General features: G+C 39.9%; 7 protein-coding genes and 1 pseudogene across 10 annotated transcripts; 6 read left to right on the top strand and 2 right to left on the bottom strand.

Annotated features, from left to right (window-relative positions):
- The first annotated feature begins 12523 nt into the window (after positions 1–12523).
- Positions 12524–15940, top strand: LOC115735342 (NAC domain-containing protein 90-like). 2 transcript variants are annotated; one of them, XM_030666552.1, is made up of 4 exons: positions 12524–12752; positions 12954–13264; positions 13773–14062; positions 15922–15940. In XM_030666552.1, the coding sequence occupies exons 1-3, from the start codon at positions 12593–12595 to the stop codon at positions 14034–14036; spliced, it is 735 nt and encodes a 244-aa protein (XP_030522412.1). In that variant the 5' UTR covers positions 12524–12592; the 3' UTR covers positions 14037–14062; positions 15922–15940. The 2 variants fall into 2 exon arrangements, with proteins under 2 accessions (XP_030522412.1, XP_030522411.1); XM_030666551.1 differs by lacking the exon at positions 15922–15940 and having other exon boundaries at positions 13773–14208.
- A 6610-nt stretch (positions 15941–22550) lies between these two features.
- Positions 22551–29901, bottom strand: LOC115735340 (nicalin-1). The gene is made up of 14 exons (XM_030666548.2): positions 29437–29901; positions 28480–28634; positions 27904–28007; positions 27084–27150; positions 26704–26796; positions 26470–26634; positions 26193–26333; positions 26035–26112; positions 25822–25934; positions 25682–25742; positions 25325–25492; positions 24216–24317; positions 22874–22963; positions 22551–22725 (listed from the first exon to the last, which is right to left on the bottom strand). Exons 1-14 carry the CDS (start codon positions 29714–29716, stop codon positions 22663–22665), a joined length of 1680 nt encoding a protein of 559 aa, XP_030522408.1. The 5' UTR covers positions 29717–29901; the 3' UTR covers positions 22551–22662.
- Positions 29902–30384: 483 nt separating this feature from the next.
- On the bottom strand, positions 30385–34366 carry LOC115735341. 2 transcript variants are annotated; one of them, XM_048284481.1, is made up of 9 exons: positions 34115–34366; positions 33641–33807; positions 33087–33191; positions 32930–32986; positions 32275–32355; positions 32065–32099; positions 31416–31505; positions 31158–31317; positions 30385–31023 (listed from the first exon to the last, which is right to left on the bottom strand). In XM_048284481.1, the coding sequence occupies exons 1-9, from the start codon at positions 34254–34256 to the stop codon at positions 30829–30831; spliced, it is 1032 nt and encodes a 343-aa protein (XP_048140438.1). In that variant the 5' UTR covers positions 34257–34366; the 3' UTR covers positions 30385–30828. The 2 variants fall into 2 exon arrangements, with proteins under 2 accessions (XP_048140438.1, XP_030522409.1); XM_030666549.2 differs by having other exon boundaries at positions 30385–31027; positions 34115–34365.
- Positions 34367–36305: 1939 nt separating this feature from the next.
- LOC115735305 (ruvB-like protein 1) lies at positions 36306–40489 on the top strand. Its single transcript, XM_030666497.2, has 12 exons — positions 36306–36531; positions 37047–37235; positions 37357–37488; positions 37587–37736; positions 38027–38182; positions 38524–38658; positions 38816–38881; positions 38965–39071; positions 39574–39673; positions 39767–39858; positions 39938–40007; positions 40095–40489. Exons 1-12 carry the CDS (start codon positions 36442–36444, stop codon positions 40182–40184), a joined length of 1377 nt encoding a protein of 458 aa, XP_030522357.1. The 5' UTR covers positions 36306–36441; the 3' UTR covers positions 40185–40489.
- A 700-nt stretch (positions 40490–41189) lies between these two features.
- On the top strand, positions 41190–45343 carry LOC115735306 (protein phosphatase 1 regulatory subunit SDS22). Of its 2 annotated transcripts, XM_030666498.2 has the most exons (10): positions 41190–41425; positions 41538–41609; positions 41690–41782; positions 42764–42845; positions 42927–42983; positions 43700–43764; positions 43849–43944; positions 44129–44215; positions 44294–44374; positions 44466–45343. In XM_030666498.2, the coding sequence occupies exons 1-10, from the start codon at positions 41321–41323 to the stop codon at positions 45051–45053; spliced, it is 1326 nt and encodes a 441-aa protein (XP_030522358.1). In that variant the 5' UTR covers positions 41190–41320; the 3' UTR covers positions 45054–45343. The 2 variants fall into 2 exon arrangements, with proteins under 2 accessions (XP_030522358.1, XP_048140193.1); XM_048284236.1 differs by lacking the exon at positions 43849–43944.
- Positions 45344–50600: 5257 nt separating this feature from the next.
- LOC115735309 (F-box protein At2g27310-like) lies at positions 50601–58920 on the top strand. The gene is made up of 2 exons (XM_048284472.1): positions 50601–51729; positions 58811–58920. The coding sequence occupies exon 1, from the start codon at positions 50663–50665 to the stop codon at positions 51689–51691; it is 1029 nt and encodes a 342-aa protein (XP_048140429.1). The 5' UTR covers positions 50601–50662; the 3' UTR covers positions 51692–51729; positions 58811–58920.
- On the top strand, positions 57643–58792 carry LOC115735307 (annotated as a pseudogene).
- A 5470-nt stretch (positions 58921–64390) lies between the features above and the next one.
- LOC115735310 (F-box protein At2g27310) lies at positions 64391–65561 on the top strand. Its single transcript, XM_030666502.2, has one exon. It carries the CDS (start codon positions 64492–64494, stop codon positions 65515–65517), a length of 1026 nt encoding a protein of 341 aa, XP_030522362.1. The 5' UTR covers positions 64391–64491; the 3' UTR covers positions 65518–65561.
- Positions 65562–69926: the final 4365 nt, after the last annotated feature.

Raw genomic sequence — 69926 nt, forward strand, 5'->3', positions numbered from 1 at the left:
TGTAGGGATCTTAATGTTCTTCCCCTGCTGACCGTAGATATGGCCCTCTATAGACAGAAAATTCAAAATGAAGACAAGAAATTACTAGATACAGATGTAAATGCAAAAAGATTACTTTGACTATAGTCTTGAAGGCGCACATGTGAAGGTGCAAACGATCTTTTGGGGGTAAATTTGTTATAGGTGTACCAGTTTCAAACACAGTTTCTCACAAAACTTGTGAACATGACTATAAACTTCACCGCTAGACTTGCAGCAAATAATTTGGTACTCTTGATAACAGCAGCTTCATTTTCACAGTTCCTGCGTAGTAATTCAAACTATCAGCCAATGTATATCTTTCTTCTCTAACGTAGTTTGCAAAAAATATTGGGAACCCCAACTGCGTAAACTTCCAGTATTTCCAAACAACACGGGAGCAGTCGAAAGACCAGAATGGGTGGCAGCGGGGACTCTATTTTCTAGTTCTTTTTTTTTTTTTCCGTCCTCTCTTTGAGAACTTAAATGAATCTACTACGTGGAAAAATTGCACCTCAAATATCTTGCTCATAAAAAAAGAATTTCACCGTGGCATACCACGAAAAATCTCAATTTGATCCACTAATAACAAATTTATCTCAAACTATTTTTTTTTTACCACAAAAAACCCAGAATAGGTACACCTGTGATAAATTTACAGCAAACTAATATTTTGACCACCAAAAACTGTAAACCGGTATGCATTTGACAAATTTGTCCCAAACTATTTTTTTGACCATCAAAATCCCTCAAACTAATGCACCTATAATAAATTTACCACAAATTAGTTTTTTGACCACCAATACCCGTAACAAATTTACCTTTCGTTATTCATTGGGTTAATACCACGAAATACCCCAAATTAAGATATATGTGACAGACATAGGATAAGAATCCCAAACCGGCACACCAATCAATTGTCACGTGTCATCTAAATCAGCGATTTCATGGTAAAATTTAACGGAAACTAACATGGGTTAAATTTATCACTAGTATACCAATTTGGGATAAATTTATCACAAGTATACTAATTTGAATTTTTGCATGATATTAATCATTTTGTTAAAAGATTCGTGACTTGTTTGAATCAATCGAAAATATCAGAGTGTGATCACAATTCATACATGAGTTCATGAATTTCAGCACATTCTTCCCTATCCCTAAATAGATATACAGAAATACTCGACAACCTAACTATCGCTTTGCAGGAAAGTAAGAACCTAGTAGAAAACATCTACTTCGCAACTCTTTTCATAGAGAATAACAAAATCAGAAGCGTATCAATATCAACATTCGATGTAGCGAACTCCCTGAGATGCATTGCCGACGCTCTCATCGTTCGATCTAACTCTTCCAAGATTCTAGTAGCTGGAAGAATTCTAGTTGAGGTGCATCTAATATTCGGTCTTAATTTTTCGAAGCTTCCTTCTCTTCCCACTTAAGTACATCAATTAATGACGGCATGACCTCACCACTCACCAGAATTTGACGTCATGAACTCACCACTTACTCATGCGATGATGCTGACGTCATGGTCCCATATGACGTCCTCCGCTGCTGTGTGTGAACCTCTTGAAGTTCTTGCGGCGCAGCACTCTTTGAAGCAACCATAGGGTAATATTGATATTGAACTTTGAACACGTACTCGAGATGGGAATTTCTACCTCGACGACTATGATGAGTTTGCATTTGATTGACTAATGTGTCTTGACGAGATTATTGTTGCCTAACGCCCACTTAGGTTTGACTGGAATATTTCGATTTTTGACCGAGGTAACATTTATCCTCTTCTCTTTCTATCGAAATTATGTTATTTCTGTTCAAACTCAAGGGGCTACAAAGCTCTGCCCGGTTACGATAGGGCTCACCTCAGCTACAAAGCTCCGCAGATTGATTATGTATTGTTTCTGTTCGTGATCGAGTTTAAGCATATCCATTGTATGAACCAAAGGCATTTACTAAGTATTTTATTTTGCCTCATGATATGAATTAGAAACGGCTTCCCCTCCCGAAGAAAATTCTACAGAAGATGCCAAGCAATTTCCGATAAGTTGTGCGCGGATCAGTTCAGATGCAAAGGTCGGGAAGGCCACCCAATTACAACTAATTGGTCTTCATTTTTGACGTGTTTCTTTTCATTAAAGAAAGTGGCGATGAGCCCATCAATTTTAGCTTTATTGTTATTATTATTCTATCTGTTGGCCGGAAAGTTTTATTTGGATTAGAGAACTTTTTTCTATTGATCCTTAACCTTGGATTACTTCACAACTGTTTACCCCCAAAAAAAGTAATGAGAAAAACGACTTTAATTTTTACGGTAAAAGAAAGAGAAATCCTTTCAATTTCTTGGGTAGCAAGTAAAGACCCGACTTCGTTTTTTTCATAAAGTTGAACCAAGTTCCATAAACATCATTGAATTGACGACATGTATACTTGAAGTCAATTACTTAACCTAAACTTTCAGTTAAGTCAATTATTCATCGGTGACAATATAAGTTTCTATTTCCTTATCGAGTTCCACGACATTGTAACTTTGTGTAAATTTTAGCCAGTTTTTCTCTGTGTCTGTTTTTCAATACATCAGGGGATGCAATCATGAAAGCAATAATATAAGCTATTAAAATGGAAAATGAAGAAGTTATAATTTTGATTGCTTCTGGAAAGTGATTCTGAATTTGGAAAGAGAAGATATCAGTAGAATTTTATCTTTTTGTCCTTACAAAATTCTTATGTTTTTCGGGCTAGTAAATTTCAATAAATGGTGGTATGTGTGAAAATAAAATGTTGCTAAAACAGAAGGTGATGTTTTTCAGATAACATGTTGGAAAGACTTTGCACTTTTCCATGTTCGTATTAATTTATCACATTTGTTTGCGTTACTTACTAATGTTTCAAATTTACTAACTCGTATGTGAAACTACCAACCTAAATTATAATGAATTACCAACTAGCTTTGAATTAACCATTCTTATTAGATTTATCTGCCAACGACTAATTGTTTTTCTAATTCACCGTTTTTTATATTGAGCTGCCAACTCTTGTTTGCATTGTTTAGTAAGCCCTTACATTTACTAGCTTCTTTTAGGAGTGCCACCTAAATTAACTTGACTCACTAACTTTTCTCGCATTGAATCACCACATAGTATTGGGTTACAAACCCTCAATTGAGTTACTTATCTATATATGTGTGTTTTTTCTAATTTGCCAACTTTGCTTATCATCTACAAAGTTTTATTTGTATTTCTTAGTAACGACCTAAATTAACTTACTCTTTATAAAATTTCCAATCTTAATTAGAGCAACTTATCGACTCTTCTCTAATTATATTACCAACTATTGGATTCCAACTCTCATTTGTGTTGCTTATTTTTTTTCTTGTAATTACAAACTCGTGTTAAGTTTATACTAACTTTTATTTATCTTGCTTTAACTCCACCTTAGATTTATCACTCTTAGATAAGTTACTAACTTTAATTTAAGAGAACTATCAACTTTTCTCCGACTAAATATCAATTAATATTGGTTGCTAACTCTCATTTTAGTCAATTATCAACACTTGTTTTTAATTTACCAAATTTTCTATTAAATAATTAATCAATAAAAAAAGTGGGTAAGTTACTCAAATAGAGGTTGGTGATTGAATATAACAGTTGGTAAATTTAAGATCTTGGTAAGAATAATAAACACAAGTTGATAAAAGATAGATGATTTTTTTTGTCAAAGATAAGATCATAAGAGCATTGGGTAGTGTATAAAAAAAATCCAAGTAATTGTTGCTAACAAACGCAAATAAATGTTAATTATGCAAAATAAGTGATAACAGTGAGAAAGGTTGGTGAGCAAGGCGAATAAAAGTGGCGACACACTAGAAAAGTGAATAAATTTTCTTTTAAATGAGAGTGGGTAATCTAAAACTGGTTAGTAACTTAATTAGAGAAAAATTGGCAAATCATACAAGATAAGACCAGCAGTTTCATTAGTTGGTGATTTTAGGACTTTTGTAAGAAACACAAATAAAAGTTGCTAAAAGTTTTTTGTTTGTTCAGAAATGAGAAAGTAGGTAATTAAAAAGCCTTACACTCACCAAATAATGAAAAAAAAAAACGTTGGTAATAATACAAATAAGACTTGGTAACACAAATTAGTTGGTAACTTAATAGGAGAAAAGAGGGTAATCACTCCAACTGAGGTTGGTAATTTGTAAAAAGAGTGGGTAAATTACAAAAAACCGGGTAAGTAAGACACATAAAAGCGAAGATTTAATAGAAAACTTATCAAACAAATAAACATTGGTAAATAATTTAAAGGAGAGTTAATAGCCAAAACTACCTAGTAACTTATTCGAAGAAAAATTTGTAGGTCATACAAATAAAGGTCGGTAATTTTATTCAGTAGTGGGCAAAGTTTTGCGTTGGCAAGAAGATAAATAAAAGCTGGTAAACAAAAAGAAAACATTCTGACCAAAAAAAAAAAACAAGTAAAACTTTTTTTTCCAAAAATAATGGAAGTTAATAATTTTAAAAAATAAACATTGGTAATTAACTCAAATAAGATATGGTAACGCAAAATTAGTTGGTAATCTAATCGGCAAAAAGTTGCTAATCACCCTAATTGGGGTTAGTAATTTCTAAAAAGAGCCGGTAAAAAATTTGGCTTATTTAAAAAGAAAACAGTCTTTGGTGAGCAATTCCAATGAAAGTCGTAAACCAAAACCAGTTGATAATTACTAATCAGAGAAAAGTTGGTGAATCACTCAGTTGAAAATTGGTAGTTCTATATAACAAATTATTTAAGGCGTCGATAAGGAAGGCATATAAAATTTTGTAAAAGGATGGCATTTTTGTTAGATATAACAGATGAAGAAAAGTTGGTAATTTGAAAACATCAAAAAATAATGTGTAGTTTCATTAGAATCGTCCATTCGTTAAAATTCATTTTTTCCTAAGTTGAAACCGACACAGGGCTTACAAGAAGAAGAAAAAAAAAAGGCGGTAATGGCGGAGATGACACGCGGGAAACCATGAAGAATCTATTTATGAATCCTAAAAGTGAGTCCGTTGACGAAAATTTTGGCCTAATGATCCTTCCAGATTCGGTGCTAATTTAAAATTTGTCAAAGTTGAATAAAGAGGCCCATCGCGTCCAGACTGTGGACATGAATCAGCTGAAGTCCTCTTTCGACGCTGCTTCCCAAGTTCCCATCTCTGTATCCTCCACCCAAACAAAGGCTGAAACTGAAACCAATTGAAATGCGACCAGTGTTGAGAAGCAACAATCCCATCCCAATCTAAGAAAAGCTCTCAGCTTCCTGGAAGATCGTAGGGCATAATTTCTGGACGTGTGAACGCGTTATTAGAAGAGCCGACCGCAGAGAATGACTTAAGTAGTAAGAATACCGCATGGAAATCTACTTGTCGGAGACGGAGACGAGGTTGACCAGATGTGGTCGGAGACGGAGAATGTTACTATTGTTGTCTTCTTCTTGTTGGTGTTACCGTTGTCAAATGCCTAATGTTCTGCAAGTCGAAGATAGAAATCTACTTCTCTTGGTCTTGCTCTATCCTCGTTCTTCTGTTCTTTCCCCCCTGCCGCGAATGTTTCCGATGAAAAACATCGACAGACATGTTATGCAGACTAACCGGAGAAAGTATCCTCGCGGTGTGTTTGTTTTGGGGAAAAAAAGGTTTTTTGAGAAAACACTTTCCTGATAAAGTATCCTCAAGGCATGTTTGTTTTAGGGAAAACTTCGAAAAATATTTTCCGAGAAATCATTTTTTCAGGAAAATAGTTTCGTTTAATCGAGCTAGAGAATTCATTTACCTAACTTTAAACACGCATATTTTCTATTGACTGGTCATTTGTAGCACACCAAACACGTCAAAGTACAGAAAACCAATTTACGAAAAATTCTTTCACTCAAATGAACGCAAACTAATTAACATTCAGCATCCATGTAATTTTGCATGTGGGAGTTACTGTACTTCTTTCAAACGATACAGTTTCTATTAAAAGTGGGATGCGAATCAATATGCGGATGCCATCAGCTATTGCACATATTGAAGTTTGAGTCTCTTGCTGTAGAGTGTCAATTAGCTTGTTGTATTTCAAGCAGAACACTATTCATTAACTTTTCAAAACTTGCAGGAAAAGTTTTCGAGATGAATGTTCAATTTGTTTTTTGTGAAAAATTAACAGTTGGAAAATATATTTCCTCTCTCTTTTTTTTCAACGTTTGAAATTTTGAATCATCTAGGGAAAAAATAATGGAAAATCTTTTGATAGTCAACTTATAAACTTATATCTAGATTCAGAAAAATGACTTGCTCTTTTGAAGGCCAGAAATCATTTTTAAAAATAGGGTTAATATCACGAAAAACCCCAAACTGGTACACCTATGATAAATTTACCCCAAGTCGATACACCCGTGACAAATTTACCCCAAAGTATTTTTTTTACCACAAAAAACCCCAAACTGGTACATGACATATTTACCACAAACTATTTTTTCGACCACCAAAAATTCTAAACTGGTATATCCGTGATAAATTTACCCCCGTACTATTTTTTTACTACTAAAACCTCAAACTGGTACATATGTGACAAATTTACCCTCCGATAGTTTCCGTTAAATTGAATTAATACCACGAAAAGCTCCAAATTTGATACACTTGTGACAAACAGAGAGTAAAAACCCTCCAAATGTGTACACCTAGTAATTGCTACATGTCATCCAACTAAACAATTTGACATAAAATAACGGACCCTAACGGAGAGTAAATTTGTCATAAGTGTACCAGTTTGAGATAAATTTATCGCAAGGGTACCAATTTGGGTAGGGTGCAAAAGATTCATTTTCGAACCCGAATGATGACGATCTCTCCTGAGATAAGTGTTGGGAAAAACAGCGGATAGATTTCCCTCTTAGACTAAACCTGTGAGAAATTGAATCGAGCACAACCAATGAAAATATACGAACTGAAAAGAAAAATGACACCAGAAATTTTTACGTGGAAAACTCCTTCAATATGAAGAATAAAAACCACGAGACCGTTCATGGAGTCCACCCGAATCTCCACTATTGATAGTTTAGGTACAAACCTAGCTGAATTCAGCAACAATGAAATCCCAAAAACTATAAGTGAAGATCAAGCATCAACATCACCTTTAACAAGAGAAACGGATGAAAAACACTCCCAAAAACACAGTTTGAAGTCACCCATGAAAAGCTGCAGTAGACACCTTCAAATCATGATCCAACCGTCCAGAGTCCAGATCAATATGACCTGAAGCCGCTCACAAAATTTCAGCCCGATCGGACCACTGATGAACCTCCGATCGTCGAGTTGATCGCTGCTGGATAGATTTATTTTTCAGAAAACTGTTGCTGTCCCTCGGCTGTCTTCTGCTCTCTTTTACGTACTTGTTGCTGCATTTTTTCTCACATTCTTTTGCTGCTACGTTACCTTAGATGTAGCAGACCCTTTCCAACAAAACAAATGGGCTGGACCAATTAATAGAAAAATAAAGAAGACCCAACAAATCTCCCCCTCCAGCCCATTGAGGAAGATTTCGAAACAGAAGAACTCAACAGAAATCCATGCTGGCCTGGCGCCGACAAAACTCATACTTCTCTATGGTAAGAGCCTTTGTCATCATATCTGAAGCATTATCTTCTGTGTGTACTTTCTCAAGTTCCAACCCTTTGGATTCCAAAGTTTCTTATATCTAGTGATACATCATATCAATGTGCTTTGACTTGGCATGAAAAGTGGAATTCTTTGCAAGATGTATAGCGCTTTGATTATCACAAAGTAAAACATACCTTTCTTGAGTGAAACCAAGTTCCTGTGTGAACTCTATCATTCAAAGCAATTCCTTGCATCTTCGGTTGCTGCGATAAATTCTGCCTTTGTCGTCGACAAGGCAATACATTTTTGCAAACCTTGATCGCCAAGCCACAGCTCCCCCCGAAAAAGTAATTAAATAACCTGAAGTGGATTTCCTTGTGTCAATATCTCCTGCCATGTCTGAATCAGTATAACCTACAAGAATCGGCTTCTCACTCCCAAATGAAAGTCTCAAACTAGAAGTGCCTCGGAGATATCTTAGGATCCACTTCAATGCATTCCAATGCTCTCTACCTGGATTTGACATAAAACAGCTAACCACTCCAACCGCACAATCTATATCCGGCCTTGTACGGACCATTACATACATTAAACTTCCCACTGTAGAGGTATACGGAACTTTTTCCATGTCTTTAAGATCTTTCTCACTGGATGAACATTGTTTATGACTACGCTTAAAGTGTGTAGTAAGAGGTGTACTTACCGCTTTAGCTTTATCCATTTTGAACCTTTGAAGTACTTTCTCTATGTACTTCTCTTGAGATAACCATAGTCTCTTCGCCTATCTGTCACGAGTGATCCTCATACCAAGAATTTGCTTCGTCGGCCCCAAGTCTTTCATTGAAAAAGACTTGCTCAAAGCTGGCTTTAACTTGTCAATCCTTGAAGCGTTCTGACCAACTATGAGCATGTCATCCACACAGAGCAATAAAATAACAAAGTCACCTTCAGAGAATTTCTGCACAAACACACAATGATCAAAAGTAGTCTTCTTATAAGCTTGCTCCCCCATAAAAAACTTGAATTTTCTATACCATTGTCTCGACGCTTGCTTTAAGCCATATAAGCTTTTCTTCAGTTTGCAAACATAATGCTCTTTACCTTTTACTTGGAAACCTCAGGCTGCTCCATGTATATATCTTCTTCCAAATCACTGTGAAGAAAAGCGGTCTTCACGTCCATCTACTCAACCTCGAGATCAAGACTAGCTGCTAGACTCAAAACAACTCAAATTGAAGACATTTTCACAACCGGTAAGAAGATCTCATCATAGTCAACTCCTTTTTTTCTGATTGAAGCCTTTAACAACCAATCGGGCTTTATATCGAGGACGCGAAGTCGTCTCATCTTGCTTCAATCTGTAAACCCATTGGTTCTTCAAAGCTCTTTTGCCATTAGGTAATGCCACCAACTCAAAAGTATGATTGTCATGTAGCGACTTCATCTCATCATGCATTGCATCAAACCATTCTTTCTTATTCTTATCTTCTACTACTTCTTCAAAAGTTTCAGGTTCACCCGCATCTGTCAATAGAACATACTCACTAGAAGAGTATCTAGTAGATGGGGAGCGGTCTCCGGTAGACCTCCTCAAAGCAGTGGTTGGTGGAGCTAATGGTGCAATCTCTTGAGCATCAATGTCATCCGAATGTTGCTGATCACCCCGAGTCCGATCTTGAACCCGCCGATCATTCTAAGTTTGACCCTAAACCTACTAATCTAGAGTTTGACCTTGAACACCATCTTCAACTTGATCATGCAATTGGTCCCGCAACTCAAAAGGTGGGGCTGAGCTAGTATCAACCGACATATCAGAATCACGGGAATCTGTCTTCCTCATCTTCTCAATATCCCAAATTGTCTCATTCTCAACGAATACCACATCTCGACTTCTGACAATTTTCTTTGCAACTGAATCATAAAGTCTATAACCAAACTCATCAGAACCATAACCAAGAAAGATGCACTCTCGTGTTTTGACATCTAACTTGGACATCTCGTCTTTAGGAACATGAACAAAAACTTTGCAGCCAAACACCTTTAGATGATTATACGAAATATACTTTCTCAACCAAACTTTATCCGGAACATCACCATCCAAAGTAACTGTGGGAGAAATGTTGATAACAAGTACCACTGTACTCAAAGCCTCACCCCAAAAGGATTTTGGCAATTTTGCATCTGAAATCAAACATCCGACTCCCTCAACTAATGTTCTATTCATTCTTTCTGCCACGCCATTTAACCGAGGCATTTTAGGAGGTGTTTTCTGATGTCGAATCCCCCATTTCCTGCAATATTCATCAAATGGTCCGATGTATTCACCACTGTTATTTGAACGAATGCATTTCAACTTTTTTTCGGCCCGCCTTTCAACCGAAACTTGAAACCGCTTGAACGCACCTAACACTTGATCTTTCACCTTCAAAAAATAAACCCATCATTTTCTTGAATGGTCATCAATGAAGGTTACAAAGTAGGCTGCATTGCCAAGTGTTAGTGGTTTTATTGGACCACAAACATCCGAATGCACCAGTTCTAGCAGCTACGATTTTCTCGAAGGCGGATGACTCTTAAAAGAAACTCTTTGTTGTTTTCCTACTAAATAATGTGCACACTTCTCAAGTCTCGCACACTTCACTCCGGAGAGTAAACCATTTTTAACCAACAAACCAATACCTTTCTCACTTATGTGACTAAGCCTCTTATGCCATAATGCATTTGCATTCTCATCTTCCACAACATTACACATGTCTTTCGAAATCTTGGCTCGAAACAAATACAAGGAAGATTGCTTCATGCCTCTAGCCACAACTAATGAGCCTCTGGTAAGTTTCCACTATCCATTATCAAAAGTACTGCAAAATCCTACATCATTGAGTTTACCGGTCGAAATCAGATTCAAACGAATATTCGGAATATGCCTAACATCTTTCGGAATTAGTTTTACTCTATTATTAGTCTCCAAGCACACATCTCTTATACCCACAACTGTAGCCAAACCGTCATTCACCATTCTTAAGGTGCCAAAATTTCCTGACTTGTAGGATGTAAAGAACTCCTTCCTGGAGGTGATATGAAGAGAAGCTCTATTATCAATAACCTAGTTTCAATCATCGCATGCAAAATTAATATTGTCATCATAGCAAACAATGACAAGTTCATCAGTAGCAATTGCCACCTAATCATCACTACTATTATCTCTTTTCTCATTGTTCTCATTGCCATTTTTCTTCTCATTCCTCTTCTCATTTTTCAGCTGAAAATAATTTTTCGTAATATGACCCATCTTACCGCAGTGATGACACTCAACAATCTTTTTCCATGATCTTGACTTGCTTCGGCTCTTATATCTACCTTTTGGACCTCTACTCTGACTTCGGCCCTTGTTTTCAACAACTAAAGCTTCCGAATGAGAGGAAGAACCATGCATTTTTCTTTTCATCTCCTCATTCAGAACACCACTTTTCGCAAAATCCATGGTAACAATACCATCGGGTGCAGCATTAATCAAAGACATACGAAATGTCGCCCATGATTCCGGTAAGATACACAGCAGTCAAAGTCCTTGCACTTCATCATCAAACTTACTATTCATGGCAGAAAGTTGATATATCACTCCCTGAAACTCATTCAAATGGTCCGATATAGATTGGCCATCTTTATAGTGCAACTCCATAAATTGTTTAATCAAACATATTTTGTTGTTGCCGATCTTTCATGCATATAATGACTCTAGCTTATTCCACAAAGTTCTAGCATGTGATTCTTTGCTAATGTGATTCAAAACATTATCATCGATAAATTGTCGAATAAACCCACACACAATTTTGTGCTCAAGATTTCAATCAGCATCGATCATATTATCAGGTTTAGCATCAGCAAAAACCGGTAAATGCTAGCGCTTCACATATAGAAGATCTTCCATTTTTCCTCTCCATACATGATAATTCTTTCCATTCAAACTAACCATCCCGCTCATATTCGCTTCCATCGTTCGGTCAAAAAACCTTGCTCCGATACCACTATGTTGGAAAAACAGCGGATAGATTTCCCTCTTTGACTAACCTGTGAGAAATTGAATCAAGCACAACCAATGGAAATATACGAACTGAAAAGAAAAATGACACCAGAAATTTTTACGTGAAAAACTCCTTCAATATGAAGAATAAAAACCACGAGACCGTTCATGGAGTCCACCCGAATCTCCACTATTGATAGTTTAGGTACAAACCTAGCTGAATTCAGCAACAATGAAATCCCAAAAACTATAAGTGAAGATCAAGCATCAACATCACCTTTAACGAGAGAAACGGATGAAAAACACCCCCAAAAATGCAGTTTGAAGTCACCCATGAAAAGCTGCAGTAGACACCTTCGAATCACGATCCAACCGTCCAAAATCAAGATCAATATGACCTGAAGCCGCTCACAAAATTTCAGCCCGATCGGACCACGGATGAACCTCAGATCGTCGAGTTGATCGCTGCTGGACAGATTTATTTTTCAGAAAACTGCTGCTGTCCCACGGTTGTCTTATGCTCTCTTTTACGTTCTTGTTGCTGCGTTTTTTCTCACGTTCTTTTGCTGCTACGTTACCCTAGATGTAGCAGACCCTTTCCAACAAAACAAATGGGCTGGACCAACTAATAGAAAAATAAAGAAGGCCCAACAATAAGGTCATCCTATCCTAAGTTCAGTTCTTCAAACAGTGGAATACAACTCGATCTCTCCTGAAATCATTTTCTTTTCGATCCTCATTATTGAATCATTTCATACGTTAGTTTTTTTTTTCCCCCTCTTTTATGGACCAATTGGTCCACTTCTATAAATAGGTCTAGTCCAGATCCACTACGTTCTCTAAAACACAAGCTACCAGTTCTGTTGTTACAACACATACGATCGCACCCCCACTTTGAAAATCTTGGATATAGAAAAACAGAAACATGATGGAGGATCATCCGACAGGCTTCAGGTTCTATCCAACTGAGGAAGAGCTCATCTCTTTCTATTTGCACAACCAGCTCCAGGGCTCACTACAGGACCGGCTCCGCTGCATCATCCCCGTCCTCGACATTTACGCAACTGAGCCGTGGAATCTCCCAGGTTAAAGAAGAAGAAATCACGCATGGCAAATCTCTTCGTTTTTCAATGTTTCTCGTTCATTGCCACCGAAAGAAATCGTGGGTTCTGATAAATGTGCAAACTTGTTGTGGGTTTTACGTAAAGTTTTTGACTTTTCTTGTGGTGTTGTGTGTGAAGTTTTTGACTTTTCTTGTGGTGTTGTGTGTTGTTTTGTTGCTGCAGAGCTTTCCGGAGAGCTGTGCCGGGAAGACAAAGAGCAATGGTTCTTCTTCGCCCCGATGCAGGAGTCAGAAGCCAGAGGAGGGAGACCGAGCAGAAGCACGGCAGTGGGTTACTGGAAAGCGACAGGGTCGCCCGGTTACGTCTACTCGTCGGACAGCAAAGTGATTGGGACGAAGAAGTCCATGGTCTTCTACGTGGGAAAAGCTCCCACAGGAAAAAAAACCAAATGGAAATTGAACGAGTGTAGAGCCCTAGAAACAATCTCACCTCCCAATTCCAATTCTTCAAGTTCTAGCATGCCTGTGTTTAGGGTAAGCGCATGCATGAACTAATTGAACTTTGATCTTCATTTTAGTTAATTGCATGATCAGTCTTGGATTTTTGTTTACGATATCAGCGGTGGAAAACATTATTTCCGGTTTAAATAACTAAAATCAAAAGTGATGCCCATGTTTATGGTAATGTGTAAAATGTATGCATGCCCTGGTCATCTCTTATTTCAGTCAACGTAATTGAACAATTTCTTTTTGGACTTTATTAGATGAGTCAATACTTTTCTTCTTTATTAGTTGTAGGAACCACTATTTTGACCAGTAGGTAACACTCATGGATGTTCCCACCAATTAGAGGCTCGATTGGACGAAACTTCAAAAATATAGCCCTTAAATAAGACTAGCGCTGGTAAATTGGAAATATTATGGGCGCAGCTTAGTTTGCCATCGCTATATACTAGTGTGTAAGAAAACATTCATTTCCTCATTCTCTCTCTGGGTGCCAACTAATTTGTTGTTATTGTTTTTCCCCCTTGAAACGCTGTAGTTGAGACTTGAATACGCGTTGTGCCGAGTGTACGCTGTGTCCGGGAGCTCCCGAGCATTTGATCGTCGGCGACTGGAGTTGGTGCCTGGAGAGACACTACAAGGTGGAGATGGTGGTCGCGGCAGCTGCAGCGGGGGCGGCGGATCCATTTCCCCATCAGGATCAGTGATAGAGTGTGACGCTGGAATTTCAGGTTACGTGGGGACGATTAGTATGAAAATAGAAGGACAAATATGGGATTGGGACCAACTCAACTGGTTTTAGCACAGTCCTCAGAATGATAGTTGTTTGTCAAATGATGTTTTTTTTTTTTTTTTGTGTCCCTTTGTACTTTCCATTGGGTGCTCAGACGAATCCATATTTTGTATGGATCTCAACCATTGGAAAGAATAAAAACTCGCGATGGAATAACTTTTAATGACAATGTTGTGTCCTCTAATTATGTGCATCCACAAGTGAATAACAAATCATTTTGATCAAGATTCAGTGTGTCTATCATCGATTTGATGAGCCGTTTCTTTCAGATTTTGTGTGTTTATATAATGATAAACATCCGAAACTAATGCTGGCAGACATGTATATGACTCTTCACTTCGTTCATTGCATATGTCAAATTAAGATAAAAGTTTTGAACAAGTAACAAAGCAAAAACCAGAAACATGCGTTTGCGTAGTTTGGCCATCTCACTGCTTTCCTGGACAAAGGAGGAGTTGTTTCGCTTTGCCGTCAATAGGAATTACAGGTGAGATTCAAGAACGAACTCTTACTGTTCAAAACCCCAATTATAGTAGTCACGTGAGAACAGATATGAAGAGGCATGATGAGTCCACGGCACTCTACCAGACAAGAAAACCCTAAACACTCAGCAAACAAGTGTCCCCTTTCCATCTTTTTCATCCTTTTTTTTCCCGTTTCAAAGACAGGTACTGTAGCAAGACTGTGGCTATAGGACTGTAATTCATAATAGGATTTTGCTAGCATAACAGTCTTTAAGGTGACTATTAGATGAGCCACAAATTCTTGAAAGAGTAGACCACACAATAATTTTTAATTAGTTGTTGTTTTTGCGTTGTGGCCCAAGACATGTTGTTAATTCAACATTTACCCAATTCAAAGACCATTAGATAATCAATTCTCTTTGTAATATTACTACATAACACATAGCATGATGTTTGTACAACGGTGATCTGCAAAATGCAAATCAACAGATTCGCATAAATCTAAATTCTAAGGCGATTTTCAAGGGTAAGATCTTCTGATCTCCTTTCCTCCCTTTAAGGGGAAAGAAAAGAGCTCCTTCATGGTACTTTCTTCCCATCACTTCATTCCAATTTGGCTTCTCGTGACCGTCCACTTGCCAACATTTTTAATCACCAAATGACACTTCCACTTCCGCCGAACTTTTTTAATGGCCTTCTGCCGGTAGTAAAATGCAACTTTCTCTATGTGGCATTATATAATGAGAAAATCTCGAGAATATAACTCGCTTTTAACTCAATGACCGCTTACACATGTCTTTATTTCGGCGAATTCCGTTCCACATACCTCCAAATAAAATCTCACATTGAAAAGTTCGAGTTGATCCACCTTAAAATTCCATTTTAGAGTCTTGCTTGTTTTCCAGTAGTTCGGTTTTTAGTTGGGTTTGAGTGTTGTTTGGATGGGCGCGGAATTTTGAATGTTATAGTTAAACATTTTCGTAGATAGGGAGATAAGGATGGATAGATGTGAATAAGCAAAGTGGTCTCCAAAGACAAAGCTGATTGGTATTATCAAAAGAAAAAAAAAAGAAGAAAGTGGGACGCCTCCTTCGACGAAAGAGGTTATGTTTTCCTATGTTTGTCGTGTTAGATATCAACGAGAAGAAGACTATGGTTTCAGCAATTTTTTAATTAGCAGGGAAGGGATTTTCAAAATCTAACTCTGTCTTTATCCCAAAAGTTACTCTCGTCCTCGATGTACATGAGCTCAAATCATGATGATGGCAAAGATAAATTTCTCCAAAAAGCAACGCTCTTCCCCCACTATCTTCGAAACGTCAATGGCGTTTTTCGCGTGTTTTACTAGCACTGTGTGCTTAGAGATCTCAGGACATTACGGAGCCAAATCTATCGCCAATTCTTATAGGAAGCTTCTAACTTTCACTCAGTTTTTCAGATCCGTCGTGTCTAGTTTTGTAGAATATGATTTACCATTCGGCGAAGTCGAGGAATGAAGATCAATTCGTAGGGTTCGCCACGGAATTGGACTTGTGGCATAATTTCTTTCGCTATGGAAGTTATGGTCTCCTGGAGCTACATTGCATGTGATCAGCGCCGTAGATACACCAACAACACGGGAGTCCAATATCCCGACACGGCATTTCGACACATACGGGGTTAATTTTAAATGTTTTCAATAAATTAAAGGTCAATATATATATATACATTTTTGTTATATTCAGTCACCCCAAAATTAATATACCCAGCCAACCCAAAAAAAAAACTAACCCTAATAGAATAATAATAATAATAATAATAATAATAATAATAAACTCATCATTGATATTTTTATATACACATGATAATTCATCGGATATATTAAGATATACATTTAATATATAATGTACCCCAACGTGTCAAATTTTTTTTATTTTTTAGAAATAATGTGTCGTGTCGTGTCGTGTCGGTGATAATTAAGAGAGAAAAGGGAAAGGGGCCGGAAAAGAAGGAAGAAGGAGAATGGGCCGCGTGGGAAAAGGAAAAAGGAAGAAATGAAATGAATGGAGTCGAGCCAGCAAGAAAATAAAAAGAAAGAAGAGAAAGGAATGGGCCCGCGGGGAGGAAAAGAAGGAAGGAAGGAAAAGGGACCGGGCTGGAGGCTGTGGAGCGGATCGACCCGGCCCAAAATCTCTTTTTTTCCTTATCTTTTTAAAATTATTACTATTATTTATTTTGTACATTTTTTCCTATTATGGCATTTTATACTTTAGAGGAAGATAACGACTCGGACTTCCCAAAATTAGATATCAACAATATCGGGAGTTCATTCTCCATGAGCGAGCATGAACGAGGAAACTATGGTCAGCACTAGGCTACAAGGTAGACACGGCCGATTCGGTGGAACCGCCCGTTCCGGTTCGGGAACCGGCCGTGTATAATTCCGGTTCCGGGCCGGTTCCGGTTCATTCCGATTCCTTTTTAATAATAATTTTTAAAATAATAAATAATAAAATAAATATAATAAATTATAAATTATAAAATACAATTAAATTGTACATTGTAATAAAATATGGGAAAAAAAAAAAAGGAATAGGCTTGAACTTAATGAATTATCATTAAGCGCCTACATATCTTCTTGGGGATAGAAGAATCAAAGCCCATGTAGTTCTTTTACCTTTGAGAACCCCAACTTACCTCATCGTCAATCGTCGCTACCCGTTGTGGTACCCGTGGCGGTGGTATCTCCAACATCATCGCTAAAAAATTCGTGTTCACGATCTAACTCTTGGTGTCGATATTTCGCCCTCGTCCAATCGCCAACACAAGCTTGAGCTTCCACAGAGTCCGGGCTTAATCTTGAACGGCGAGCGTCCAAAATTAATCCTCCAGCACTAAATGTTTGTTCAACTGCAACCGTTGAAGAAGGGGTTGCTAATATTTGACGAGCGATGAGGGCGAGAATTGGATACTCGATTTGGTGACTCTTCCACCACTTCAGGATTTCGAAATCTGTACTATGTTCTGCATCACGAAACTCAAATTGAGTGGTTAAATATTTTTCTAATTCAGAAATACTACATGTTGCCCCTTTTTTATTTTTTTGCCTACTCTTAAGCATATTATACCCTCTACTAAGTGAACTACCACCTTCGCTACGTGAGGCAGTAGATTGTAAAGATCCGTAATCACTTAAACCATATCTACTACAAAATTCTCCATATAATGCTACTATAGATTCTTTAACATGTCCTAATATATTTGAAATATCTATTGAATCTTCCAAATGTAAACAATCATGATAATACACATTCAAATAATCTTGTAAACCTTCTAATTTAATACGTGGATCAAAAACAATACCAACTAAATAGACAAGAGGAATTTGCAAATAATAATGCAACCATTTTTCTCGCATTACTAAAATAGTTCGACCTAATTCGGTATCATTTTCATATTCACTAAAAACACTACCAATATTAACACACTCTATTAAAAATAAATGCGTTGTAGGATAATAAATACCAGATAAAGTCTTAGTAGCATCATTAAAAATTTTCAAAATATCTAAAATTTTCTTGCAAACGTCCCAATGTTGAGGAAGTAAAGTAATTTCGGGAATATTTTGTGAAATAAACATACATAATAAATCTTTATATTCAAAAGTTTGCCGAAGCAACTCGTACGTAGAATTCCAACGAGTCGGAATATCTTTTGGAAATATTCTTGCCCTTCTCCCATTTTGTTTACAAAATTTTCCCCATGATTTCATACATTGGGGACGACTCCATAAAAATTTAATTGCACTTTTTATTGGGGCGAGAGAAGTGTCAAGAGTTCGTAAACCATCTTGTACACATAAATTTAAAACATGACAAGCACATCTAATGTGAAAAAATTGTCCGCCAAAAGTGGGTTTGCAAATATTTTCTAATTCGGGAATAGAAGCGGTATTTGCGGCGGCATTATCAAAACCAATTGAAAATACTTTATTTATTAAATTATATTCTTCTAAAACTTGCCTAATTATTCTATAAATATTATGAGCCGAATGGCTTTCATCAAAAACTCGGAATGCAATAAGTCTTTTTTGAATCATCCAATTGTCATCTATCCAATGACACGTGACACCCATATAAGAATGAATTTGCCAAGGATCACTCCAAATATCGCTACCTATATGCACACGTCCATTGAATTCTGCAAAAAATTTTGATAAAGATTTTTTTCCTTTTTTATAAAGATGAAAAACTTCGCGTTTAAGAATATTTTTTGGAATAGTTGGCGCTATGGAACCAACGCAGTATTTATCAAATATTTCATATTAAAATTTTCACCAGTATTAAACGGAGCATGATCAAGGGCAACATATTCACCTAATGTTTGTTTATAAAGTGCTTCAATAAAACGAAATAAAGGATGAGGATTAGAAGTGGCGTACCCGAAAATTTGTTGTTGCGTATTGTCGATCCCCGCTTGCGTTGGATGTTTTTTCGTCAAATGCCGACGGAATGTTCCGTAATCGTCTCCTTTCGTAAATTTATATGTTTGCGAACAATATTTACATTTTACATTATACTTACCTTCGACTTCATCACGTACCTTGTCAAAGTGTAACCACAAGTCCGATGTATTATCTCGGCCCTTCCGTTCCGGCTCATTTGCCGTTGACGTTTCTTTGACACCAGTGGGAGGATGAAGACTTTCTTGTGTTGGGATGTGCCCGACGTTCGGAATCGGGACATAGTTGATATTATCGTCGTCGTCTTCCCAACTTGCATACTCACGAGGATCATATTCGGGAATGGGATACTCGGAATCTCCCATAGTCATCTTGCCCTTGTCAGCATTTCTGCTTCCACTTGTCATTTTTGAGAGAATTGATCGGAAATCCGATTGAGAGAATTGAGTCGGGATTGAGAGAATTGAGAGAATTTGAGCGATTTGAGAAGATTTCGGAGAGAATTCGAAAGATTGTTCAGAGAATTTGTGACAAAAATGAAAGGGGAAGTATATGTATTTATAGGCAAGAATTATTTTTAATTCTTTTTTTTTAATTATAAATCAACGGCCCAAAGAAGAGAGGGGGGAGGGGGGGGTGGTGGGGTAGTGGCGGGCCCCTTTTTTTTTTTTTTAATTTTCGCGGTTCCGAACTGGCCCGGAACCGCCGGTTCCGGATTGGAACCGTGGGCCCGGTCAACGGGCCGGTTCCGAGCCCACGGGCCCAAATGGCCCCCTCTACTACAAGGTACCAAGAACAGTGTTGAGATTCCTTTGCTCAAGCGCCGATATCAAATCATGTTTTGAAAAATAACTTTCGATTTTAGGTTAATTCCTTTTCCTAAATAATTAAATCAACCCAAAAATAAAGAAAATGTCTCCCCAGAAAGTATCTTCCGCCTAGCAAACGGAAGCTTTTAAGAGTCGTTGTCCGAGATGATCAATGAAAAGAAGGCAGGAACCCCCTTCACTTGGTTCATCGGAGATGGGCAGGGCGGTCGAATGAGGTCCGGCATAAAATCGAGTTCGGGCTGATTGAATTGAATTTCCAGCTTTTTGTAATTCGTTGTCCTTGAATTACGAACTGAACTTCGAATGGATTCGTCGGATTTTGGTGGGTGTGATTTCTTTCAGTCTTTAGTGGACTCTAATGCCGGTTGTTCGTGATATATTTGTGGGTTCTTCGTCTCTTAGCTTATAAAGTTTCGTTTTTGGGTACTCGTTCTTATTGCTCGATGACGTTTTAAGAGTCTCTGGTGACGCGGTTGATATGGGGTGAATGTTGCTCTATACTGATCAAAGGTGAAAGCTGATATTACCGTGTTTTTGTTCTTTAGAGGGTTAAATGTAGGGCATATGTACTGTGAATTGTGAGGAAGGTGGAGGATGAATTTGGTTCTAGCTTCAGCTCTGGTTTCATACGTCTCAATTTGTTGGTGTGTGTGTAAAGAAAATTCGCCAGTTCGCCTGTGTCATGTGTAACATCAAGATTTAGCATTTTAAGCTAGAAGGGATCCCATGTTTTGATTTCAGTAGTAAACTATACAACAAACTAAAAGATTGCTAATTACATGGATGGAACCTGATAGTATTTATCTTCAGAACATGCCGATTAAAGTTCTTGTACTATTTCCGTTTCCTTGTGCTTTGTAGAAGATAGTTCCGAGCAGCCCACCCTATCGCTTGATGAATCTCTTCCTTTTCCCTTCCTTATGTTCAATTCAATAGGTGGAGATTGTCGTATTGAATACATTTTAGTAGACCTTCTTTGTTCCTTTTGTTGGCATACCTTTTGGATGTTTAAATGGCTTTCTTGGATATCTACAGGTGAATCATGACCATATTGAAGCACGGTTAGCACAACTGAGAGATGAGAATACTAGGCTTCAAAGAGAAAGAGATGCAGCTGCAGCTGAGAAGGCAACCCTTGAGTAGTTGATAGTGACTATGGCAGCCGAAACTGTAAGAATCTCCTATAGACCTCTTAAACAAGCACGCGAGAGAAGAAATGTTTCTCATTTAGTTAAAGATAAACCCTGCTTTTCCTATTGAGTGTTCTTTTATTGATTTTTTATAGGATTTCATTTGGCTTTCTCGGCAATAACATAGAGAAACTTGGTGACTGATATTTAAGAATGAGATTAGCAATTCTTGAAGAGACAGAGTGAGGTGATTGCAGCTTGCAGTTCAACTGTTCAAGTTTTCTTTGTCAATTAGAGGGGATTATTCATTGGAAGAAGTGCCTTGGCTGGCTTATTCTATATCGATGAAAGGTTCGTTTGACGGAAGAAAACATGAAGCTGAAGTAAGAGCGTGCGAGGATCCAAGAAGAGAAGCAGAGATTATTGACGCGGGAGGTAATTTTGCCACAAACCTTTCTGCTTGTTTGATGATTGAACGATCATCTATAGGCTCCTATGGTTCAGACCGCTGCAGCATGTTCCCGGGCTGAATGCAAATTTAGTAAACTGGAAGCTGAAATTGTGAAACTCAAAGACGAGTTCAAGAGAGAGAGAGAGAGAAGCGGGGAATTCCCACTGCAGCCTTGGCTGCTCTAGCACATATCACAAAGAATAGATAATTCGAAGTCCTGATGCATTTGAGCAGCCGTGTGATGGCGCCATTCCTACTGATTTCCTTGCTGAGTGGCCAAAAGACGTATGTGGAAGGTGGAAGAGTCCCCTCGTGGCTTTAGGCTTTTTGGGAGTTGGCTGCCTCATGCTTGGTCATGTTTTTACCCATTCTCTTTGCTTATTCTCTTTGAGAAGGAGATGCGGCCATGAAAAGGACTGTATCCCGAGTGCTTTGTAATGTAATTGTTTGAGAGCAACGATAATCCACAGTTGTTTTCATCGGGTTTTATGATGTGCTGACCTCCGATGAGCACACGTCTTGCCTTCACTATATTCTTCCATAGCCTTGATCCATTTGGTTACTGGTGATTAGAAAAACAGAAGCATTCAGGCACATGAAGAGAGAGTAAGAGAAGTGCTTGAACCACAACACGCACCAGTTTCCCTGAAGTTCGAAAAATCGCGGAATCTAATGAAGTTCAATAGCCTGAAATGGTATTTGCACACACCACAGGAGTCATCCCGACAAATTTGGTGCAGTCAGCATTGAATTCAAAATGAAGAGCAATCTTTATCTTGCCAATACCAAATTAATCGAGGAAGCACATATGTTTTTGGAATAATACCACGAAAAACCCCAAATTGATACACCTACGACAAATTTAGAATTTTTTGTTTTAAGGAGAGGAGGAACTACACAGCGGGGAAAATACTGGTTACAACTATTTGCTTTCAGCGGATATGTAATCTGCTTTCTAGAAATGATACAAACAATTCGAATTTAGCAAAATTTTTCTCGCTGTTGCGTTGCTACAATGCTCGCCAAAAGGGAAAAGTGAGAATCTATCACCCTACCTAACTCGGTAGATCTCACCACTGCTTATAAGGAAAAAGAAACAAACTTCTAATTGACAACTGCGTGATCCCCCCCAGACACGACAACTGCTTATAAGGAAAAAGAAACAAACTTCTAATTGACAACTGCGTGATCCCCCCAGACACGACAAACCAACAATTACATGGAAAGAAGCACCAATAGATTATCAGTCAAGCTGCAAGACGAAGTGCTTAGGGTTAAAATAACAGAACTGGAGGCTGCTTCGTGATCCACAACATTCCTCAAGCTGTTTTGACCTTGCGAGAGGGAGGTCGCCGAAACAAACTGATAAGATCATCAAGACCCTGTCGAGCAAAGATCAGCAAGCCATAAGCAGATTGGCAAGTTCCCTTTTCTGTCTGCACCGCATTAAAGATACAAGAAGAGCAGCTTCCCAAAAAAAAAAAAAAAGCTGCAACTTATCTGTTTAACTGACCATATGAAGGGACTTACCCTAGTTGTAATGACGAGAAAACTGAAGAGCACGATCAGATATGATCCCAAAACCAGAAGCAATAGCAAATCAAATGTTACACTAGCAACCTGCAAAATAATGATTTTGATTATTGTTCCAACCAAAAAATGGAAACTTGACCAGACGATGGAGATTAGTTGGAACAAAGGCCAGGGTAGCTAATATGCATTCGACCATAGTCAAGCTTCAAGCACTAAAAGGATAGAAAGAAAATGAAGCAGTAGGTGCATTAGATTAACTGAACAAATCTCCTCTAATTAGGATCATTTTACAAGTTTTGGCCATCCTCATCCTGATGGCAAACTTCTCATCTGACACTAAGAGCCAAAGCCAGTATCTTAACATTATTATATATAGAATATCTTAGCCAATTTAACAACCAAAAAATGGAAACTTAACAATAGAGGTTCTTCATGTGTTCAGTGGGAACCATTACAAATGCTTCTGAGAAAATAAATTATATATAGAATATCTTAGCCAATTTAACACCGCAGAATTTCCGACCTTGATCCCTCTAAAGCTCTTTTCCAAACAATTTGACTCGAACTGTAATCTAAAACCAAACTATGAATAAAGAGATTCCAAAATTAGAAAGCCATTCACCTCAAATTATACAAAAGACAGAAAGAAAAAGTAAAGGAAAGAACCACATAAAATCAGGTTCTCTCAAAATATTTTCAATTTTCCCACATTATTTGAAAACGAAGTCGAGTAATAAAAAGAGTGATTTTTGTTCCAGATAGCTTAAAGAGATCAATTGATAAATAGTGGGCACCTATATTAATTAATACTGTCTCATAGAACAAACAATGGAAAAATTACGCCAATGCTTCCTAAACAAGAAAACACATGCCACCAAATTTTAAACATAAGGGTCACTTCATTTCTTTTAGTTGCAGATGAAAACATCAAATTTATCATGTGTTGATTATTGTGTCCTGAGTAGCTCGTAGTTCTGTCTGCAATTTAACTTCTTTTTGCATAATTCTTTTCTCGTGGTGGAAAGATATAATTAATCTATGTCTTTAAAGATCAAAGCGTGTGCCTGAATAAGTTTTTACTTTTCGCTTTTTGCTTAATCCAAATCTTGCCACGGACACACATGGAATATTTCTTACCCCAAAACATCTAAAACTCACATACACAAATTTTGACACATAGTTTCACATATAATTTTTTGAAATTTGGATAGTATTTTATATGGAAAGCTGCTTTTGCTGAAGCATAAACATATGCACTCTAAGGTAGCTAACTAACTTGTTGCACCCGATGACAAAATGATCAAACTCTGCAATGCCCCCACTCCACAATTTGAAGTACCTGATATATGTTAAGTGTAGCTTTTGTAGAATCGTAGAACGTGAAAATCCCATCAAGCACCTCATTCTGCAAGATTACTTCTTCAGTATGCTCTTCCAATTCCTGTAATTAGAAGAAATGAAAAGGTCAGATAACTTTAAGCTATTATATTGGAACAAAGTACACTTTCCATCTTCGTTGGTCAAAGGTAATAGGTTAATGCAGGACAATTCGAGAACCCATCTCACAAACGCGGGTACTGTAAAAAGTACCAGAAAGTCCATCCTGTCCACACTTGACATTCAAGTAATTGAAGATTGGAATTGTATTTAACTCTACCATATTATTAACTATTGGAGTATATGACCACATACATGTACAACACTGTATGGATGACTATTTAACAACAGCGCACCAGAGCTGCTGGGCTGACACTCCAGTATGAGGCAATACATGCATGCCCTTCACTACCAGTCAAGGTAACAAGGCACAGAATTAAAAACAACAGTTTCACTATCATTGAAGCACTTAAAACATATAAAGTAATAAAAGGAGATGAAAAAGGTGATCCAAATTATAGAAAAATGAATTTTCAAAATGAATTTCCAGAAAACGCAAGATAACCGCTTCGTCTCTTTTGCGTAATCTACCCCGGACATTGGCAAGAGTTGATGATCACTGGTCAATTTAATCCGAAAATACATCAACAGATTCCCTTTATAGAGAGAGATCACATTTCTTGATTGATATTGTTAAGTCACTGTAATATAAGAAAAGGGAGGTAATTAATACCTGTGGTTTAAATTGATCACGATGGTCTCCCCTCCAACACCCCCCCCTCTCCTTCCTCTCTCTTCCTTCTCACACCCCCAAAACCCAAAAAAAAACACACAAAAAACAAGGCCAAGAGGAAAAAACAACAAAGCCAAAACCCCACCAACGTGATGAACTTGACATTTACTGCAACCTTATGATCATGCAGATCTTTTGTACATTTGTAAATGAACGAGAATATAGATCCACACAACAACAACAAAAATTCAACAAAATGGTAGAGAGAATGGAAAAGAAAAGGAAAGAAATGAAATAAAACTAAAAGAAAAAAGATTTAAAGGAAGAGAGAGTAAGACCTTTTTCAAAGCCATTACGAATGGATCATTCTTTGAGAGGAATGGTGCTACACGAGCGGTACGTGATAAAAGATCTAACCAGGATCGTATGTAAGAAGGATTGACAGCTAAACTACCCTCATCCGCAAAGATCTGAATGTTCTTCCCCCGGTGGCCGTATATATGCCTCTGTATAGACAAAAAATAGACAATGAAGACAAGAAATTACTAGACAGATGTAAATGCAAAAAATTACTTTCACTATAATCTTGAAGGCACGCATGTTACGTTGTTGAGGAAATAAAACGCTAAAACCTATTAGATAATTTTCAAGTGCAGTCAAATACAAAGCTCTTGCAACATGACTATAAACCTCACCGCTAGACTTTCAGCAATTAATTTAACACTCTTGATAACAGCATCTTCATTTACAAAATTCCTGCATTGAAATTCAAACTCTCAGCCGGTGTATATCTTCGTTATGTGATATTGCACTTAAAAAAGATTGAAAACACTACCTGCTATCTGCTAAACTGCCGGTATTTTCAAACAATCCAGGAGCAGTCGAAATTTCAGAAAGGGTGGCAGCAGTGATTCTGTGTCTCGAAAATTGTTCATGCTCCCAAGCTACCTACATAAAGGTTAGCTGCATCATTGTCCTTCTAAAAAGCCCAGCATGGAGCACAACAAAAGCATAGCATGCTTGAAACCAGCAGGTTTTATGAACTTACTCGAGAATTAGATATATTTATCTTCTTGTGTTTTAGACCAACTTTAATGCCCAACTCTTCTCCGACATTTGATAAGCCCTGCAAAAGCTCCATCCATCAAATTGCAGAACAAGTAAATAAGCAACTAAACTGGTTCATTTAAGACATGGATACAAAACCTCAAATGCCTGCTTTATGTAGGCATTTTCTGGGGGTTTTGACACGTGAATCCATAGTTCATTGTTCCATGAGCCAATACTATTCAAGCAAATAGCATAGTCAATGGTCTCCCTTAAACGTTGATCGAAACTCCGAAGCCACTGCAAAAAGTAATGCATTGTAAGGAACAAGAGTTACAAAGGGTGCCACAGTATCAAGATAACCATAAGTAATTTAAAGTCAAATGCGAAGATTTTTAGTAAATACATTCAGCAAGAGCGCTGCAACTGTAAGTACCTTATGTGTTCCATTGTAGTTATAAGGTCCACCGGACGTAAGTCCAAAGAGTAAATTGTACCTTCCCCTTGTTTTGGGGTTGGAATACAAAAGAGAAAATAACCTAGCAATCTCAAGAAGTGCCACAACACCACTTCCATTGCTATCGGTCCCCACTGATAATGCCTGTATGTAGGAACTATGAGACTTTTACGGCAACACTAGTAATCACATAATGGTATTGGGAATACATACAGGAGCAGCCCCAAATGTATCATAAGATGCCACTATGGCAATGGTTGGGAGTTGATTTGGATCCCCATCAGCTTTCAGCCCTGGCAACCATCCCTGTCACAACCCAATAAAGAAACAGAGTGATTTCAGCAACACTTTCCTTAGACAACGCAGCTTCAGAGAGAATAAGATGCTAATAACCGAGAAGAACTCCTCATATCAATTACTCAATGATTAACGGTGATCTCAAATTACAACTAAAGCACTGAAAATACATTACACGGTCCTCTTCATAAGATGGATACAACATATGCTCCTTTTAATAATTTTTCATATCTGACACACTACATGTCTTCGCCTCGATCATAATCCAACATATTCCAAGTAACATAAAGTCAAACCTGAATATTCGACATGACGGGAGATGCAACTTTCTTAGGTTCAGTTGTTGAGACCACAAGCTTATATCTGTTATAACATACAAAAAATAACTTGTATCAGGTAAACTAAAAATGGGCACTTGCCCTCAAGCATCATAGAGGACTGAAGCACGTAAGCATGACGAGGTAGAATTTTCTGTAATACAGATCCTTGAAACATTGTCCAAACAAATAAAAGAAATAGGATTGACACGAGGAAGCTGCAGCAGTCTGTAGACACAATGAGCAAGAAAAATTAAGCCTAGGAAAATCAACCGCTATGAGGAAAAGTGCACTTCCTGAATTGCCTACGCTCACCCCAACGCCACATTCCCACACACACCCCACCCCCCCCCCGCCCCCAAAAAAAAAAAAGAAAAGAGGAAAGAAAGAAAGAAAAGGAGTATGGAGAAATTGGTCAAAATCACCCCAATTTGCATTGTCTACTTCTGCAAGCACGTGGAGTGGCAGCTAGATTAAGTTAAAAGCAACAACTAAATTAGAAACTCAATTTGCATTCCATGAATTTTTGTCATAAATATGACAAGGAACGCCCCTTACGCACTTCAATCATTACGAGAAATTAGAATGCTAAATTAGATACAGATCATATAATGCTTATCAAAATATATCTAAATCTTAATGAAGTATAAACAGAGCTGAGTGTTACCAAAATTTGATATGATATATTCAATTTAGAATATTAGTAATAATAATACGACAAAACATAGAAGTGACAGCTACGAATGTGAAAAAATAAAAGAAACCTTCATAATAGATTTGTTAAAAGTTGCTAACTCACCCGCCTGTTGTCGCAGTAGCCGGCTGTCCACTGACATCATTTCTCTTTATATCAGCCAAAACAGTATTGATATCATCATTCTCAAAAGCAAAATAAACAGGATACTGCAATGAAACCAATCCACATAAGACCTTTTATAAGGACAGATATTTCAAATAAAACAGGGACTAGCTGCAAGAAAAAAATACTAAGATACCACTGAAAAAGCACTGAATGAATCATCAAAAAATTGTCCCCAGGAAATTCTCTTGGCGGCAGTACTGTAAAGAAGATAACGTGGTCTTCAGGAAAAAGGATTTTCCAACAAGGCATCGGATAATGACTCCTCAAGAAGTCTCATCGAGTGTATGAATTAGACCGAAAACCTTCTTTAAGCAGGCAGTGGGACCAGCACGAAAGAGACATATTGTCGCAGGCAGTTCTAATCACATGCACAAAGGTTTATAAGCGACAGTAATCCTTGAGCAGGAAGGCCAATCAAAGCCATCACTAAATGTAAAGGCCTCATCAACCAGGGCAGAGGAATGAGAATCTGAACTACAGCAATAGAAAGGACATCTCATGTATATAACTCACAGGTATGTTGGTATGTATAAGCAACTGTTCAAGTTCCATCACTATGTTCTTGAACAGCTCTTCTCCATCTCCACTGCTTTCCTTACTCTCAAAATTGAATATTTGAGGAAGCAGAAATAGCAGACCACCCAATGGCTGTCTTTCAGATAAGTAATCTGCAATTTGTCACCACAAATAGAAAGCTCCACATTAGATGTTATAGAATGACATGGGAATTAACACAAGTGCAGCTCAAATGTCAAAGGAAGAAAGGTTATCCATTCATTTAAGAGAGAATCCAAAGTGAAAGAGGATAAACAATGAGCATAAGAACAATGAATAACAATTACCCTAAATCGCGAAGACTGGTATTCTAGCAGAAAGACGCACATGTAGTGGCATCATGAGCCGAAAATTTCATTATGTATGTATGACATCAAATAATTCAACAGTTGATGGATCCTCGTTCACAATTGTAATTATTTACACTTCTACACCTTCATGTTTGACTAATCACATTTATATCCAAATTTTTCGCATCAATTTCCAGAGTAGAGTCTCCACATTGATTTTTCACTTGGCGTCACATAAGAATCGCAAGCTAACTCATGTGTACCACTATTAGACTCTATCTCCATACGAGAAAGTGATCATACAATGTCCAAATCCCAAGCTGGAAGTGCGATAAGATGACAGCAAATAGATTGCGGAACATCCTCGAAGACCCTGCTGGAAAGAGCAGAAGAAAGCATTTTGGATAACTAATTTTCTTAAGCTTCTTAAGTAACTGATTGTATTCCGTTAATGTCCAATACCGATCACTCCACGTAAGGTTACAAGTAAGCACCAGAGCAATCATAACTTGGCCAATTTGTCGCATCTTATTCACGAAAAGCTCATGGAACAGTCTCTGGAGCTTCATATTTCTTCTCGGAGACCTCAGGACAGCCAAGAACAAAGGAAAAGGAAGGTCCCTACCTTTCACGTAGCTGAGATTCAAGTCGCGAACGGGGATGACGAGCACAGCGCGGGAGAGATCCGCGCCGGGAGGGAAGTGAAGAGACAAGGCGTGGTGGTTGAGCCCGGCGAGGCGAGATCCGAAGGGGACGCCGGAGATGTCGTACTGGATGAGACGGTAGACGTCGACAACGGTGGCGGCGCCGCAGAGCTCCGCGCAGGCGACCAGCACGAACACGAGGGCGATGACGGAGTACACGGACTCGAGCACCGGGCGGTCGCCGTGCTTCTTCGCCGCCATGTGATCGGAGGGAAGGATCTAGGGTTCTCGGCGCGCGAGGTATCGATCTGAGATGATGGCGACTCCGAACTTTGAGAAAACGAACGAGCGAAAAAGAGAGCGAGCGAGAGTAGGCTGAGGTAGTTATTATTATGTAATTATGTATCACTTGGGAGTCTCCGCTCGTGTGGAGAGCGGCCGCAGTCCCCACGGGAGTAAATGGCGTCGTCATATGTTTAGTAGATGCTAATGCTAATGCTAATTCTAATGCTGGATCAATTGATAATCTATCTTAAAGAGCAATTAATACAAATCTATCTTAAGAACATCACCTTAACATCTCATCTTGAGTCACACAACCAGCAGCAAAACTGTCACCTATATCTCATGGATGAACTATGGGTCAGTCTAATTTTGTCCCGGATCATTGGTACTTTTTTGGCTCAAATTCTGCTCGAACTCGTGCACTTCCACCCAACAAAATCAAGTGAAAGACTGGCGACCAAATTCGATTTCCGACTCGACATAAACATGATTCCATGCTCGTGCTTCAAGTGACCATGAAGAAAACCAATACTAATACCAAACAAAGCAAATAAAACTAGCATGATAGTTTGGTTAGCCAGCATGGACGTACCAAGAAAGAGCAAAAGACCCGGTATGATATACCGGCTCCCTAATGAGAGGACTTGAATAGAGTACTTTTTCCCCAAAAATAGTTCGTTATACTGGACTCACAACAACCATAAATCTTCTCGTTTTCATCTTTAATGGCATGAGAAAAGATTTCTAAATACATCTTTAGAGCACATATCTCATTCTAGAGCTAATCTAATAAAACAGCTGAGCCCGAGCAAAGAATTATCAAAAAGCTCTGCTGCTACTTGGAAGTCTTTCTCCAGTCGAGCAAGACAGTGCTGAGCCCTTTCCAACTAGGATCACGAAATTGACTTGAAATTAGATGCAGAGCACTCGTACTGCTCACATTCAAATAGCTTAGAAGGTGACAGCACGAATGAGCTTCGCCCGCTTGAATCTTCTTCAGTCAACTTAAAAGGCAAGTCAGCAATGGATATCAAGAGTATCGATCTTTGTGCATCGCTGACCTTGTGAATCACCATAGTATTTTGATTTCATCCATTGAGAGTAGGGTAGTGAATGGGCAGACAAAGTGCCCTGGAAATGCGGAGTCTGAGTCTGAGATCATCGCATTTAGTAGCTTGAACCTTCCTCGTTCTCTGGAAACACAAGCCGAAGGTCCTCATTATCTCGATAAACTTGAACCAGTGCGGCAGCTTTATATACAAACATCCCAAGCATGGCCGGAACAAGCTGTGGAAAATAGAAAGGCATTTAAATATGTTCAAGGAGCAAGTTTCTCCATCGCTGGTATCGCTTGCTGTCTTAAGCTTAACAATGCTATTTATGTATCACCACAAATTAAAATGACATTAAGGACTACCTGGAAGTCAAAGAAGTCACTGCCAATATACCGATGAGAAAAGACCCATAATCCATATATGGCGGCAGGAATTACAAGCCTCGGAGATGAAAGAACCATAGTGCTTCCTTTAATTGTTCTCTCCAATGAATCACTTAGATCCTCACTTCGTATTCCGATTCTGAGAAGTTTAATGCAAAGTTTGTAATGAGCATTAAGAATGTTCCATAGAAGGAGCAGTAACCTAAAGAGATCCAATCACAAGTTTGCAATTATTACTTTTTCAATTTCTTCTTCCTGTAAATCTGAGGAATCATTTCCCTGGATAAGTTGTCTGCATGCTGGCACAAGAGCTGAAGGTACAAGCAACTGCAGTTAAAAAGATGTCAGAGTACCCCAGCAAATACCAATAACCATGATTACCAACATTTTAGCAGTCAGCCATCTGATTTTATTAATCCCTTTCAAAAGAACATATGGAGTGGAGACAAATCACAGGTTGCTGAGTTCAGCAAAAGGCTAACTAGTATTCAGTATCCAGGAGAGTACGAAGAATTACTCTAGGCGGTTGAATATTTAAACAAAGTGAAAAGTAATTTGTTTCAGCAGCAAATAGTTTTTGTCTACCAGAAAGACAACTAGTGAGCGCATTGACTTAACTAAAAGAGGGGGAGGGGAAAGGAAAAGGCAACTATTGAACCCAAAACAGCAATAAAGAGCAAGCAAAGAGTTATGAAATCTTAATCTGCTTTTCTAACTATTCTTCTCATGACTAATTCCATAAAATGGTAATCAAGCGTAACTAAAAGCAGAAATGGAATTCCCTCGTTCAAAATCTATAGATACACCATACAAGTCCTTTGACAAATTTTACTCCATGATAGAGGCAAAAAAAAAAGCCTGCCACAGAAAAACAATCAAGAAGTACCTGAAAAGAACTCCCACAGCATAACTGATAGCAGCCTGCAGCAGCAAAGAAAATGTCTGATTTTTCCAGTTTATTCTCATTTCCCCTTTCATCCTACCGTAAACTAATCATTCCAATTTGAGCTGGAAGGATGCGATAAGTTGATCTGAAGGAAGTAGAGGAATTAAAAATTGCAGACTGCAAACTTGTGCATTCTAAAACCAAGTTTACCTGAATTGACAAAACTATCAAACAGTATCCAGTGCACGCAGTTCCAATACCAATGGATAAGAGCATCAATTCCCTCTTCAACTGCAATCAATAAGATAGGATTTATAGTATCCGCAACATTTAGGGAACTTCAGAGATGACTAGAAGTGCAATCACGACATTCGTGATGAAAGTACTGCATATTGGCATAACTCATGAATCGGATGATTAAGGCGTTAAAAGATTAATTACCACAATACCCAGAGATTTAGGTTTGTTCACTACCTTATATATGTAATTCTTAGGTACTATTGCGTGTAACGTATGCATCTAGAGTGGTCCAGTTCTAGAAATCACTCTTGACACCTCCGTCAGAGGTTGTTGGACCAAAATATCAAAAAGATAGGATCATTCTGCTTTATCTGAATCTCTTTAATCAAAATGAATAGAAATGCTGATGAGGATGTAATCATTCCAAGTAACCAACCCATAATGACAAATGTTACTATTTCATAGGCTGGAGAACCTGCCCATAATGAAATGGGCCAGTCCATCTTAATGGTTCAAAGTCTACTTCATTTGTTTAGTTACGATGACTTAAACAATCCGAAGATGTGGCAGACAAACTGCAGATGAATGTTTAATCAGCCACCTCAAAATAAGGAAAGTATCATACAGCTTCATATTGGAGTAGGTTTAACTTCCTCCTCTTTTCACTATCATCCTGCAATGCCTGTTACAACATGTGATAATCAATTAGAGCTTGTGAGAGATCATAAGTTCAATACAATGTGACTTCAAGAACCTGAAAAAGAGAACAGAAAAAAGAATACCTTAGCAATGACTTTCTTGTTCAGTGGTGCAGAGTTGTCACCTGAGATCCATTCATTGGTTTTTGACAGTTTCAAGAACCCACCATCATCGTCATTTTCAACGACCTGGAAATTGCGTGGCATCACATCCCTTTTTGTTATCAAAAGAAACATTTGTAATTCAATGTGGAAATTTTACAAAATCAATTGTGTGATAAACTCAGGAGTTTCTGCATTTTCCAATCCCCAAACAGATATGTACATCACCATCTGACACGTTAAGGAAATAGTGACACTGCCAGTCTGATTTCCTTCTATTTTCTGTCATCGCATACAAGACTTAATGTTCACGGAGTAGTGTTTGCCGTTCACAAAGTATGTCTCCACCCTCCTTTATCACTTCATGCTGCTTGTTTATTTGACATGCAGTTTCCTCGATTATGCTTCTGAATAGTACATGCTACTCAACATTAACTGCTAGAGGTATATTACAGTCCAACTAGTAAAAACAAGGTCCACCATCACTTCTTAGACCAATCACACAAAAACGAAATGATACAGACATGTGAGCAAACCTGGTCTGGCTCTTGAGGACTATCAGGAAGCATCCCAACATCCGGTTCGACAAGTTTCAGGGCCTCCCTTTGCCAAAGGAGATCAGAAGCCTTGGAGATGAAATCCCCACTCAATTGTCTTTCCTTCAAGAACGTTTTCAGTGTCTCCTCCTCGACTAGTTCACCGACTGAGTGTAGCAAAAACCGAGACATCAGCTTTCTGATGATTACAGGCGCTCAAAACTATCACAACAGAGATCGCGGGGAAATCTCCTCAAAGAGCAAGCAACCATTTGACAAAAGTCAAAACTCAATTGAACTCCATCGAGCATTTCGCATCGAAATCCTCGTCACATCCACAGTCCACGCATTGATCGAGAAGTGTCAATCACCGGGATTCTCCTACTTACTCTACTAACAACCGGGAGCCCTAAAAAAACAGGCTAAAAGCTCCGAAAACGGAAAGCAATCAGCAACCAGAGAAGGCGCAGTTACCTAGCCCGGCGCTTGCTCTCAGGGCCGACAGCGGCGGCGTCGGCGTGAAAACCGCTCTCCGGCGACGGCGAACCGGGAGGGCTCTGGGGAGGCGGGAGGTGGAGCTGGTGGTGAAGCATCCGACCCAGGAAAGGGCCTCCATTGGCGATGCCGGCCGCTCCTCCGACGGGGATTCGGAACTGAATTGAAGTTGATTGTGCGATGACCAAGAAATTATGCCTGCGGTTTTCTCCGATGGTGGGGAAGCTGAGGATTCCGATTGGGCAGAGGCTGAGGGAAGGGTGACGTGGCTTGTTGGTTGAGAACTCCCTTATCCAACGGTTCTATTGCGGGCAAAATCTCATACATTTGCAGTATAAAGCTTTCGTGGTACCGCATTTATTTCAAATTAATTTCCGAATCACAAAAAAATTTAAATTTATACACCCAATGCTATATTTACTCTAAATTAATTTTCGTGTCATAAAAAATCATTAATTAATACGTTCGTACTACATTTACCTTCGAAATTTCCGCGTTACGAAAAACTTTTGGTGGCTGAAACCCTCTATTGTGTTAAAGGCCAATGAATTGGGCTTGAGATTTGAGAAGTAAGGCAAACATGCAAGAAAGTACATGTTAATAAGGTTGGATTTTGGAACAAAATACTTTACGAGTATCGAAATGATAAGAAATGGGCTAATAAGGCTAATTTTAATTTTTTGTGACACGAGAAATACAAATATATATTTTTGGATAAATGTGACATCGGTATGCAAATTTGAGGCTTTTCCGTGACATGAACACGAATGTAGGTTAAAAATGGCACGGGTATACCAATAGAGATTTTTTTGTGACATGAAAATTAGTTTGAGATAAAAAATAGCATTGATTTGCCGGATTATGATTTTTTATGATATTAGACAATTAATAAGGTGTGCCTAATTATGTACATCGAATTTGGTAATTGGGTTTTATTTTAGGTTCTTCAAAGTCACATCGCAAAATTCCATGTCTATCGAGATCTTCGAGTAAAAAATTCATTTAATTTCGTCATTTTATTATTTGAAGGACGACCATTGAATTTGGTGACTATAGTCTATAGTCTCATCAATAAGATGAAATGGGTTTTCTTATATGACTTTGAAGGGGGCGAAGAATTGATGCAAGTGGGTTTAGTCTTTCTCTTTTTTTTTTTTTTTTACATTTCCCCTTTTGTGTATTTTTTTTTATTTCTTCCAAAAGGATTTTGAATTATTATGTGACACGACGCATTTAATTTTAATTTTACCTTTTTTGTCTCCTCATTTTCATTCCTTTTTATATTTAATTCTGTTTTCTTTAAGTTAACTTAAACTATAACACATAAGTCAGTTCTAACAAATAAAAGCACGATGCCACATAAATCATTCAATTTATAGTTGACGTCCACGAATTAGTTAAGATTTTCTATTTTGACTTAGAATTTAACTATCTTTTAAGTTCATATATGGAAGGTTTTTTGAATGAGAGAGTAGAATTGATGCAAGTGAGCTTTGGGTTTTTTTTTTTTTTTTCACCTACTCTCCATAATTTTTTTTTTCAAATTTTACCACGCAAGTAAGTTCTAACTATAAAAAGCATGATTCCACAATAAACATGATTCTACCATTCAAGGAAACAACCTTTTTTTTTTTTTTCACACCATCATTAGGATCTTTTTTTTTAATTTATATTTGGAAGTAAAATAATACTATGATTAGTAATATTGTTTATTACATAAGCGAGTTATACAAGATAACTCATTAAAATTAATATAATTACCTAAGTAAGATGATTGCGCACCTGCGTTGCTCATACTTTCAAAACTAATTTTCAATTAGTGCGAAAATATCATAGGGCGTGTCCGAATCGATTTATTTACTTTTTATTTAATTCGAATCTTGGGACGTATACTTGTTCGGATTTTTCTTTAGACGTAAATCTGCATAAAATATTTTCATAATCTATCAAAATCCGAAAATCTATTAAATTTTAACTGGGAAGAAACAGCCCTTAAAATTCTTAAAAATACTATGATAAATATGAAAAACAATAATAAAATATAATTTTTCGTATTTAAAAATTATCTTTGACCAAAAAGGAGAAAATTAAAAAATATTTACTGTACTTGAAAATTTTGAAACTATAAGACCTTAAGTGAACCCTTGACAATGGCTTCAGCTGTTCAGACTCTGCTTCGGAAGCGGCTCTGCGACGACGCGACGTCGGTGTTTGTTCTGGAAACCGCCCGTCTTCGACTCCGCTCGACTCGCTCTCTCCGTCGTGGAATCACTGGAGCTAAACGAGAAGAGTAAAAGCAGGCAGAGATGGAGAAGATGAAGATTGAAGAGGTTCAATCCACGACGAAGAAGCAGCGAATCGCCACCCACACTCACATCAAGGGCCTTGGCCTCGATGTAAAGCTCGAACTCGCCTCTTTATACTCGAAAAAAATGTCTCCTTTTCGCTTGAATTGTCTCTACCACTCAGCAGGTGAAGAGATTAATTTCTCGGCACTCGTCGAGTATCGACTTGCCATTGGAGGGTTTAGGGTTTTAGAGAGTGTCGGTCGCCATTTCATTTAGCTTGTCCCTTTTCTTTGTTCCTTTTCGTTTTCCTTCTTTGCAATCGCATCTCTACTTTGAAGTTTGCCGGAGGCATGTTTGCTGTTATGAATTTTGAGTGGCGAGATATCCATCATCGTCTCCACATAGTTGCAATTACGCAAATTGAAGATCCTTTACGAGCTCGTGGATGGGGTCATTGCCATTGCTAATGGTTAGGGGCCATTGGTGATGGTGGTTGGTAGCAGCAACATGCTAAAGCATTATTCTTAGCTTGATAAGGTGCTTAACAAGTTGATGTTTTTCGGTGTGATTTCTCTCTAATTTTTTTTTTGTTTTTTTTTGTTTTGCTTGCTGTCTTTTACCAGGCCAGTGGAATGGCAATGCCTTTGGCCTCTGGCTTTGTGGGTCAGGCAGAGGCCAGGGAAGCTGCAGGTCTCGTGGTCGACATGATACGACAAAAACGGATGGCTGGTCGAGCGCTTCTTCTGGCCGGTCCACCTGGTACTGGGAAGACAGCTTTGGCCCTTGGAATATCCCAAGAACTTGGGAGTAAGGTACTTTTGCGATATATTCTTTTGAGGGCTCTGTATGTCGTTTATACTGAGGTATATGAGTGAAACATTTTCAATAGTTCATTCTGTTTCTGGCGACTTAATTTTCGTTGCACGCTTGCAGGTACCATTCTGCCCCATGGTCGGATCAGAGGTGTACTCTTCAGAAGTAAAGAAAACTGAGGTTTTGATGGAAAATTTTAGGCGGGCTATTGGACTGCGTATAAAGGAAAATAAAGAGGTGTATGAAGGAGAGGCAAGTTGCTTCTTATGGGGCTCGACTTTTTTTTTTTTTTCAGGCTGTTTCTTGTCTTCGTATTGGACTCAGCTCATGATGTTTGCTGCTGTTGTTAGGTTACTGAACTTTCTCCAGAAGAAACTGAGAGTGTGACTGGTGGCTATGGCAAAAGCATTAGCCATGTGATCATTGGATTAAAAACTGTCAAAGGAACAAAGCAACTAAAGTTGGACCCGACCATATATGATGCTTTGATCAAGGAAAAAGTGAGGAATCGTTTTTCTTTGCTTTTATTGTGGGCTTTTCCGTACCTGTTTTTATGGCTCATGCAGTTTTGTTTCGATCCAAGGCACTTTTTCATCAGGACCTTATTAAGCTATTCCATTCTTTCTCTACTTTGCTACTACTTGCATGCAGCATGCCTTTTATCCATTTTGATATCATGACTTTTAGAGCTTTTATTTACGCTATTCTCATTCAAGGGTCCAAATGCTGAAGGATCACCTACAATCCAGGATGAGATCAAACTTGTTGTGATTTAAAAAAATTCTTGCAGGTTGCTGTTGGTGATGTCATATACATTGAAGCAAATAGTGGAGCAGTCAAAAGAGTCGGTAGAAGTGATGCTTTTGCAACAGAATTTGACCTTGAAGCAGAAGAGTATGTCCCACTTCCTAAAGGAGAGGTTCATAAAAAGAAGGAGATAGTTCAGGTTATTCATCTCTCAATCTGAAGAATTTGGTTGATTGTGCTATATGTAACAATATAAATCTTACTGTTATGGGCTACACATGTGGTGACCGGATGGCTTTCAAAACAAAACAAAAGCTCTTGGTAGCTGTTATAAATGGCTCTTTTACTCTTCACTGAAGTTTCAAGTGAGTTCAGTGCTGGTATTAGAACCATAAAACCATGTAAAGGTAGCTTGGACCAAGGAGGCAAATATGCTGTCAGAGTTTTATAAAACCTTGCAATACGGGCTAACTACCTGGATTTGTTTATGTAAGTTCCGTTTGGCATTCTTTACGTGTTTCTTAACATTTAATTCTCCAGGATGTAACATTACATGATCTGGATGCTGCAAATGCACGGCCTCAAGGTGGACAGGACATATTATCTCTAATGGGTCAGATGATGAAGCCTAGAAAGACAGAGATAACTGACAAGTTAAGGCAAGAAATAAATAAGGTATGGCTCAACTAGGGTGAGATGACAGTTTTGACATTCTTTTGGAGTGAGATGGGCCAGATATTGTCTTATTTCTAGGGATGCTATCATTAATTCCTATTCGTGACGAATATTGACCTTTCAAAAGTCTAATGTGATGGAATTTTGTTGATGGCAGGTTGTTAACCGCTATATTGATGAAGGCATTGCTGAGCTCGTTCCTGGTGTTCTATTTATTGATGAGGTCCTTTCTCTTTCTTCTGTCTATCATGGACATGTCTAGGTTTTGCTTTCTCTGGTCTAATTTACTGAATTCCATTTATTCAGGTACATATGCTGGATATGGAGTGCTTTTCATACCTGAATCGTGCTTTAGAAAGCTCACTATCACCAATAGTGATCTTTGCCACAAATAGAGGGATATGTAATGTTAGGTATGGCTTTTTTCCTTGAGAAAATGTCTAATTTTGACTGATCATGAATAGTTTGAGAAAGGCAGTGTGCGTGTGCGCACACTAGGTAATACTAATGAGCCTTTTGATGGCTCTGCATTTGGATTATACATAATGTATCTTATATATGATTGGGTTGTCAATTTACAAGAGGTTCCAGAGGAAACATAAAAACCTATTTTGCTGCTTTAGAAGATATATATCAGCTAGAATCACATAATATATCATCACATTACATGTTTGCAAATAGAAGGACTAGTAATTGATCTTACTTAATGAGAAAAAGCTCTTTTGTTTGTTGTCGTCATTGACGTCTTTGTCCTCCGAGTTTATGTAAGACCGGAGGTAATGTTCCCAGAATCTGTGACTTTGGTTGCTTGGAAACACAATTCTTGCATTTTAGCTTCTGAGTCATGAGCAACATGAAGGTCTGTGGACGTCTGTAACTCTTCATTAATCAGGAACTTGTGCATGATTTTGGCAGGGGGACTGATATGACTAGTCCTCATGGCATTCCTGTTGACTTGTTGGATCGTTTGGTGATTATTCGAACACAAATATATGGTCCTGCTGAAATGATACAGGTAAACACTACCACTTTTATATTTCATGTATTCTCTTTTCCATTGCTCGGAAAGCCAAGTATTCAAGCAAGTGTATGTCCTGTGATTGGCCAGATTATAGCAATTCGTGCTCAGGTGGAGGAATTGGTTGTGGACGAAGAAAGTTTAGCCTATCTGGGAGAAATTGGTCAACTGACGTCCTTAAGGTCTAATTTTAATGTTTGATTTTTTGTTGAAGGGATACATGTGTTCCATGATTCTTATATAAATTGAGTATTTCTGTAGGCATGCAGTACAGCTGTTATCACCGGCCAGCGTTGTGGCCAAGATGAATGGGCGAGATGGCATTTGCAAGGTGAATAGACGTGATTTTACAAAGCCTCATAATTTGCTACTCCATCTTGGAATCCTGATCCTGATGGCGTTTCTTTGTGCTGTGCAGGCGGACCTTGAGGAAGTGACTTCTCTGTACCGTGATGCCAAGTCTTCAGCAAAGTTGCTTCAGGAGCAGCAGGAAAAGTACATCTCATGAAAATTTTGCAACTTATGATGTTGGAAAGATGCCATCCTTCAAATGGTGTTGGTGTCTCGGGTAAAAGTTGGTGGTCCTCGCTTCAAAGAATTCAGCTTCTCCTTTTGGCTGCTAGATTGTCGTACAGAAGGCTAATGGCGGAAGTGACTTACGAGTGGATGGCTGAAATGTCTCTTTTGATTCTTGAGCAGCTAGGCACTGATTTTAGTGTATGATCTCTTGGTCTGTGAGGCAATATGATTTATCTCTGGTCTTTGGGCATGCTAGATCGTCCACTCAAGGTGATTCGGGTATGTCGTGGTAAATGAGAAGAATGTGGTAAATGAGAAGAATTTTGTCGACGGACAAGTAGGAGGAGGTGGCTATCAAATCTTTGAGGCCCAAATGGCCGTTTGTTTTGGCTCTGTGACTTGTACACCTTTGCCTAGTAACATTCGAGTTTGGCTAAGGCAATCGATTGTGATTGGTTTGATTCACTGGGTTCGCTAAGCGAGCTGCAATTGAGGCAGCGAAAACGTTCCGGGTTACGACATAGCTGTGCCATTACTTTGCCTTTGTTAACCGATTGCACGGCTAGAGTATACGAGCTTTAAGGTCAACATGAAACTGGGGAACTTAGGCGAGTCTTATAATGAATCAAGAGGCATTTGGGTGCTTGTCGTAGCATCTTACTCATTCATTACCGCTGACGACACACTTCATGGTATAACAGCGATGAATCGGTCTGGCTCGGGTAAAATTGGGTCCAATCCAAACTCGACCCGACCGATGAACCTTGCCGGCATTTCCCTCTGGGCTCGGTTGGATTCATGGTAGGTACTCTGGTTACGACAGAGCTTTGTAGTTACTCCGCATCGTTAACCGATTGCACGGGCAGCCCGCATGAACTTCGTGTGCTAGTCGTAACATCTTAACCATTCATTACCTAAGCGGAGCTTCCATTGGAAGACGATTCGGCCCAGTTCGAGGATATCGGGTTCGATCCCAACCCGACCCGAATAAAATTTGCCGGCATTTGCCTCTGGTCTCTCGCTCAAGAGAGCTCAGGTTCATGGTCGGTCCGTCACTGGTTATTTGCTCGACCGGAGCAGTCATAGCTAGGGTTCTAGAAAGAATCGTTCCCTCGAACGTCGACGATGCCGGTGGGACGTTTGAGCTCTGAGCAGTTGCTGAAAGACAATAACGCCCGGGACGCAGACTCCATCTCGTCGGCGACACTCAATCAGAGAGCTCTCACCGATGTAGGAGAACACTCCCTGTTCCCATTTCCGACTGGCTTCGGAGAATATTTTTCCCCTTTTTTCTCGCTTTCGTTTCTCATGAGCAGTACTCTGTGTCGGTCGCCATCACCAGGTGTCGTGTTTGGCGGACTTCAAGAATCTGCAAAGGCTCGATGTTGGCTTCAACAATCTCACTTCGCTTGAGGTAGCGTATGCCGCCGAGACGGAGGTTTAAGTGCCTTAAGCTTAAGCTTGAGCTTGATGACTGCTGAACGTGGGTTTCAGGATTTGAGGCCGTGCGTCAATTTGAAATGGTTGTCCGTTGTCCAAAACAAGCTGCGGAGCTTGAAAGGAATCGAAGGGCTCTCCAAGCTCACTGTAAGTTGCTGACTGTCGTTGGACTTCTTTTCAGTGCTCTCTGTAAGTTATTTGTTTAATGAGGGAAAGTCATTACCTCATTCTTGGGAACCTTCCTCATTGCCTCATCCTCAAGGTTATGAGTATAATTCAAGTGGAGGTTGAAAGTGAGTTGGGATGGCTAGTCCTGTGCAGCTTGTTTGCCCCTATAACTTCTGTTACCTTGAGTGTGCTCTTCGCAAGGCTGGACCTAATTTGCTGGGGCAGTCTGCCTTTGAAAGGAGTCAGTAGCTGCAGAAGCTAAGATTGTGGGTATCTGTATGTTAGCTGAATTTTATGGCATAGCTCTGAGAAATTCGGTGGCTAATTGGCCTGTAGCTGTCACTTTGTGATCTGCATTCGAGTGGCCCCAGTTTCTATAATCTGTCAAAAGAAATGGGTTGCTTTTTCTTGGGTAAGATGCTCAGCCGTCCTCTCATCGATGGATCTGGCAATCATTTTGACACCTCTTAGCAGATGGTAAAAGAAGCTTAAGAAGGATACAAACAGATGCAATGCATCCTTGTGTATCTAAACATTTGAACTTCGATATGTAGGGAGTGTCTGATATGTGGAGTTGTGGTTGCGTTGCATTGTGTTAGAGCGTTAAGCTTTTTTCAGCAGAGAATCTTGCAGGAACCTTTACTTTTTGAATGGGGAGACTTTTGGCCACATATATTCTTTTTTTTTTTTTTTTGGTAAGGTAAGTAGTATATTAACTTTTCACAACGCAACTTACAGTGAGGTAGCTGAACACAAAAACCTCGTACCCGTTACAACACTTGGAAGTGTCATAGCGGGTGCAAAGGTGTTACGGCTAGACAAAGGCTTGGCCACATATATTCTTCTGCTTCATTGTAATTGGAAATGGACTTCGTCAATTTTCTATGTTTCTGATATTCTCTTATGAAGCTTGATGCAAGTTACAGATGGAAAATTACTTTCTTCCATTTTTTTGAACAGGTGCTAAATGCTGGGAAAAACAAGCTTAGGTCCATGGATGAGGTTAGGTCGCTTATGAGTCTACGTGCATTAATTTTAAACGGTGAGTTATATTGGAAAACTTCTAGGAAACGAGAGGCTGAATAATTGTACCTACTCAAATTCTCCTTTCTTTGTTTTACAGACAACGAGATTGTTGCCATATGCACACTTGACCAATTGATAGAACTGAACACTCTCGGTATGACATCTAAGTTCTTCTTTCAGATGTCATCAGCATGTCAAATTCTTATCCATAGTGCTTGTGTATATTATCCTTTTCCTTCTATAAGCGCTGTAATGTTTGTCACATGTAGTCTTCGGTATTTGTTTGAGAGAGGAGGAGGGAGAGGGTTCAATAGGATGTGGAGAACAATTTTAACTGGAAAACAGGAAAAGCAGTTGTAATTACAGTCCATAACTGCACTGCCGGGTTAAAGTGAGGTCTCGACTCTTGACCATCAAGAAAGATGGATAAAAGGAATTACATTGAACTTCACTTAGGTGATGCCTTCGATTTATAGGTGCCAGACAGTAAGCCTCGCCATTGTCCTGTCTTAGCCAGAAGAAAACAGGTGCAAGATCTTTAAGGTTTGCATTCGACTAGGTGAATGTTGCAAATGTATGGTGTACTTTATGGCATGCATGCCATTATATTTATTCTATCTTTTTCTTCATAAATGTCTTTCTGAGATATCTTCCATATTTGACTATGTCTGCATATGTGGTAAACCTTCAACATTTTCAGCCATTAGTTACTTACAGTGGAATTTTGTAGAGATATGGCAACACATAAGTTATGGACTATGTCTTCTGTTGATCCATTTTGATCTTCAAATTCTCAGTATAAGAGTTACTACTAAGATGCTTCTACAGTAAACTTAGAGTACTTTTGTTCACCTTTTCTCTTCTCTGTAGTTCTTTCTAGGAATCCTATAGAAGAAATTGGCAAGTCCTTAATGAAGTTGAAGTCACTTACAAAGGTATGTATTTGATTGCAATAATTATTGGAACATATTTCACCTAGATGTATCCATTTCATGTGCTCTCTCTTTTTTGGCTATCAGCTCTCTCTCTCACATTGCCAACTCCAAGCTATTGATAAATCACTCAAGTCCTGCATTGAACTGAAAGAACTTAGACTTGCTCACAATCAGATTACGGTACGATTACTTTTATGGTTCGCTTGTTTGAATTGAGGCCATCTATAAAATTTAGCTGATTGCTTTAATGTTCTTGTTATTGTCAGCGAGTCGTCTTTGCACTATATGTTTCTCTCCCAAGTCCAGTGGACCCTTGTGTTCCTAACTTGTTCTCCTCTCTTCTTCTGTCGCGGTCAAAGCTCAGGCTCTGCCAAGTGAACTTGCTCAGAATGTTAAACTTCGGAACTTGGATTTGGGAAATAACTTGATCATGAGCTGGTTGCATGTGAAGGTGAGGGATTTCTGGCTGCATTTTCACTGTTCTTGGGACAGAACTACCCTGCATCTCTTCTAATTCTAGAAACTGCAGGTGCTGAAATCGCTTGTTAACCTTAGAAACCTCAACTTACTAGGAAATCCTATTGCTGAGAATGAGAAATCGACGAACAAGGTCACTACCTAATTTTGAAATTCCCCTTCTTTTAATGTTTGTCCAGTCCTTACCTACTGTCAGACGAATATCTTTAACATCTAAACTGCAGATCAGGAAAGCTCTACCGAGATTGCAGATATTCAATGCAAAACCCATCAATAAGAACACCAAAATCGAGAATCTTGATGTCAATGTTGTTGATGAATTTCCTCCCGTCGCTGGTGGTAAAGAAATCAAAGAGGAAGAGCGAAGCGACAAGAAACCCAAGCATAACGTGACCATGGGCATTTATAGCCAAGACGGTGAACCTTCAACGCAAGGACAGAAGCGCAAGAAGCAGAAAAGCAAGTATGATTTGCCGAGAAAAGAAGTTCCAGTCCATGACAATAATGACGCTGCACCAGAGCAGAAAGAGAGGAAAAAGACCAAGAGAACGAAAACCAGCAAACTTGATGTTATTGACGACACAGAGGCCTCATTTATGGAGCTTTTCCAAGCTGAGGAAGCCGCAGATAATCCCAAAGGAGATGGAGAAAGGGGTGGAATTGGCAAGGATGTCGATGGGGACATGCTGGGTGGCTTGGCTTGCATCCCTACTAAGAAGAAGAAACCAAAGAAGAGGTCCTTTGATCCTTCTCAACTAGAGACATCAACAGATGAAATTGGTATGGGGGGCTTATCTACTTGGGACGATTAGGCTACATGCGGTTAATCACATTGCTGCATCGCCATCTCAAACTGCTGTTGAACCGTCGAACTGCCGGTGCTCATATTGTTCAAATTGAAGAAAATTGTCAGACAATCGAAGATCGAACTTGTTTTTTATCTGATTTGGTCTTACTAAGAGGACTTGAAGTCTGTAATCTTCTGGAGTCTAATCACCATTTCTTTGCACGTCGAGGGCTCCAATGTGCCCTATCAAATCCATTTTTCCTCTTGGAACGAATGTGTTACGAAAAGCATTTTAACGGAGCGAGTTCTCTATTCAAAAGTGTTTCGTCGGAATTTCTCCCGCAATGAAATATCTTCAGCCGTTATTTTTTGTTGCCAACAGAGAGTATGCTACTGCTGGCCATGTGACCGCTTCTGTGTTCGCCATCTCTTTATCTCCATGTGCAGATACACCATCGCTGTCCGAGATTAATATGATGCAAGCATCTCGGCATTTTAGGCATTACCCGTGCCTTGCGCAGGATCATGCAGTGGAAACATGCGATCACTCCTATTATACCATGAGTAGGTAAATCCAACGAGAGCAACCGCGGTGACGACAACGATACGGCATTCGTCAAACGGATTGCTACCTAAAGGTCTAGTAACCCGAGAAGGAACATAACACCCTTTGAAACGATTGATCATATAGCTGTTTGAACACTCCTTTATTTTTTTGGGTCAGCCGATAACAAGCTTCGCTTAATCAAAGTGTTCAGTGCTACGATGCTGACTTTTGCCAAAGGTTGGTGGAGACCACAGGTATCAAGTCAAAGTTGGCCTGCTAACGACAAAACTCGGTCGTTCCATGCCGCAATGTGTTTCCGCTGATTACCGGGCTGACTTCGACGAAGCTTCCTTCAAATTATACATTGGGTTATCATGATAACGACTAGTGACACTCTTCGAGATATTCATCCCGCATTGACATTTGATGCAGCATGTAATTAACTTCTTAATCTTTCAATTAGTTGAGAATGATCAAGCGGAAGAGAGGAATTGGAGAATTTTCTTGCGTATTCTTGATAAACAGTATTTGTATATAAGATGTAACACAGAGAAAAGGGTGGACCTTTGAATAGGAAAAACAATGGATCAAAAGGGTCTCAAGCAAATTGGCTTATTCGAAAAAAAAAGCTTTGTTCTTTGAAAGATCTACGTCGTGTTTGCATTGTGTCAATCTGCAAGAACTCCGAAAAAGGATACATTTATTTCACGGAAAACTCCATGAAAAAAGAAAATGATTTTCCGAAAATGATTTTTCGGGAAACAAATTGTTTTCCTTTATTTAGTGATATCTGACCAAAAATATTTTTTATATTTATTTCTTATTTGGAAAATGATTTCAATCTCGTAACTTTATCTTAGGCCAATAGAAAATTTGAATTTTAAAGTATGTTTTATTTGTAGATTTATATTCTATTTTTATATTTTGTGTTTCTTATTTTTTATTTTTTCGTTTTGTTTGTTTCTTTTTCCTTCCTCCTCTAGGGCACGTCCTCCATTGCAACCGACCGGCGAAGGTGACGGGTGAGCTCGACGCTCGCTAGCATCAGGAAAGCTTGAGCATCATTGGAATCTGGGGAGGCTCGATCTCATGTGGTAACTAGCGGCTGAAGGAAAAAAAAAAAAGCAAAATAAAATATAAAATAAAAAAGTTAAATATAAAAAAAAATTAAAATATTATATAAAAAATTTAGATGAGTAATTCTGGAAACTGTTTTCACATCTTCAGATTGACAAATTCACTTTTTTTCAATTTTATGCATGAGTTTTTCATTGACTGAAAAGTGTTCCATCTTTTCGACGAACCAAACGGGTGAAAGTGAGGAAAACCAATTTCTAGAAAACATTTTCACTCAAACAAATGTTTTTAATACGACAGTTGATGGAAAGATATCGAGGAAAGAAGAAGGACCTACATATGGTGTTTATTGATCTCGAGAAGGCGTTTGATAGGATTTTAAGAAAGGTTACGTGGTGGGTTCTTGAGAAGGAAAAAATACCTTCAAAGTATGTAGAGGTAATCAATGATATGTATGATGGTGTTACTACATGTGTAAAGGCTTGTAATGGCACATCAAGTTATTTTCCAATTACAATAGCTTACACCAAGGTTTTGCTTTGAGTCCTTATCTTTTTGTTTTAGTTATGGATGAGCTAACAAAAGATATCCAAGATGAGGTGCCGTGGTATATGCTATTTGCAGATGATATTGTGCTTATTGATAAGACTAGGGCTAGGATTAGCGCTAAATTAGAATTATGGAGAAGCACGTTAGAGTTTAAAGGATTTATGTTAAGTCGAAGTAAGATCGGATATATGAAGTGTGGGTTCAACATGGCAAGAGGAGGAGATCAAGAATCCGTGAATATGCTCGGGCATGAGGTACTCAAGAAAGATGCTTTTAAATATCTAGAATCAATACTACAAAAGAGGGGAGAGATTGATGAGGATGTAAGCCATAGAATCAGAGCAAGTTGGATGAAATGGCGCATTGCATCAAGGTTTTTGTGTGATCGCTAAATCCCTCTTAGGCTAAAAGGAAAATTTTATAGAACAGCAATAAGGCTTGCAATGCTATGCAGAGCTGAATGTTGGCCAAGATAGAGGCAACATAAACATAAAATGGGAGTAGCGGAAATGAGAATGTTAACGTGGATATGTGGTCATACAAAGATGGATAAGATAAGAAATGAAGATATTCAACGAAAAGTTGGAGTAATACCGATGGTAGAAAAATGAGAGAACATAGATTGAGATGGTTTGGGTATATTCTTCGAAGATCCCTAGATACTCCAGTAAGCATAGAAATTTGTTACTAAGAGCATGGCATGCAGAAAGGAAGAGATCGACCAAAACCTACCTAGGGGAAAGTAGTAAAACAAAATTTAATGAAGTGAGAAATAGATTGACGTACGATTTGTCTTAAAATGGAGGAAAACTATTAGCATTGTGAAGGGGTAGAATTGTTATATTTCATACTGTCCTTTTTAATCATTTTTCCCTATATATATAATTATTTTTTTCCCTTAATCGGTCTTGCTTTTATTTTATTTATTTTTGGATTCATCGATCGCCGAACCCAACTAATTTGGAATAAAGGTGATGTTGATGTTGATGATTTTCACTCAAACAAATGCACTCTAAGACATTCGCAGAATCGCAACAAGTTTACCACGCACTGCTCCTCAACATACGTCGTAAGTCCATATTGCATCAACTGAAAGGTTTAGCATTGCTCAAACAAACGAGGGCAAGCATTGCCGGACTCATCTCCAAACAAAGATTCATGTTGTTTCAAAAAGTACATCACTCCCCCACTTTGAAGTCAATAGCCACGGCTGTAACAAGGGTTGGAAATTGAAATCAATCTTTGAGATTGACAATGACGTTTTGGCTGACTTCCTCTCTCCATCTTTGTTTCGCCACTACCCAACTTGTGGGCAAACCACTCAATTTGGATTTGACTCTTTGATCTAAACAGACAGAAACCTAAAAGTGGCCGACTCCTTGGGGTCCATGCTGCCAAGTCCCAAGCAATGTGTCGTCGTTTGAACATGTTTTTAATGTTGTTAAAGATCGTCGCACTTTACATTGTTATAGGTCTGTTATGAACTTTTTCAAAGCAAATAAAATGTTGTAGTGGATAATAGTTGTTAATCTATAGTTTTACTACTAACTCTAAACAAAATTTTCAAGCATCGTGTTGCACATGAGACCTAAATTGCATGTGGATGATAGAGAAATGGCCACATGAGACCTAATTCTGTGCATGTTGGCCTGCCCATTTAATGCGCCAAGTCAGCGCGGCTTTGGATAAGGCTCGAAACCCCGCGGCGACGGCAATGCGGTGGTAGGAAAAACTTCTCGCATGCATCGTCGTCGCCCGTAGGCCCGCTCCGTCTCGGCCAATTGAATAGCCCAGACCTCGCATGAAATCCGTGTGACCCCGATGGTTCGGATGACGTGGGGCTCACGAGCATTCGACGTGTGTAGAAGGCCGATTCCTCGACTCGTTTTTTCATTAAGTTGACAAAATTAAAAAAAGTTGGACTGCATTAACATATGTAGATTGAAACTTAAGACAGATTAGACAATTTCGCCTCGACTATTATATTGCGCTTAACATAGCAGACAGCAATTTAGGCAAGAATAAAGAAGGTCATTCTAATTTTTCATGCCTTATTATCGCAATTTTTTTCCAAAAAAAAAAAAGAGATATTAAGATGGACATAACTTTCGAACCGAGCAATTTCAATTCGAATTTCTTTCCATCGATTCAGGAACTTGAGATCCTGTGAATGAAGACGAGGTCTTCGGTGATATCATCACAACTCTCGAAGCCATGTGCGGCCCCCGCCAATCGATGTATCCAGCTCAATATCGCGGCGGCGCCGGCTCTATAACCCCGAGGGACTGCCGGTGATTCGACATCTTAACTATTATATCACCATTTTCGCTAAAAGTATACCGGAGAAGAATTGGCGTATGAATTCAGCACCCGTGACATGCGTTGACCTTGACCGTGATTGCTACTTCACACACCCTTACTCTGCCACTGCCAATGTTGAACTTGGACTTTTCGGCTGCTTCAATTGAACGGGTAATGATTAATGCTTCACCCCACGAACGAGACTACACACACCAAAAAAGAAAAAAAAAACTATCCTTTATCTTCAATTAATTAGCATTACAATTTTTGATGATCTGAATTTGAATTGGGATGGAATAGGATAAGGAGGGATTAAAAATCCTTCAAATATTCTCCGGATTATAAAAACCCCTATTCAATGTTTAATCTTTGAAAATTTCACTTGCAACATCCATCTCGGTGTCGAAGGATGATCTACGGGGACGGCAATGACGATCGACGTTGGTCGGCGACGATGACGGTTGCATGGGGGTCGAAAGTGGCAATGATTGGATAAAGTGGCAGTGGTCCTTACACGGTGGTCGGAGAACCAGACTCCATGCTCTACCCTTGGAAGAAAATTGCCAAGTTATTTTGTAAAAGAATTATCCAAACCAGGTTCATTTCACCCACTAGCCCGGATTTCTTATCCAGGTATATTACATTTTATCTGGTTCAAAGACGTCGCCAAACACTGTATGTGATATTTTACTATCTTATTCGGATTTAAATTCGGATCATTAAACGCAGCCTTTGAAGTTTAGATTTCGATGGAAAAGACCCGATTGAACCTTGAAACTAATGTGGCCCCAAAAGGGAGCTCCATCTAGCACGACGGTCCACCTTACGGCCCTCATAATTTGAGCCTGTTAGAATATTCTGAGCGAGTGAAAATTTTACGAGGCTAATATTGAACTCCTTGTTTGTTTAATAGTTAGATAATATATACTTTTTCTTGGAAAAATTCAAAACGAAGGTAATAAGATATTTCTTATTTTAATCAAATAAACGAATTTTATTCAACACAAGAAGCCAGTGTTGACTCATTCTTCCCACGTCCTCATTTCCTCTATAAAAAGTCAGCCTTCCCTCCTTTGTCTCTACTCAAAAACCTTCTCACTACAACAACATCATCCGAAACCAAATCCAGCCTTCCGACAAACCACCACCGAAACACCACCATGCCTTGTTCATCAACCGCCCCAGCCGGAAGCAACGCCACCGCCATGCTGACCTCCGTCCACCCGGACATAATCTGGACCCACATCCTCACCCGCCTCGACAGCCCATCCCTTGTCTCTGCCACCTCTGCCTCCTCTCAGCTCCACCCCCTCTCCTCTGACGACTGCCTTTGGCAAGACATCTGCCTCGCCGTGTGGCCCTCAGTCGGTGATCCCCGCGTCGCCGAGGCCATCACTGCCTTCCCCTCTGGCCACCGCTCCTTCTTTTCCGACTCCTACCCGATCCTTCACCACCATAAGCTGCGGTACCGTCGCTCGCCACCACCTCCGCTCCTGGCCAAGTATTTGATCTCCGCCGTCGACGTCCACTTCGAGGGTGAGCTGATATTCTCCAAGGTCCACGAGACAGAGACCGCGTCCGGGTGGTTCGAGTGCTGTCCCTTCCAAGTCGACCTGCTCGACCTCAAAGAGTCCGTCCTGACCCGGATCCAGAAACCCGGTGGGATGCACGATGAGGTCTGGCTGAGGCACCTGGAGGACAACTTGTCTCTGAGCTGGATCCTTGTCGACCCAGCCAGGAGGCACGCGGCAAACCTCTCAACCCGGAGGCCAGTCTCAGTGCAGCGGCACTGGCTGACCGGGGACGTGCAGGCGCGGTACGTGACGGTGTTGGCCGGAGGGCACCGGGGGTCGGCGGCGGAGCACGTGCAGTGCACGGCGACGGTCACGTGCGGGGGGGAGGAGGGCGGGAAGCTGCAGGTGAGGGAGGTGAGCTTTCAGGTGGAGGACATGGAAGGGAAGATCTTGAACGGGAGGGACAGTGTGGCGATCCTGGGGGACGCCATGGAGAACGGAGAGAGGAAGAAGGCGAAGAGAGAGAGCGAAGGGAAAGAAAGGTTCGAGGAGTACGAGGAGAGAAAGAGAGAAAGAAGGGAGAGGAAGCAGAGGAAGGAGAGGGCCCGGGACTTGGTGTGCATCGGGGCGGGGGTCGCCGTGTTCGTGGGCTTCTGGTCGTTCATCCTCAGATGAAAAAAACCGAAGCAGTCCCGGAATGTTCAGCCATTAAATACAATGTTTATAGCTGCACCACACCACTACAGACAGATAATGAAAGAAGATATCACAGAATTCGTTCATTCTTCTTTTCTTCTTGTTTTCATTGTTGCGGTTGGGAAATATTTTCCTGAATGGGAAAATGGAACCAGAAGATTTGATAACTGTCTATTTAAGGAATTAAGTAATTATTTACCCTTCAATGTTGGTTACCGGCAAAAATCTTTTAGGATACAATAAAGTTTCGAAATAAAAATATCATATCCTGAGGGAAAACAATCAAATATTTCTCTGAAAACTCTAAGGTTGTGTTTGGTCGTCTAGATTTTTAACTAGGATATGATTGGATAGAATAGGATATAAAATCCAAGAATTTTGTCATGTCATATCATATCCACTGTTTTGTGAATTACAGTAATAAAGCCGGATATGTTCATATCCTATCATGTTCATTGTTTGGTATTTACACATATTGATATAACTTAACTTAAAAATGCACAAACAGAGACTCTAAAAATATTTCATAATTCACTACCAACTCTAGTAAGAGAGAAAACATGATCATTCACATTTGCAACTACAAAATTTTTTGCCTCTCTCTACTTCGTTAAACTTTAACATGAATCACAAACCTGCAGAGGAGAATGAGTTTTGGCTCTCTTTATACTTTTATAGATTTTTTAAGTGAACCAAAAACCTACGAAAGAAAAGAAGTTTAGACTCTCTTGCCGTTTTCATAGAGTTCTGACGAGAACTAAAAAATACAAATGAGTGGTGAAATTTTAACATGAACCAAAGATATATAGGAGAAGTAGATGCAGATTTCTATTTTTTTTTCAGAAATTTCATTGCCCCACATTCTTCAAGAATTATTTTCATTTTCAAGTTCGAATTTTGTTCATTTAAAATATGGGTTCTTCTGCTTCATTTTTATACTTATTTTTTATTTTATATCTCTTTTTTACATTATTTTTATTTCGTTACAACATTTCTTAATAATTTTTTATTAAATAATGAACTATACTACCACACCTAAAATATGTAATGATGTAATGTGGATATGAAGTATGTGTGTATATGCACAAAATATATTATAAAGTAGAGAAAAACTAAAATTTATAAACACCTATATGAATAAATAAAATGATATTTTTTAGTTTAAATTTTTTAAAATTTTATTGTTTAAGAAGTTTGTTATTCAAAATAAAATAGCATTCATAACATGAACATAAGAAATCATATCTATCTTTATCCCATCTCCATATGGGGTAATTTTATCCTGTCCCGTCCTAGGCGAGACCAAACACAGGATTATCCTATCCGAATTTTTATCCTGCCAAACGAAACCTAAGGGAAAACAATCAAAAATAAATAATTGTTGATTAGTGCCAACTCTGATTCGCGATTGCGCAAAGTGTGCCTAATAATTGCGCACCCTCATGCGGGTAAAATAGGGTCCAACCCACTTAGCCCATTGTCTCAATTTGAAAGTCCAAAAAGCCTTTGAATAATAAGGTGCTTCACACTCTCTCATCTTTCCTACGTGGGACAAGAAAAATACATGTTTTTCAAACAAACAATCAACAATCCCTGAGTTGGGTCATGGAATGGCTGATATCTGCCGGTCGGTGCTACGCTTGATTATGTAAAAACAAAGACATGGCTTCTCTCTGGTGGATAAGGCCGTAGCATTCGTTAGTAATGGTTCATTGCAAAAGCAATTCGTTAGTAATTGGCTGTCGTCTCGGTCACGAGTCCCCGGACATACCCAATGGGACTATCAAATGTCGCCCTCGTCTTTTTCGTACCACTTGGTTAATAGCAAAATCGATGCCGCTCTATGTTGCATTAACGTGTTTTCCCCGAGCACTTTACCCATCCCGGCCCAAGCTTTTTTATTTTTTAGTGGGCCATTATGATTAGGATTAATACCATAAAAAAACCTCGAACTAATAACATCCATGATAAATTTATTCCAAGCTAACTTTTATCACCACAAAAAATTCTAAACCTATACACTTATGAAAAATTTAACCTTTGTAAATTTTCATTAGATATTCCGTTAAATTTCTGAGTTTGATGACACGTAGCGGTTGACGAGTGCGCCGGTTTGAGGATTTTACGATCCGTTTGTGACAGATATATTGGTTTTGTATTTTTCATGGTATTACCCAATATGACGGAAATTAACGGAGGATAAACTTGTCATTGTTGTACAAGTTTAGGATTTTTGGTAGTTGAAAAAATTAGTTTGAAGTAAATTTTTCACATGTGTTTCGGTTTGAGTTTTTCTGGTGCTCAAATAAAAAGCTAGGTTTAATAACACAAAAAACCATAAATTGGTAGACTTGTAACAAGTTTATCATAAACTATTTTTTTGACTTCCAAAAATCCTAAATTGATACACTTTTGACAAATTTACCTCAAACCGGAACACTTGTGATAAATTTATCCTTCGTTAGTTTTCGTTAAATTTTATCATCAAATTGCTAAATTGGATGACACGTGGTACTCATCGGATGTACACGTTTGGGGTTTTTACCTTCTATTTATTACGGGTGTATCAGTTTGAGATTTTTCGTGATATTAACCTTAAAATTTTTTAGTAAATTTGTAATAAATGTGTTAATTTGAGATTTTTCGTTATATTAATCCTTATGATAATGAGGAGACGTTTGTAGATTACGTTTCTCTTCCAATTTGCTTAACTTTGACCTCTCTGTCTTCAACTTGCTAGCCTCTTTCTCTTGGTCTGTGGCATGAAATTACACGGTCATGACCACAAGCAGAGACCGCTTGAAATGTTACGGTTAAATCAAGAATTGTAGAGTAATACCTAAATCATAGTGTCTCTCGCTCGAAGTAGGTTTCGTGACCATCTCTAGTGCCTGCAGGTGAACCTTATTTGATTCACATGGACGGGATGATTAGTGTACATCCGCGAGAATTGGAAAATTATTCAAAATATTCTAAATCTATTATACTTTTACCAATTCAGTCCTAAATCTTTCATATTTTCCAATTGAATCATAAATATTTTCAAACATATTTTGTCAATTTTAGCCTAAAATTGCCGACATGAATGCATGTCCTTCTACATGGCACGGCCGGCCGCGACGTGGATATTTTTTTAACAATTTTTTTACTTTTTATAATTTTTAATTATTTTTATGATTTTTTTATTTTCATTTTCCTTTTTTTTTTGTTGCTTTTCTCTGTTATATATATATATATATGGGCTCGTGAGGGTCACCAAGTGTCAAATATCTAAATTCAATTCTATCAATGATGCAAGAAAGTAATGAAAATTTGTACAACACAAGAATTTACGTGGTTCAGCAAGGGACATGTTTCGCCCTAAATATATATAGCGAAACCCTACATGGCACAAATTACAAAATTACCTACATAGCCTAAAATATTTAACTTTTCCATATAAATCCTTCTATGAGTGAACATAAAACGCCTCTGGCTGCTCGGGAGCGCTGCGCCCGCGAACCCCTCCGGAACGGCCCCACGGGACCCCGCCCGCTCACCGGAGAGCGGGACCCCCGTGCTGTCCGGTCGTCGGGGGCCCTTTCGAAATCGCCTCATAATCTCTTGGATAACAGAATACAAGACATCAACCTCAATACCAAGAAGACATTGAGCGGGGCATCTAACATGGCGGAATGGAAAAAAAAAAAAAATACTACCATTGCAATGTTTGTAAACTCAAGCTTCGTATGTCGCATCGAGAAACGTCCATTTGATGCGACACATAATTAACTTCTTCATCTTTCAATTAGTTGAGAATGATGAAGCGCTACAGAAGAATTGGAGAATTTTCTTTCGATGTATATCGAAGGAGGATGCATGAGCCAAGCTTTTTTATATGGATATCTAAGACAACATGTCAACCAAAACATACGCGCAATTTTAAGAGATGCGAAAAATCGACATTATAGCAAATTCCTCAAACATACGAAACTACACATAGAGAAATCTCTAGTTATCTCTGACAAAAGGACTCATCGAACAGTCGCAAAGAAAGTGCCTGCAAGGCATTCGCAGAATCGCCTATCTGACAAGTTGAGCATGCACTGTTTCTTAACATACGGTCGAACATTCGTATCGCATCAATTGAAAGGTCTAGCGTTGGCTTAGGATAACCACGGGGCGCTAGCCGGATTCATCCCCGGACAACGATTCATGTTGTCTTGACGTTTCACAAGGCATGGAGCAAAGCTCACCGTCACGACGTCCCAAAGTTTGAAAAAGCAGCACTTCACTCCACCCCCTTCCTTTGAAATCAACAGCCACGGCTATAAACAAGGGGGATGGAAATTGAAATCATCTTTGAGATCGACAATGACGTTTTGCCTGACTTCCTTCCTGCATCTTCGCTTCTCCACGAATTTTTGGGCAAACTACCACCGATTTGGATTTGACTCTTTGATCTGAACAGATAGAAACCTTGAATGGCCGACTCCTTTGGGCTCATGCTCCGCAGTCCTAAGCATTGTGTCGTCGTTTCAACATGTTTGCAAAAATTAAAGTAGTTGATCTTTAGTTTGACCACCAACTCTTAACAAAAAAAATTATGAAAATCACATGATTTAAAAGTAATCGAAATTGCATGTGGAAGACAACATGCAACGTTATTATCCCTTACCCTTACCGGACCCCCTTCCTAACTTTGTCCATGTTGGCCTGCCCATTTAATGCGTCAAGTCAGCACGGCTTGGGATATGGCTCCAACGGTCGAACCCCTCAAGGGTTCCCCTTCTCTTCGCACTTAATGAGTAAAAGAAAATTGTCGCATCAGCAATTCGCGAAAGAAAATGGACGAAATGAGTGCATTAAAGTTTTGCATAAATATTTAGCATTAAGGTTGGCGAAACCAAAAAGCTTATGACAAAATCGACATCTGTATTATAACAATTAAGACACATTAGACAACTTCGCACCGACCATTCAATTACGCTTAACATAATGGACAGCTATGCTGACAAGATTAAATGGGTCATTTTGATTTTCCACGCCTTATTAGTACAATTTCTTTTCCCCCGAAAAGGATATTGAAGATGGACGTAACCTCTGAAGCACGCGATTCCCAAGTCAAATTACTTTCGATTAATCCAGGCACTTGATAAGATGGGATTAGAAATCTTCTAAATATCTTAACGAATTCTAAAAATTCTTGTTCCATGTTTAGTAAAATCCAAGATAGGATTCAAAATATTTGAAAATCACATTTGCGACAGCCATGTCGATCCGACTGTCGTTGGAGGACGATCGGTTGGACAGCGATGATGATCGGCATTGGTAGGGGATGATGACGATTGCACGGCAGTCAAAAGTGACAATGATTGGCTATCTTGGCGGTAGTCCTTGCACGGACCGGTGAAGTCTGACTCCAACTCCATTGTTGGAAGAAAATTGTTAAAGCATATATATGCATATATGCAAACCTTATTTACTCTACCCTAGCCCGGATTTCATAACTGGATATATCGGGATTTATCCAGTCCAGAAGACGTCGCCAAACACTAAATATGATATTTGTTTTATCTTATCCGGACTCAAATTCGAACTATCAAATGGATCCTCTTAGAGTTTAAATTTCGATGAAAAAAAACCCAATTGATCCTTGAAACAATGTGACCATCTAGGTAGTTTGACTATGATTTAAATTGGATTTCTTTGATCGACAAAGTATTTTGCCAGCACGACGGTCCGTATGTGGAAAGTCTGTTGAATATTCTGAGCGAGTGAAGGTTCCACGAGGCAATAAGTTCAGAAACAAGTTGATAATATGATATTTCTTCTTTTAAGCCAATAAACAAAATTTTATTCAACGCAACAAGCCAGTGTTGACTCCTTCTGCTTCCCATTTCCTCATTTCTCCTATAAAAAGTCAACCTTCCCTCCTCTTTGCCTCCACTCAAAAACCCTCTCAACACTCTTTCTCCCTCTCCGCCCGCTCCACCAACAACAACAATAACATCAACCGAAACGAAATCCAATCTTCCCACAAACCACCACCGAAACACCACCATGCCTTCTTCATCAACCGCCCCTGCCGGAAGTGACGCCACTGCCATGCTGACCTCCGTCCACCCGGACATAATCCGGACCCACATCCTCACCCGCCTCGACGGCCCGGCCCTTGCCGCCGCCAACTCCGCCTCCTCCCAGCTCCACTCCCTCTCCTCTGACAACTGCCTCTGGCGAGACATCTGTGTCGCCGCGTGGCCCTCAGTCAGTGATCCCTGGGTTGCCGAGGCAATCGCTGCCTTCCCCTCCGGCCACCGCTCCTTCTTTTCCGACTCCTACCCGATGCTCCACCACCATAAGCCACAAAGCCGCCGCTCACCCCCGCCGCCGCCGCCGCTGGCCGAGTGTTTGATCTCGGCTGTCGATGTCCACTACAAGGGCGAGCCGATATTCTCCAAGGTCCACGAAACGGAGACAACGTCCGGGTGGTTTGATTGCTCGCCCTTCCGAGTCGACCTGCTGGACCTGAAAGAGTCCATGCCGACCCGGATCCAGAAACCCGGTGGGATGCACGATGAGGCTTGGCTGAGGCACCTGGAGGATAACTTGTCTCTGAGCTGGATCCTTGTCGACCCGACCCAGAGGCGCGCGGCAAACCTCTCAACCCGGAGGCCAGTCTCAGTGCAGCGACACTGGCTGACCGGGGACGTGCAGGCGCGGTACGTGACGGTATTCGCTGGAGGGCCGTGGGGGTCGGCGGCAGAGCACGTGCAGTGCACGGCGACGGTCACGTTGGGGGGAAGGAGGGCGGGAAGCTGCAGGTGAGGGAGGTGAGCTTTCAGGTGGAGGACATGGAAGGGAAGATCTTGAACGGGAGGGACAGTCTGGCGATCCTGGGGGAGGCCATGGGGAGCGGAGAGAGGAAGAAGGCGAAGAGAGAGAGCGAAGGGAAAGAGAGGTTCGAGGAGCACGAGGCGAGGAAGAGGGAGAGGAAGGAGAGGAAACAGAGGAGGGAGAGGGCCCTGGACTTGGTGTGCATCGCGGTGGGGGTCACCGTGTTCGTGGGCTTCTGGTCGTTCATCCTCTTCAAATGAAAAACCGAACCAGCGCCGGAATGTTCAGCCACTAAAGTACAGCGTGTTCAAACAGTAAACCCAAGGTTTATAACTACACAACACCATTACAGACAGAGAGAATGAAAGGAGATATTAGCTAGGGTTACAGAATTAGTTCATTCTTCTCATTTCTTGTTTTCCTTGTCGCCGGGTCGGATCACGGGATGGTCGATACCGAGCTGATCGGTTATGATCTTGATTATGTAAAAATTGAGATAGAGCTTCTCTCAGGGGAATAAGGTAATAGCATTCATTAGCAATGATTCAATGTAAAAGCAATTCGTTAGTGTTAAGTTGTCGTCTCGATCACGAGTCCCCCGGACGTACCCGAGGGGACTATCAAATGCGGCAGCCATCGTTTTCGTGCCACTTGATTAATAGTGGAACTGATGCCGCTCGATGTTACATTAAGCGCGTTTCCAAGCGCTGTATCCATCTTGGCCCAAGCATTTAATGTTTTTTAGATGATCGTTATGATTATGACGAGACATTTGTAGATTAACAAGTTGGTTCTCTTCCAAATTGACTGATTTTAACCTCTCTGTCTCTAAATTGCTAACCTCTTTCTCTTGGTCTGGCGTGAGATTACAAGGTCATGAGTCATGACCACGCAGAGACAGCTCCAAATGCTACGGTTCTAAATCACAGCGTCTCTGGCTCGAAGTTGGTTTCATGATCGAGGGATGTTGACAATTCTAACGATTTAAGACTGAATTATTTAATTCGATTTGGCTCCCTTTCTTTTTTTGTTTAAAGCAGGACAACTCGGTCCCCTCGACGGCTATATCCCAAGCCCAACACTTCCCCAGCCCCCAACCCCGCCACAACCAACACGCACGCGCAGCTCACCTAGTAACCTAATCCGGAAAATATTTTCCCTTTTTTGGTTGTGAAAATTTTAATTTGATTTTCCTCCTTGAACTCCTTTTAATTTTTTTTAAATTTTTTCTTATCATTTTTTTATTTTTATTTTTTTGTTTCCTTTTGGTTTATGCTGGTTGCCAGCCATCATGCTTGCTTGCGGGTCCCGACGATCTCAAGCTCGCCAAAGCTGGCGAGCTTCGAACTCGAGCCTCGCCAACCCTATGGCAAGGTTGGAGCTCGCCGGCCATTGCTGAGGTCCACGGAGGCATCTCCGACCATCAGAAAGTATTGAAGGACATCCCGAATTCCGTTTGGCTCCCACGGGGCATCGCCAAATAAATCTCGTGGCGATATAACGTCGTATAAACCTCACGACGAGTGTTTCACATCGCCAGATAAATCTCATGACAGTATAACGTCAAATAAATCTCATGACAAGTGTTTCATGATATACCATGCCATGCATACACAATGCAATCTTACCAATATCGATTCCCGGAAGATTCAATGCAAATGAATGATTCATACGATTCTCATGATCAATTCTTTTTCGGAAAACCTAATGATGCAGGAATCAAATATATCAAGCGATAACTCAAGAATACAATCAAGATTCCAAACTATCGACGAACAGTTCTAAAGTCAATCCAAGCAAACCATAAAAGTTAGAAATCCACTCTCTTGGATTCAGAAATTTAAATTTCCGAAGACGACAAACAGACGACGGACGGTCGGCCAAGCTAGGGTGGTCGGCCAAAGGCACAAACGGCTACGCCGGTTGCAACTAAGGTAGCGACAATGATTGACCGAGGCGAATGGCGAAGGCGCAAGGCCTAAGGCGGTCGGCGATCCAGCAAGGTAACGACAGACGTTCTCGACAAGACCCGACGAAATGAACCGACGTTGGTTTCTATTTATAATGGTTCGATCGGCTTAATCCAATTAGCTTGCAGTCAACAGCTTGAAGTAGAGTTAGCTTCGGGCGAGTTAGGGGGCCGAAGAACAACATGATGCCATGTGTACACCACCTCTCCTACGTGTGACACGTGTGTGCTGCCTTCTGGCGGCATAACACGTGCCCGACACGTTCGGACACGTTGGGGTACGTGTCCCTCTTTTGACATGTGTTCGGCTCTTTGGCTTCCTCTAGTTGTCCTATTTTCGCTCATATGTGACCCGATGGGATCTAAATCCAACATATAGCGTCCTTAAAAATATTATCGGGCCAATAATTCCTTAAAATACCATTGGGTTCGGATAATAATCCCTCAGAGCTTATTCAATAATCCAAACTCAATAAAAATTGGGTCCCAGCGTGCCTATTAGAGGCGCACATGCCCTAAATCAGTAAAAAATTTTAAAAAACACTTAAAATGGTAATTTCTTTTTAACCATATTTTTGAAAAAAAAACCCATGTTATTATAAATATAAAAAGAAAAAAATTAAAAAATAAATAAATTTGCCACTACAAAAAAAAAAAAAAAACCCTCTATGGCGGGCGCACGGGGCATGTGCCCTAAATTGATAAATTTTTTAAAAAATCACATAAATTGGTAATTCTTTTTTTTTTAAACCATATTTTGAAAAAAAAAAACCCCGAGGAGAGAGCCCGGAGCTTTGTCAAGCATCGTTGAAGAAGAGCCAGCTTTAGCGATGAGCTTCAATGGCGAAGATGAAGAGCGTCGATGAAGAAGAGCCGGACTGTCAACGACAAAGAAGGTGAGCGTCGGTGAAGAAGAAGTGAATAAAAGAAAATGGAGGAATAAAAAAGCGTCATACCTCTATAGAAAGCGAGAGAGTGAGATTTGGGAAAGTGTTTTCACATTTTTATTTCGGAGAATTCACTTTCCTAATCTTCTAAATAAAGTTTTTGTTGATTGAAAAGTGCTTTTTGTTGACCGAATTACTTTTTGCGAATCAAACAGACGAAAATTTGGAAATCACTTTCCCGGAAAAGGTTTTCCCGTGAACAAATACACCCTTAATCTAAACAGGTAGAACCAAATGGCCGACTCCTTTAGGTTCACGCTCCCAAGTCCCAAGCATTGTGTCATAGTTCGAACATGTTTTTAATGTCGTTACAGACCGTCGCACTTTGCATTGTCACAAGTCGGTCCGTTATGAACATTTTCAAAACAAACCAAATGTTGTAGTGGATAATATTTGTCATAATTCTTTTGGGAGTTACAAGTTCGTTTAGAGTGATTTTTACTTGTGATTTTTTGCCTTTTGTTTTTTTCAAATCTTGTAAAGCACGCATTTCGACTTATTTAAAATTCTCGCATGAATAAATATCGACATGTGAATGTGCATTCACATGTGCATTTTTTGTATATTCCATAACTTTCCCTTACGCACGTTCTGATACTTTTGCCTAGTACTAGAAGTGGGAAATTCAATTGAGGAGACAAATGTGGTCTGAAAAGATTTGAACTTAAAACCTCCAGTTCTGATACCATGTAAAAGACTTCGTAAGTCCATTACTGACCATAATTAAAAGCTTAAATTGTTAGATGAAGTCATGATTTGTTATTTTTATATTTTATCAAAAAATTAAAAGTTCAATAACTACCGTCTGAATCTCCACTAGGAGATTGAAGGTGACTTGCCGAGAAAGATCTGAGATGATGTTAGGAGAAGAAGATAAGCACGCAGAGAAGGTCATTTCAAAGCATTTTGTTGCCCATAAAACCCAAATGGCATGTGGACGCGAAATATAAGTTAGGAAGAAGATACGACGTCGTTATCCCTTACCCTTAACCCCCGACCAATTTTGTGCATGCTGACCTGCCCATTTAATGCGCCAAGCCAGCTCAGCTTTCGATAAGGCTCGAGCTCCCGCGGCGGCGGCGGCGACGACAAAAGCGATAATAGAAAACTTCTCGGACGCAATGCCGTCACCCGTAAGCCCCGTCCCGTCTCCGCAAATTGAACAAGCACGGATCCCGCGTTGAATTCGCATGACCCCGATGGTCGAGATGACGTGAGCTCACATGCATCCGACGTGTTTAGAACGCCGGAACCCCTCACTCATTTTTTTCCGCTTTCCCTTACCCGAGTGAAGTAGAGCGGCTTCAAATTCTGTATTCCGCCACATCTACGCGTTCGCTCGTTGCATTTAACGCACAACAAAAGGAGACCTCGTCGTGCTGAGCGCCGCTTGAGCCCTCAAAGTGTCGACCTTCTCTTCGCACCAATGTTGCCCAAATGCGTGACGCTTCGTGCACTCGAAGAGTGAAATAACCGTCGGGTCAGCAATTTCGACGAGTGCAGTAAAATTTCGCGCAAACTTCTATTAAAAAAATTTAAAATTAAATCGACACTCGAATAATACAATTTAAAACGAATTAGACAATTTTATATCGATCATTCAATTGTACTTAACATAACAATTATAACGAGATTATAGAGAGTCATTCTGATTTTTCACGCCTTATTATAACAAAAAAAAAATTCCCAAAAAAAGGGATATTTGAAGATGTACTTAACTTCCGAACGAGGCGATTTCCAAATCAAATCATTTTCGACGGATCCAGACACGATTCTTTGCAACATCATCAGACATCACGACTCTCGAAGCCGTGAGCGGCCCCCGCCTCTCGCCGTATCTGGCCCGGTATTGCGACGGCTCCGGCCCTATACACGAGGGACTGACGGTGATTCGAGGTTTTAACAATGATATTACCATATTTGGTAAAACTATACAGGATAAGAATTGGCTGACGAATTCAGTGCCCGTGACATGCGTCGAACTTGACCATTGTTGCTACTTCGCACACACTTTCTTTACTACAGCCAATGTTGAACTTGGACTTTCCGGCGGCTTCAGTTGGACGAATAATGATTAATGATTCCCACCACGAACGAGAATACAAAAAAAAAATTATTATTTATCTTCAATTTTTTTTTGTAAAAGAATCTTATTCCATGTTTAGTGAAATTCAAGATAGGATTCAAAATATTTGGAAAATCTCATTTGCGACGGCCGGCTCGGTCGGACAATCGTCGAAGGTCGATCGGCTGGACAGCAATGATGATCGACGTTGGTCGGAGACGATGACGACTGCACAGTGGTCAAAAGTGGCAATGATTGGCTGTCGTGGCGACGGTCCTCGCACGGTGGCCGGCAAACTCCCCACTCCATCGATGGAACAAAATCACTAAATTATTTTTAACAAAAAAAAAAATTATCCAAATAGGGCTTATTCCACCCATAGCCTGGACTTCTTGTCTGGGTATATCCGGATTTATTCATTCCGGAAGACGTCAAGATATGTTACTATCATATCGGAACACGAGTTCGGACTATCAAACCCAGTCCTAGAGATCAAATTTCGATGAAAAAGACCCGATTGAGCCGACCCCAGGAGGGATCCACAACTAGGTAGTTTGACTACAATTCAAATTGGATTTCTTTGATCGATCAAGTCTTTTGCCAGCACGACGGTCCACCATATGGCCCCCATAATTTGAAAAGCCCTTTTGCCTGCATTGCATATTTTGAGCGAGTCAAGGTTCCACGAGGCTAATTTTGAACTCCCTGTTTTTTTTTTTATTACTTAGATAAAATATATGCTCTCTTTTTTTTAAAAAAAAAAAAAGATTGGAATAAGTTCAAAACGAATTTTATTCAACACATGCCAGTGTTGACTCTCCCCACGTTCTCATTTCCCCTATAAAAAGTCAGCCTTCCGTCCTTTGTCTCTGCTCAAAAACCCTCTCACGCTCTCTTTCTCCCTCGCCCCCGTACGACAACAACAACAACATCAACCGAAACGAAATCCAACCTTCCCACAAACCACTACCGAAGCACCACCATGCCTTGTTCATCAACCGCCCCCACCGGAAGTGATGCCACCGCCATGCTGACCTCCGTCCACCCGGACATAATCCGGACCCACATCCTCACCCGCCTCGACGGCCCAGCCCTTGTCGCCGCCACCTCCGCCTCCTCCCAGCTTCACTCCCTCTCCTCTGACGACTGCCTCTGGCGAGACATCTGCGTCGCCGCGTGGCCCTCGGTCAGTGATCCCCGCGTTGCCGAGGCCATCGCTGCCTTCCCTTCTGGCTACCGCTCCTTCTTTTCCGACTCCTACCCGATCCTCCACCACCATAAGCCGCAGTGCCGCCGCTCTCCCCCGCCCCCGGCCAAGAATTTGATCTCGGCCGTCGATGTCCACTACGAGGGCCAGCCAATATACTCTAAGGTCCACGAGACAGAGACTGCGTCTGGGTGGTTCGAGTGCTCGCCCTTCCGAGTCGACCTGCTCGACCTGAAAGAGTCCGTTCCAACTCGGATCCAGAAACCCGGTGGGATGCACGATGAGGCCTGGCTGAGGCACCTGGAGGACAACCTGTCCCTGAGCTGGATCCTTGTCGACCCGGCCCGGAGGCGCACAGCGAACCTCTCAACCCGGAGGCCAGTCTCAGTGCAGCGGCACTGGCTGACTGGGGACGTGCAGGCGCAGTACGTGATGGTGTTGGCCGGAGGGCCGCGGGGGTCGGCGGCGGAGCACGTGCAGTGCACGGCGACGGTCACGTGCGGGGGGAAGGAGGGCCGGAAGCTGCAGGTGAGGGAGGTGAGCTTTCAGGTGGAGGACATGGAAGGGAAGATCTTGAACGGGAGGGACAGTGCGGCGATCCTGGGGGAGGCCATGGAGAACGGAGAGAGGAAGAAGGCGAAGAGAGAGAGCGAAGGGAAAGAAAGGTTCGAGGAGCACGAGGCGAGAAAGAGGGAGAGGAAGGAGAGGAAGCAGAGGAGGGAGAGGGCGCTGGACTTGGTGTGCATCGCGGTGGGGGTCACCGTGTTCGTGGGCTTCTGGTCGTTCATCCTCTTCAGATGAAAAAACCGAACCAGTGCCGGAATGTTCAGCCATTAAAGTATAGCGTGCTCAAGCAGTAAGCCCAAGGTTTATAGCTACACAACACCATTACAGGCAGAGAGAATGAAAGAAGAGATTAGTTAGAGTTACAGAATTAGTTCATTCTTCTCTTTTCCTGTTTTCTTCGTCGCCGCCTGGTCAGATCATGGAATGGCCGACATCAAGCCGATCGGTGATGCGTTTGATTATGTAAAAACAGAGACAGAGCTTCTGTCTGGTGAACAAGGTCACGACATTCGTTAGTAGTGGTTCATTGTAAAATCAATTCATTCGACCAATATATAGTGGACAATGTGATTTATAGCTTCAATTTGTTCGCGGGTGAATTCTACGGCGGTTCATCATGGCTTGCAATGGACCGATCGATTGGCGACGGACGACATCGAAGTCCGATCAGATCATAAAGATGCGGAAAAGGGTCAATTCATGAAGTAGAAAAATACGATCTTGGCCTGAAAAAAAAAAATGTGAACAAGAAACGAGACCGTAATACGCAGCACGCCGATCCTGACCATTGACTTGGCGCAAAGATGATGGAACGGTTTGGGGTGCTGGGGCTGACCGAGCAAAGTCGCGTTCCAAAGTAATATCTTCATCTTCGTGGTCCCTCATCCACGATGGAAAAAACTCGACAAACGTGTTTGGAATGCCAAATTCCATCCACTTCCCAACTTTATTCGTAGCTGAATTCACACTACGTCTCTTGAAGGTATGCTTTGGCCCTATTTGATTAGGCATTGAAAATGAGCATTGAGGCTCTAAAATTCCTTGGCTAAATGCAAATGGTGTTTGGCTACTTTTTTAACTCACTTTGGGAAGATGCAATTACATCTCAAATGCTCTCTAAAGTCATTTAGCTCAAAGTACCTAGAGGTACTTTGAGCTAAAGAACTTTGCGAAATGCAATTAATTTTTTTTCTATTTTAACTTTGTCATCTTCTCTTGCCATCGCCCATTGCTCGCTCGCCGGATCGCCACGGCGCGCGTCGGACCGCTTGTCGCCCGCCGGACCGCCGCCGCTCGTCGGACCTCCGCCGCCGGCCGCACGCCGTCGTCCGCCAACCACCGCTTTTTTTTTCAAAAAATAAAAATACTTTACAAAGTAAATTTTTCACCAAACAACATTTACGTCAAAGTTGTTTTCCAAATATGTTTTTAAAATACATTTTACCAAGCATTACTTGCATTTTAAAAAATTCTTTAGCACAAAGATATTTGCATTTTTCCAAAGTCTCTTGGCCAAATATTGAACCAAACATGCCTTTAGCCCAAAGGTATTTGTATTTTCTCGAAATCCAAAGGTATTTTATGGACCGACGTTTTGGTTCTAACCCACTTAAATTCCTCGAAAAAAAAAATTTAGTGTCTAATACGACTTTAGGGTGAGTTTAAATTCTGTAAATCCCTCGTACGCATGTTGTTCTCGTTATCCGCTCGTTAGATTGTCTTTTTCATTATGCTTACGTCTCCCATTTTCTTTCTTGGAAATGTGAGGCTCACTGACCCGGCTTCTACGTGAGAGGATGTGTTGATAAATCGGTCGATGTATTTATCATGGGTCCGTTTTCAACCCCACTTAACTCTTCAGAAAAAAGTGATTATCTAGCGAAAGTCATAAGTTTTTAGGTGAATTTTCGGTGAAGCAGATGATGTTATGTTTAAACTAAAGACTCACACCCTTGACTCTCATAAAGATCAAGAAAAGTTGCGCACACAATTTGAGCTTCAACAAGGAGTGTCAGCATAAGTAGGCGAAAGAAAGGAGGCCTAGAGAAACGATACTATTATTTATCAAGCCTAAGCTAACTTACCTTGACTGCAAGAATAACATATATATATATATATATATATATACACACACACACATACATATGTGACGTGGCACCACGTGGCGCGCTCGCGACAATATGTAATGTGTATACATATAAAAGCCTCCCAACTTGTGTGAACTAGAAAAATTTCCCCAAGAAACTAGCAGCATGTACTCGCATGTGACTGGATCCTAGAAAAGAAGCTGCGCCAATTTAGTCCAATATTGTAATCAAAAGAGCCAAGTCCGTGGTGCTATTTTCTTGGTGAAGATTCGTGTCAAGATTCAAGATCTCGAATTTTCAAACACCCGAAAGCATGATTGATGGTCTGTCTTGTTCACTTCAAATAGACTCATCAAACGGGTGAATCGAGTCATAAATGGTCCGATCCAAATAGACCCAATGAATCCGTTTATAACCCATTTATTGCCATACAACTTTAGTAACCCATATTCGAGCCAACGTATGCTCAACTCATACCCGAAAAGTGTTTATGACCTATTTTGACCTGTCTATTTTTAAGCCCTCCAAGTTTCGCGCAAGATCCATCTTCAAATCCGACATAAATGGTTCGTCGGATCAATCTTGTTGCCACTATTTGTTCTTTAATTTGAAGAGATAATGGCACAAATGATCAATGAACTTTGATTCAAGGTGCAATGTGGTCCCCGAACTTTTAATTTGACTAATATGGTTCCTGAACTTTAGCCCAATATGTGATGTGGTCCATGAAATTTTAATTTGACTAATATGGTGGCTGAACTTTTGAAACATATCCAAATTAGTCCCGAAATAATAGAAAAATGTTCAATGTAGTCCTTCTATTAATTCTAGTTCTAGAACGACTTTGAACATTTTCTTACGGTTCATAGGTTAAGTTGAACATGTTTCAAAAGTTTGGAAATCACATTGAATAAATTGAAAGTTCACGGATCATATTGCACATTGAGCTAAAATTCATGGACCATATTGATCAAACTACAAGTTTATGAATCACATTACGTATTGAGCCAAAGTTCAGGGACCATTTGTGTCATTTTCACTAAGTCCAACTATTCAAAATTCACTTTCATTTCGTTGCTTTCAAAATATCAATCTCTCTCTCTCTCTCTCTCTCTCTCTCTCTCTCTCTTCCTTTAAAGCGTGGGAAATATTTACGTTGGTTGTGGTGTGCGTAGTATTCGAGTCCAACTCTCTTCACGGGCCTACTTATAAGTACCAATATTGTCTTTGGACAAAAGCCCAAAATGTTTCTGAAAACAAACCAGGAATACTGCGAACCTCCATTTCACGAATGTTGCATAATTCACAAGGCAATTCCTTCTCACCTTGCGGAAATCATATTTGTCGTGTGATATTTCTCAACATCTCCTGACTTCACATAATACACAAGATTAGACAAATCAGACTGGAAATATGGACATGGCATGAACATGTCGTAACTAATTAGTGTATCTTGTGATCTTTCTCATTTTTATTTTTTATTTTTTTATGCGTGTGATTTTCTGTTATTTCATGAGCCCTATTTCTATGACAAGCTCGCTGAGAAATAATGTTCGCGGATGGATAATGTATGGTGCAACTACTTATTATATCTTGCACAATCAATGAATTACGATAATTTCGTGGGCAACGAATTATTGAAGTAAGGCGGTAGGTCGATCCCGTCACACGCTAATCCTACAAGATTACGGGTAGACTATGACAAGGGAGGTGATGTCGGAGGGGGGCCTTCCGATGTGCGGTGGCTAAGGAGCCGATGAGTTCGGACAAACAATGTCACTTGCTTTCCTAATAGAGAATTCACATGAAGTCCCTAATGGAACCCTACTTGTCGGTGTTAAAATTGTCCCACATCGGTTGTGAAAAGGGCCGGTACCTGGTGGTCTGTTTATAAGTGTGAGGGAAAATCCCATCATTTGAGTTAGCTTTTGAATTAAGATTGTTGGAGTTGTCCCATATCGGTTATAGAAGGGATTGGTGATTTGTTTATAAGTATAAGGGAAAATCTCATTTTTTAAAGTAGTTTTTGGGTTGAGAGAAGCCCAAGACTACTCAACAGGTGGAGTGTTTTGCCATCTAATGTATCATATGACTATATCAAGCCCATCACCTCTCTCTTGGGAGGCCCATGTTTCGGTTTTACTATGTAAAAACTTGGTTTTTAATTTCCCTAAAGTTAAGGTACTTTTCCGTCCTAGAGAGTATAATACGGTGGCAGATTAGGTAAGTCAAGACGCAAAGAAAGAAAGTATTACCTCGAAACTGGGTATCCTCTCCACCCCGAGCTCTCTGGGATCTACTATGTAATGAAGCCCATCTCTCGGGTATTCTACCTTGATCATTATCAATGAAAATGTCTCTTCCGACAAAAAAAAATGTGTCATACGACTGAGGGATGGGCACCATGCCACCATTGCCATGCACTAATAATTGAGCTACAGGCACGAGCTACATTCCAAAAGAGTCGGGATGGAGCCATGCGACCTGTCGCTCATTACCATCCCACAGGATTTAGGAACGGGGCTTAAAGGAGAAAGCCCCGCCTTTGGTGGTGTC

The sequence above is a fragment of the Rhodamnia argentea genome, chromosome 8, assembly GCF_020921035.1.
Source record: "Rhodamnia argentea isolate NSW1041297 chromosome 8, ASM2092103v1, whole genome shotgun sequence".
In the NCBI taxonomy this organism is placed as follows: Eukaryota; Viridiplantae; Streptophyta; class Magnoliopsida; order Myrtales; family Myrtaceae; genus Rhodamnia; species Rhodamnia argentea.

Coding starts and splice junctions, on each gene's coding strand:
- LOC115735342 (XM_030666552.1), top strand. CDS start 12,593: ATGATGGAGGATCATCCGACAGGCTTCAGGTTCTATCCAACTGAGGAA. Junction 12,753..12,953: donor TGAGCCGTGGAATCTCCCAG/GTTAAAGAAGAA, acceptor TTGTTGCTGCAG/AGCTTTCCGGAGAGCTGTGC. Junction 13,265..13,772: donor CTAGCATGCCTGTGTTTAGG/GTAAGCGCATGC, acceptor GAAACGCTGTAG/TTGAGACTTGAATACGCGTT.
- LOC115735340 (XM_030666548.2), bottom strand. CDS start 29,716: ATGGCGGCGAAGAAGCACGGCGACCGCCCGGTGCTCGAGTCCGTGTAC. Junction 27,151..27,903: donor GCTACTGCGACAACAGGCGG/GTGAGTTAGCAA, acceptor ATGTTATAACAG/ATATAAGCTTGTGGTCTCAA. Junction 22,726..22,873: donor TTCTCGTCATTACAACTAGG/GTAAGTCCCTTC, acceptor TTTGCTCGACAG/GGTCTTGATGATCTTATCAG.
- LOC115735341 (XM_048284481.1), bottom strand. CDS start 34,256: ATGGAGGCCCTTTCCTGGGTCGGATGCTTCACCACCAGCTCCACCTCC. Junction 33,808..34,114: donor GAGAGCAAGCGCCGGGCTAG/GTAACTGCGCCT, acceptor TGCTACACTCAG/TCGGTGAACTAGTCGAGGAG. Junction 31,506..32,064: donor GCTGTGGGAGTTCTTTTCAG/GTACTTCTTGAT, acceptor TTTTAACTGCAG/TTGCTTGTACCTTCAGCTCT.
- LOC115735305 (XM_030666497.2), top strand. CDS start 36,442: ATGGAGAAGATGAAGATTGAAGAGGTTCAATCCACGACGAAGAAGCAG. Junction 38,183..38,523: donor AAAAGAAGGAGATAGTTCAG/GTTATTCATCTC, acceptor TTAATTCTCCAG/GATGTAACATTACATGATCT. Junction 40,008..40,094: donor GGCGAGATGGCATTTGCAAG/GTGAATAGACGT, acceptor TGTGCTGTGCAG/GCGGACCTTGAGGAAGTGAC.
- LOC115735306 (XM_030666498.2), top strand. CDS start 41,321: ATGCCGGTGGGACGTTTGAGCTCTGAGCAGTTGCTGAAAGACAATAAC. Junction 42,846..42,926: donor ACGTGCATTAATTTTAAACG/GTGAGTTATATT, acceptor TTTGTTTTACAG/ACAACGAGATTGTTGCCATA. Junction 42,984..43,699: donor GATAGAACTGAACACTCTCG/GTATGACATCTA, acceptor TCTTCTCTGTAG/TTCTTTCTAGGAATCCTATA.
- LOC115735309 (XM_048284472.1), top strand. CDS start 50,663: ATGCCTTGTTCATCAACCGCCCCAGCCGGAAGCAACGCCACCGCCATG.
- LOC115735310 (XM_030666502.2), top strand. CDS start 64,492: ATGCCTTGTTCATCAACCGCCCCCACCGGAAGTGATGCCACCGCCATG.